Source organism: Oryza brachyantha, chromosome 4 (genome assembly GCF_000231095.2).
Source record: "Oryza brachyantha chromosome 4, ObraRS2, whole genome shotgun sequence".
Classification (NCBI taxonomy): domain Eukaryota; kingdom Viridiplantae; phylum Streptophyta; class Magnoliopsida; order Poales; family Poaceae; genus Oryza; species Oryza brachyantha.
Window position 1 is genome coordinate 14027268 of NC_023166.2, and position 60993 is coordinate 14088260.

General features: G+C 40.9%; 6 protein-coding genes and 1 long non-coding RNA gene across 13 annotated transcripts; 4 read left to right on the top strand and 3 right to left on the bottom strand.

Annotated features, from left to right (window-relative positions):
• Positions 1 to 9940: 9940 nt before the first annotated feature.
• Positions 9941 to 15006, top strand: LOC102706003 (receptor-like serine/threonine-protein kinase ALE2). Its single transcript, XM_040523645.1, has 8 exons — positions 9941 to 10191; positions 11345 to 11473; positions 11556 to 11651; positions 11759 to 12130; positions 12215 to 12466; positions 12887 to 13270; positions 13531 to 13771; positions 13934 to 15006. Exons 1-8 carry the CDS (start codon positions 10140 to 10142, stop codon positions 14664 to 14666), a joined length of 2259 nt encoding a protein of 752 aa, XP_040379579.1. The 5' UTR covers positions 9941 to 10139; the 3' UTR covers positions 14667 to 15006.
• Positions 15007 to 15620: 614 nt separating this feature from the next.
• LOC102701164 lies at positions 15621 to 24508 on the top strand. 5 transcript variants are annotated; one of them, XM_015836742.2, is made up of 19 exons: positions 15621 to 15969; positions 16091 to 16149; positions 16323 to 16404; positions 16736 to 16803; positions 16990 to 17059; positions 17984 to 18065; positions 18879 to 18943; positions 19358 to 20422; positions 20535 to 20597; positions 20705 to 20751; positions 20891 to 20936; positions 21028 to 21107; positions 21196 to 21327; positions 21883 to 21964; positions 22180 to 22305; positions 22445 to 22519; positions 22835 to 22960; positions 23076 to 23222; positions 23620 to 24508. In XM_015836742.2, the coding sequence occupies exons 1-18, from the start codon at positions 15667 to 15669 to the stop codon at positions 23139 to 23141; spliced, it is 2637 nt and encodes an 878-aa protein (XP_015692228.2). In that variant the 5' UTR covers positions 15621 to 15666; the 3' UTR covers positions 23142 to 23222; positions 23620 to 24508. The 5 variants fall into 5 exon arrangements, with proteins under 5 accessions (XP_015692228.2, XP_015692227.2, XP_015692230.1 ...); XM_015836741.2 differs by having other exon boundaries at positions 23633 to 24508; XM_015836744.2 differs by lacking the exons at positions 15621 to 15969; positions 16091 to 16149 and having other exon boundaries at positions 16332 to 16404; positions 16736 to 16807; positions 23633 to 24508.
• Positions 24509 to 24535: 27 nt separating this feature from the next.
• Positions 24536 to 26852, bottom strand: LOC102701440 (coiled-coil domain-containing protein 115). Of its 2 annotated transcripts, none has more exons than XM_006652435.2 (6): positions 26494 to 26852; positions 25958 to 26090; positions 25684 to 25809; positions 25534 to 25595; positions 25006 to 25093; positions 24536 to 24930 (listed from the first exon to the last, which is right to left on the bottom strand). In XM_006652435.2, the coding sequence occupies exons 1-6, from the start codon at positions 26683 to 26685 to the stop codon at positions 24854 to 24856; spliced, it is 678 nt and encodes a 225-aa protein (XP_006652498.1). In that variant the 5' UTR covers positions 26686 to 26852; the 3' UTR covers positions 24536 to 24853. The 2 variants fall into 2 exon arrangements, with proteins under 2 accessions (XP_006652498.1, XP_015692232.1); XM_015836746.1 differs by having other exon boundaries at positions 25534 to 25598.
• A 1845-nt stretch (positions 26853 to 28697) lies between these two features.
• LOC102706282 (endoribonuclease Dicer homolog 4) lies at positions 28698 to 46381 on the bottom strand. Its single transcript, XM_006653528.3, has 25 exons — positions 46252 to 46381; positions 45242 to 45419; positions 44832 to 44942; positions 44351 to 44491; positions 43914 to 43989; positions 42454 to 42518; positions 42193 to 42327; positions 41979 to 42107; positions 41222 to 41357; positions 38126 to 38219; positions 37722 to 37914; positions 36475 to 36635; positions 36164 to 36370; positions 35802 to 36067; positions 35452 to 35726; positions 34951 to 35375; positions 34673 to 34773; positions 34019 to 34230; positions 33709 to 33918; positions 32968 to 33426; positions 32622 to 32894; positions 31992 to 32321; positions 30937 to 31291; positions 29671 to 29785; positions 28698 to 29191 (listed from the first exon to the last, which is right to left on the bottom strand). Exons 1-25 carry the CDS (start codon positions 46335 to 46337, stop codon positions 29023 to 29025), a joined length of 4902 nt encoding a protein of 1633 aa, XP_006653591.1. The 5' UTR covers positions 46338 to 46381; the 3' UTR covers positions 28698 to 29022.
• Positions 46382 to 48044: 1663 nt separating this feature from the next.
• Positions 48045 to 49011, top strand: LOC102701719. The gene is made up of 2 exons (XM_006652436.3): positions 48045 to 48350; positions 48460 to 49011. Exons 1-2 carry the CDS (start codon positions 48223 to 48225, stop codon positions 48668 to 48670), a joined length of 339 nt encoding a protein of 112 aa, XP_006652499.1. The 5' UTR covers positions 48045 to 48222; the 3' UTR covers positions 48671 to 49011.
• A 3243-nt stretch (positions 49012 to 52254) lies between these two features.
• On the bottom strand, positions 52255 to 53667 carry LOC107304073. Of its 2 annotated transcripts, none has more exons than XR_001550071.1 (3): positions 53524 to 53667; positions 53036 to 53198; positions 52255 to 52916 (listed from the first exon to the last, which is right to left on the bottom strand). It is a non-coding gene; the product is annotated as an uncharacterized LOC107304073 (long non-coding RNA). The 2 variants fall into 2 exon arrangements; XR_001550072.1 differs by lacking the exon at positions 53524 to 53667 and adding an exon at positions 53303 to 53511.
• Positions 53668 to 56667: 3000 nt separating this feature from the next.
• Positions 56668 to 58801, top strand: LOC102701999 (ammonium transporter 1 member 1). The gene has a single exon (XM_006652437.3). It carries the CDS (start codon positions 56825 to 56827, stop codon positions 58319 to 58321), a length of 1497 nt encoding a protein of 498 aa, XP_006652500.2. The 5' UTR covers positions 56668 to 56824; the 3' UTR covers positions 58322 to 58801.
• The last annotated feature ends 2192 nt before the right edge of the window (positions 58802 to 60993 follow it).

A 60993-nucleotide genomic window follows, 5' to 3' on the forward strand; every position in this document is an offset into this window, starting at 1 on the left:
ATTCATAAATTATTTTTTATTTACAAATATATATTTTGGTTTTTTTCTCCTGATAAGCAAAACAATCACCATCGTCTCAACCTTAAACTCTACTCATAATCCATTGTATTTGTTGTATTCATGCACACACAGGGAGTAGCTGGTTAGTGATCTTCAGAAATTTTCAGAGCAACAGTCTTGGCTCTTTTCAGAAACTTTCAGAGCAACCTCAATTCTTATACAAGCCGACTGTATCAATGAGCACAAATGGTTGGCAGTACTCCTCCAGCCTTCTCCTCGGCTGCTTATATGCGATGTTCATTTTAAACGGATAAACCTATCTATCCTCTTCAAGTCTGCTCTTCCAAAGTCCCCTTCCCTCTGCAACCGTTTCTGCAAATCAGCCAACCACAGGTCAGACTCAGACCTTGCCACTGTCATCAACTTCTGGAATTCAATGGCCTCAAGATATATGTTCATCGCCTGTACGTTTTTGGAGCATCCCTGTTGCAGACGGTACAAAAGTCTACTATGGACAGCCATATATACAAAAGTCTACTATAGCAACTATACCTTAAGCCTTCGTAACTCGTAAGCATGGCAGATCTGTGCCACAGGTGCAGAATAAACAGTAGTAATTGCCAGTTTACATGCTGCCTTCCATGAGCAGTACATGCAAGAGTTGGACCATACAATCAAGATCCAACGGTTTAAAGTGGCGAATTTGCTACTAGTAGTTGCGACAGCCATACTGTCCTGGATCCTGATTTACACAATCAAGCATTCATGCTGCTTGGGGATGCTACAGCAGCTAAACTCATCTTCACCACCCTCGTCTGTTTGCTTCTCGTTATACTTATAAACCAAAATTTAAATTCTTAATTTTAAATTTATAATTGATTTTAGAGTTTTTCACTTAAGTTTATTTTTCGGTTTTGTTTTTTTAAATGGCTAAGAATACATATATTTAAAAACGATTCATAAATTATTTTTTATTTGTAAATATGTCATTTGGTATAAAAAAGACCAAAATATCACCCGGTGGCATCTTCATCTTCACCACTATGGTCGCTGTGCCAAATGACATCAAACCGAAACGGCAACAGAGGCGTGTGTGTCCTACAGCAATTAAGGCCTCACATGACGCTGCGCTTTGTACTTCAGTTCAGCGTTGGCGGCCCCTTGCCATTTAATCCACTCACCACTGGTAAATGGATGGCCCCGGTGATCAAGATTAGCTCGATCAAATGATCAATCCAAACCCGGTGAAACGATCGATCTTTTTGTTGATTTTGTTGCGGTTGAAGTGCTCGGGGGAGGTAAGGTTCAGAGTTCAATGCGTAAAGCCAAATGCTTCGATCCTCTGAAACAATCATGACAATGATGCGACGCATTTAACTAGAGATTGCAGTGAAGCTGTTAAACTGATTGATTGGCACTTGGTACCATGGGCAACGCTTTATCAAAAGTTGGCACAACGAACTACTACTATCTCCAAACGCTTTATCAAAAGCGAAAATTTATGACGAACAATCGGCAATGAGCTGATTGCTACTCTTGAAAGTCTGAATGTCCGATTTCTCTGAATAACGCAGCCTCTTCTTCAGACTTTTCTCGCCTAATGCGACAGAAACACAATCTGAATTACCCACATTTCCGTAGGCAAAATCTAGCTTGCTGCCGTACAAAGCTATTCGGCAATTCGTCATTGCTTTCCCGCAGGCCACTAGATGGACCGAGGATAGCACTATCTTTTTTGTTTTTTTTTCTGCTTTAAGTCGTAATTTTAAAATTTTAACTCTAAATTTAGAATTAATTTAAATTTTCTCATCGCAGCTATATTTTATTCTTTGTTTTTTACACCCATAAGAACACGTAATTATTTTTTATTTGCAAGTGTGTCGTTTGGATTTTTTATTGAGAAAACAAAAGAATATCCCCGAAGAAGTCAATACAAACGAGAAAAAAAAATGCGTTTCCTGCCTTCTAAGTTTAACCTGCGGCGAACAAACCAACCATCGCATCGACGACGCAACGCCATTCACCGTCAATTGCTCCCTTCCTTTCCCTTTTTTTTTTTTTTGATCTTCCATGGAGTGAAGTGAACTGCTTGCTTCCTTTCTGGAACGAAGAACATACGCAGGTCTCGTCTATCTCTCGCCTCCTGCCTTTCGGTTAAATAAGGGCCGAGGCACCGTAAGAAACAAAGGCACAAACAAGACACGAATTTAACGTGGAAAATCCTTGCGGGAAAAACCACGGGCGCCAACCGGCAATAATCACTATGAGGATATGATTACAATGCAGGGAAAACAATGAGAACTCTAGTCTTCCCGTGCAAACTACAAGAGTATATATAAGGGGAAAATCTAAGAGTCCTAGTAGAATTAGGCGAAAGAATCCTATTAGGAAACTAATCCGACTCCTAGTAGGAAACAACTGGGAGAAACCTACTAGGAAACTAATCCGGATATAATTCCAGTTACAATTCGGATCACATATTTAACAATCTCCACCTTGAGACGAATTTCCTCTTGTAGCATCAAAAATCATCAATCACCAATATACACCTCACAGGTCAAATTGATTGCGCGCCAAATAGTCTCTTGGACTATACCGTAACACCAACCAAGCTTGAGCAAAGCTCAAACTTAGTGGCAGGAACTGACTTTGTCATCATGTCAGCTGGATTATCATGAGTACTTATCTTGCATACTTCTGATTGTGGACAAAAATCTGAAGATAATCTGAAATGTGCAGCTAAAGGAGTGCTTACTGGTTTTGCATCATGCATATTGAAGCGACGAAGGACCTTTTCAATATAACCTTTCTGGCTAAGATACAACTTGTCAGACCGTCTTTCTCTGGTAATTTCCATACCGAGGATTTTCTTTGCTGCACCTAAATCCTTCATCTCAAACTCACTACTCAGTTGTGCCTTCAATTTTGCTATCTCTGATTTGTCTTTTGCAGCAATCAACATATCATCAACATAAAGAAGCAGATATATAATTGAACCATTAACCTCTTTAAGATAAACACAACTATCAAATTGTGATCTTTTGAAATTCTGAGAAAGCATGAAAGAGTCAAATCTCTTGTACCATTGCCGAGGTGATTGTTTCAACCCGTAAAGGGACTTATCCAACCTACAGACAAGGTTTTCTTTACCAGGAACAACAAAACCTTTCGGTTGCTCCATATAGATGTCTTCTTCTAACTCCCCATGTAAAAATGCAGTTTTCACATCTAATTGCTCTAGTTCATAATCATGTATTGCAACGATACCAAGTAAAGTGCGAATTGAACTATGCTTCACAACTGGGGAAAACACATCATTGAAATCAATACCTGGAATCTGGCTATATCCTTTAGCAACTAACCTTGCTTTATATCTTGTCCCATCAGTTGGAGATATATCTTCCTTTCTTTTGAAAATCCACTTGCAACGGATAGGTTTCTTCTCCTTTGGCAATTCCACCAATTTCCAAGTATGATTCTTTTCAAGTGACTCCATCTCGTCATGCATGGCAGCTATCCATCTATTGCTATCGGCAGAAACAATAGCCTCAGAATATGAAGAAGGTTCTGCATTACCTTCGATTTCTTGCGCCACACTCATAGCATAAACAACTATGTTCGCTTCTTCAATCAATCTTTGAGGGGCTTTAATATTTCGCCTAGCTCTGCCTTGTGCAATAGAGTATTTTGGTGACTGCTCAACAACAGAAGAGTCTGACTCTTCAATAACCGGTGCATCTTGGTTACTAGCAATATTCTCTTTTTCTGGTACATGTCCTGAACTGATCAAGCGCTCCAGCTGCACGCTTGCTTTCTGCTGACTCTCAACAAGAACATTAGTAGAAGATTTATCATTCAACATAACTGTTTCATTGAAGATGACATTTCTACTAATCACAACCTTTTGGGTTTCAGGACACCATAACTTGTAGGCTTTCACACCAGAAGGATAACCAAGAAATATGCACTTAATAGCTCTAGGCTCCAATTTACCGTTGTCAACGTGAGCATAAGCAGTACAACCAAATACTTTCAGGTCTGAATAATTAGCTGGGGAACCAGACCACATCTCAATTGGAGTCTTCTTATCGATGGCATAACTGGGTGAGCGATTAATAAGATAACAAGCAGTGGAAGCAGCTTCCGCCCAAAAACGTCTAGGTAAACGTGCATTTGACAGCATACAACGGGCCTTTGAAATAATTGTCCTGTTCATACGCTCAACTACGCCGTTCTGTTGAGGTGTATGAGAAACGGTGTAGTGGCTCACAATGCCTTCTGACCTGCAATATGATTTAAATTGCCTAGAACAGAACTCCATCCCATTATCAGTACGAAGGACTTTCACCTTCCTATCAGTCTGTCTTTCGACCATAGTCTTCCACTGCTTAAATACCAAAAAAGCTTCAAATTTGTGCTTTAGAAAATAGGGCCAAACTTTTCTCGAATAATCATCAACGATAGTCATCATATAACGAGCACCTCCAAATGACCTCTTACGAGCAGGACCCCATAAGTCAGAATGCACATAATCAAGAATACCTTCAGTAGTATGTGTAGATGTGGTAAACTTCACCCTCTTGTGTTTGCCAAAGATACAATGCTCACAAAATTTCAACTTTCCGATGTTTTGTCCATCTAGTAATCCTCTCTTGCTCAATTCTGCCAAACCAATTTCACTCATATGCCCAAGACGCATATGCCAAAGATCGGAATTCGATAATGAATCGGTGACTGCAGCAACATTACCTACTATCGTAGTACCTCGTAGATGGTACAAATCGGCAGTTTTAATGTCAGCTTTCATCACAACAAGAGAGCCTTTTGTTACCTTCAAAATTCCGTCTCCACCGGAATATCTGTACCCTTTGCGATCAAGAGTAGATAAAGAGATGAGATTTCTCTTTAAACTGGGAATATGCCGCACATCTGATAATGTTCTAATGCAGCCATCAAACATCTTGATCTGTATAGTACCAACGCCCGCAACTTTGCAGGGCGTATTATCACCCATCAAAACATTACCACCTTGTACAGGTTCATAGGTGGTAAAACAATCCCTATTAGGGCACATATGATAGGTGCATCCAGTATCAAGAAGCCACTCGTCACTGGTTTGTACACAACCAGCATAAGCAACCAGTAATTCTGCATCTGGTTTATTATCAGTAGCAACTGCGGCTTTACCTTGCTCTTCTTGCTTACCTTTCGGTTTATAATTTCCCTTGTGCTTTTATTTGTTCTATAGCTTCCAACAATCGGAAATATCATGTCCACCTCTCTTGCAGTATTTGCATGACTTATACCTGCCTCTGGATTTTGATCTCCCGCGGTAGCCACTAGAACTTTTGTCTCTTGATTTGTTGTCTGTGTTCTTCTCTGGTTGCCTGCCCCGAACAACCAAGCTTTCTGGTTGTGAGTTAGATCCTTCAGAAGGTACCATCTTCTTCATCTTTTCTTTGGCATGCAAAGCATCATAAACTTCTTGCAAAGTTAGAGTATCACGACTATACAAGATAGTATCTCTGAAATTTGCATATGAGCTAGGCAATGAGCACAACAGAATAAGGCCTAAATCCTCTTCATCATACTTTATCTCCATGGACTCAAGGTCAGCAACAATTTCCTTGAAAGTGGAGAGATGATCCATCACAGACTCATCATCTTGCAACTTGTGCAGAAATAACTTTTGCTTCAAGTGCATCTTGCTGGTTAGATCCTTTGTCATGCATATCTGTTCCAGCTTCAACCACAGCGCGGCAGCTGTCTTCTCCTTAAGCACTTCCTGCAAAATATTATTGGATAGATGAAGATGGATATATGCCATAGCCTTACGGTCTCTCTTCTTCTCATCGTCGGACCAATCATTTGTCCTTTTGTTGTTGAATCCATCAAGCGCATCATCCAGATCTTGCTGTGCAAGAATTGCACGCATCTTCACTTGCCACAATGAGAATCTTGTGTCTCGGTCCAAAAGAGGTAGATCATACTTTAAACTCGCCATTGGGAATAAATCCTGAATCTGTTGGTATTAATATGTTGAACCCAAGCAGATACGCGAAGCTCCAGTGCTCGGAACGATGCACAATAGTTGATCTGACAACTTTTGGGTACACAAGATCGGGTAAATGTAGCAATTAAATCTGGAAAGAAAAACGATACTGTTACTGTAGCTGTACTGTAGCTGCTACAATAGCGCGGATTGGATGGCACGATCTGATGGCTTGTCGTTGGAACGATCAATTTTTCTCCTGCGTGCGTGCGTCTGCTCCTTTCTTTTTTTTCTTCTGTGCGGACGCGACGTCGAGTCGGAGTCGCCGCCGACTCCGACCTGATCTCGACGGAACGACGATTCTGTAGATCGCCGGAAAAAGCCCGGTCAGCGGCAGCAACGTAGCGTAGATTAATCTTCGCGGCTCTGATACCACTTGTTAGGAAAACCCTTGCGGGAAAAACCACGGGCGCCAACCGGCAATAATCACTATGAAGATATGATTACAATGCAGGGGAAACAATGAGAACTCTAGTCTTCCCGTGCAAACTACAAGAGTATATATAAGGGGAAAATCTAAGAGTCCTAGTAGAATTAGGCGAAAGAATCCTATTAGGAAACTAATCCGACTCCTAGTAGGAAACAACTGGGAGAAACCTACTAGGAAACTAATCCGGATATAATTCCAGTTACAATTCGGATCACATATTTAACAACGTACGAATGCTGAAAATGCACAGTACAGGAGTACAGGTCACCAGCTGCAACAACCGGTGGCGATCACGCGTAGTGCTTCTTGGCCTGTGTCGCCCCTGAAAGGCACTCAGGCTGCCGCTGTGTTTCTCGACATGTAATACTACCTCCGTTTTGAAATTTGATCCTTTTTCAGTTTTTCGATATAATGTTTTGATTCTTTGTCTTATTTAATTTTTTGTGATTAATATTTATATTCTTACTGGATGATATGAATAGTACTTTATGCGTGACTAATTTTTTTAAGTTTATATATACAATTTTCAAATAAGACATATGGTTATTATAGAACGAAGATAGTAGTAGTCATGTAGCTCTGCGGCGGAAAGGTGATAATATAGTAAGAGTTAAGCACTATAGTATGGTGAAACATACTTTCCTAACAAGAAGAGAGTGGCAGATGGAGAATTCAAAGTGGTGGTATATTCGCTCGATTTCAAATTACAAGTTACTTTCGATTATTCTAAGAAAAACATCTTCAAATTTAATTAAGTTTATTTAAAAAATATTAATATTTATAACACAAAATAAATATATTTTTAAAATATATATTTAATGAAACGAATTTGGTGTTATGAATTTTAATACATTTTTCTATAAAATGAAAAAATAGGTATATTCATATACTTTCTTTAACTACCATAAAATTTCTCCAAAGAAAAGATGGCATATGTGGAATTCGATCTACGTTGGGTAATAACTAGTGGTAGGTCAAGTGAATATTAGAATTAAATTTATGCTGAGTTAATGACTCTAGTAGTAAGTAGTACTTTGCTGTAGAGATACTCCTTCCAACATATACTGATAATATTATGTGGCTATGTTTTGGTGTAACTGAAAGCGGATGAAATTTATTGCCCTTTTACTAGCTTTGCGATGGATGATATGAGGAATTCGATCTACGTTGGGTAATAACTAGTGGTAGGTCAAGTGAATATTAGAATTAAATTTATGCTAAGTTAATGACTTTAGTAGTAAGTAGTACTTTGCTGTAGAGATACTCTTTCCAATATATACGGATAATATTATGTGGCTATGTTTTGGTGTAACTGAAAGCGGATGAAATTTATTGCTCTTTTACTAGCTTTGCGATGGATGAGGTGGTGGGGCTGGGGCTTTTCATGCTCTGCCTTTAAGCTCACTCCTCTATGTGCTAGCACGAGTGCACGACCGCAAGCAGCACGGGCGGCACCGCTAAATTCTCTTCGTCTCTCGTGAAAGCTTGTAATTTTGCTCTACGTCCACCGTGGACTCCGGCTGCCTTCTTCCAGCTAACTTATAGTTATTTTGTTTCCCGGATTTTCTATGAACGCTTTTCGAACTCCTCAAATAGTCCTCTTTTGGCTGATTACACAAAAAACCTCTTTTGGCTGATTACACAAAAAAACCAGTATATTTACAAATAAAAAATAATTTGAGTAATATTTTTATATATGTATTCTTAGCGATCTACGAAAAAAATGAGCTGATGAAAAAATTAAATCGATTAACTCTAAATCTAAAGTTAAAAATTCAAATTCTGATTCGTAAATATAAGCAAAAGCGAAGGAACAAGACTATACATTTTCTAATAAAAATTATATAGAAGCTATCTCACTTGTCTAAATCAACATTTTAACTATGTAGTGGTTAATTTTATCGTTTATACCATTAAATATTAATTATAAAATCACAAAATATTTTACCAATCATAGAACAAATCCGTGGAGTCACAAAATATGTTACTATGATATGTGAAAATAGCATTGACAAACCATTTTTTACTGAGAAAACTTGATATCCTAATTTTGTAACGGAGGGATTTTGTTTCAGGAATTTAACTTAGTCACATGAAATTTGTTACAAAATTCTAAGTTCTAAAATAACCCTTAATGGTTTTAATGAATGCATGAATAGAAAACAATAACCAAACATATAATCATTAAATAGCTTTTATGTCCTATACAAAGACTTATTTCTTGGGTCGGGGGATAAAGCGGAAGGTAAGGGGCATCCTATTTTAGGGTTATCTTGAAACATAGGATTATCAAAATAGTGAAATGAAAAGAAAAAATAAACATGATTTGAAACGCAATAAAGTTCCAAACTATCGTTTGATTGAAGACAGAAAAAAAAAGCAGGAACACAAGGCACAAGAAGAATAAACACCATGAGGTGAGGCTTCATACTAATTTTCCTTAAAAATCTCTACAAATAGCCCATTCCGTAGGAATTTCAAATAAATGAACAATGATCAATCCTTTGTTTCACAGGGTTCTGTAGGATTATATCCTATGGAATATCAATCATCTAAGAATTATATGTTTTTTCTTTGTTTCAAAGAAACCCTTAGAATTATTTGGTTGGGTTTCAATAAGAGACGATATGTCCCCTAAAAAATATTCTCACAAGATTCAAACAGATCGATGTATATTGACGAATCGTCCCATCCCACTCCATCTCTCAGCGGACATGGAACCCTATCCCTCGTATCAAACCAATGAAAACAAAAATAGCCTAACCTCTCTTATTTATCCGAAATCAAACACATGATTTGGCTCTGTTTAGTTTCTAAAATTATTTTCCCAAAAACATCATCGATTTTTGGACATCTAAATAAAACACTAAACATAGATTAAACAAAAAACTAATTTATAGAAGAAATCGTAAGACGAATTTTTTGAGCCTAATTAGTTTGTGATTAACCATAAGTGCTACAATACACACATGTGCTGATGATAGATTGATTAGGCTCAAAAGATTTGTCTCGTGGTTTCCAGACGAGCTGTAAAATTTATTTTTTCATTCATATTAAAAACCTCTTTCGGTATTCGGTCAAATATTCGATGTGGTACCAAAACTTTTCTTTTTCCCAACTAAAATCTCCCCATTCCTCACTCTCCATGCTGCATTATTCAGACTATTTCACCGGACCAACCAGAGTATTAGTGCTTACCCAATACAAGTAACACACTTTGTCCCCGAAATGGAAAACATCGAAAGCAAGAAAAGGAGAATTTTGTGTGAAAAGTGTGCATCAACATCGCATGTACTGTCAGTTACACTTGGAAAACCAGTCATCATCATATAGACGAAGGAGAAAAAGGGGAAAAAAAACTTGGAAAAGGTTCAAAGACCCAGATGTATCTTCCACCCGCCAATTAATGCTCACCTAGGGACCAGCGTCACCACTTCAATACAAGGAACCAAAAAAGAGAAGTAAAAAAAAAACCTTGGAAGAAAGGAACAGCAGTACAGCAGGCAGGCAGCAGCTCGCGCAAGGCAGAGAGAGAGAGAAGGGCGCGAGGGAAGAAGGCGCGGGCTGGGATCCCCATCCGTCGGGGCCCACATGGCATCGCCGTGACTTGCCCTGGTCCCTCCCGCCCTGCGGCCGGCGCCGGTGACCGGCAGCGAGATGCCGCGGCGGCGGCGGGCGGCGCTGCTCTTCCTCGCGCTCGCCGTTTATGGTATGTTCTTACAAGGCTGTATCTTGTTTTTCTTTTTTTTTTCGCTGTGTGTGTGTGTGTGTTCTTGCCCGGACGATTCCGTCGGGTTCGAGGTTGCAATGCCGAGCAGAATTCGTGACTGGTTTGATTTCCTGCAATGGGATCGCTTGGGAGAAGAGCGGCCATGGCTTGCGTGAGACGTCGTTGCCCAGGGTTGAGTTTGCCTTTGCTTCATGGAGCTGTTCCTCCTGTGATTTGTCCGAGCGCGTCTGAATCCGCTAGGGATGGACATGGCGTACTCCCGTCAAATTTCCTCTCTCTCTCTCCTTTTTTCTTTCACATTTTATTGGATCAACACAGGCCCACGAAAGTTGGATTTTTTATGTAAATTTGTTGTTAAACTTTGCTGCATTGGCGCTGCCGCGGCGATTGCTGGTGAGCTTTTTACTACGGCCTGATTTGCCGGCTTAAACCCACCGCGTTTCAGTACTGCACCAGCTGTAATGGTTGGTGTGCATTTGCCTTTTTGTTATATTCAACCGAAAAGCTGTAAGCTTTGGTGCAATATTTGGCGATTACTGGTCGGGGGGTTTTCATTCTTGGCGAGATTCCTCATGTTCTGTCCTCGTCTTCTTGCAATCTTGCATGAATAGAGTTGTCATTGCACTATGAGGGGTTGTTTAGATGGGGCTAAATTTTTTAGCCCATGTCATATCGGATGTTTGGACACTAATTTGAAGTATTAAACATAGACTAATAAAAAAACTAATTTCATAAATGAGTGCTAATTCACGAGATGAATTTTTTAAGCCTAATTAATCCATAATTAGAGCATGTTTACTGTAGCATCATATTGGTTAATCATGGATTAATTAGACTCAATAGATTCGTCTCGCGAATTAGCCCAAGATTATATATGGGTTAATTAATAATCTGCGTTTACTATTTATAATAACGGTTCAAATATTCGATGGGACGAGGCTAAAAACAGCCCCAAGTCACTCAACTAGATAGAGTAGGCGCAAAATGGTGTGCATTACTGTATTTGCATTCCATTTTCCACTTCAAAAGGCATGTTTTATTTTAGTTATACTGAAGTGTTTGTATACCGATGTTATGTATGAACAGCACGGGTTTATTATTATTTTTTTATTTTTGCAAATATCTTGTGTAGTGCCACTGGGAACAGCAAGCTCAACAACTATTGCGTCCTACTTACTTGGATTGTGGAGTAGAGCACATCGGCATTCTCTTCCTGCCACTGCCCCTGCTCCAGCCCCAGCCCCTTCCCCTGGAACTCATCGTGAGTAGAAACACTGTTCAGAATTGCACACTAAATATGTTTATTTCCTTTATGTAATTTTGTCGATCATTTTGGTTCTCAGGACCAGCTATTAGTCACCCGGCGCCTAGGCATCACAGGAAAAGGCCTCATGTTGCCCCACCACTACCACCACCATCATCATCATCAGAAAGACAAGGTTTTCTTTTTTTCCTCTACTGACCAATAGAGACATTGCAAATCTTATTATTGTTAGCACTTGAGGACATAACAATGATAAACGCTTCTGCGCCTGCATTGTAACAGATTGCAGTGGAATTTCCTGTTCTGCTCCACTCACATCTACTCCAATTGGCTCCCCTTGTGGCTGCGTACATCCTATGCAAATTCAGCTTGATCTTGTAGTAGCACCATATCAGTTGTTTCCAAGAATTGATGAATTAGAAATTGAGATCGCAGCAGGAACATTTCTGAAACAGAGTCAAGTTAGGATAATGGGTGCTGGGAGTAGTCTTGAAGATCCTGAAAAAACTACAGTTACCATTGATTTGGTGCCACTAGGTCAGAAGTTTGATAGGACTTCAGCCTTACTGACTAGCAACAGATTTTTGCAAAAGAAGGTGCCGATAAACTCTTCAATATTTGGTGATTATAATATAATATATGTTCATTACCCTGGTAAGTGACATTATTGTGTTTAAGCCATCCAGTTCAGTAGTATAATTCCTGGTATTGCTGTATTTAATCATTGAAATTTTGCAGGCCTACCTTCTTTGGTCCCTAGTGTTCCAGGATCCTTGGGCCCAGTAAGCAGCAGCGAGTACCCCTTCAGTGCAAATGTACGCAATAGAAGACATCAAAAGATTAACTCTAAAAGTGTTGCCATAATTGCATTATCAGCTGTTGTTCTTGTATTAATGAGCTTTGGCATCTGCATCATATGGAAATTTAAAGGATTTGAAAAGTCTCACGGCACTGGTCGTGTTTCAAATTCATCAGCCACAAGAAAAACAGGTAACTTTTAGCAGTCTTGGTACACATGATACATTTGTAATAGGTTAGCACATTATTATCCATTTTCATTTACATACCTTTGTTCTCGAAAAACGAATAACTGACACTGTTGACTGTTGCCATCTCATTTGATCACAAGTTACTTTTAAACGATTATATTATGATGAATGAAAGTTTTAATGTCATATTTGTGACGCCACACACTTCAATAATGTAACATATTTTCAAGTATTTATATCTTTTTTTTTGCTGAAGAAAGAAGTGGTCAATGTCAGTCATTCGAGGATGGAGGTAGTATTAATTGCAAATTAAATTTTGTGCGTTTCTTCTGTGGTCGTGATTTCACCTTGAATAGTAAAACCTTATTTTTGGATCGTGTAATTCCCTTGCTGTTTGTATAATATCTTGTTACTGTTTCAGGTATGCGGTCATCATTCTCCAGTATGACCAGCTCGACGGCATCTTTTGTTTCAACAATAGGAACCTGCCCTCCTACAGTTAAGACATTCTCAATTGCTGAGCTTGAGAAGGCCACAGAAAACTTCAGTTTCAACAAAATAATAGGTGAAGGAGGGTATGGCCGTGTTTATCGAGGAACGATCGATGACGAAGTTGAGGTTGCGGTCAAACTGCTCACAAGAAAACATCAGAACAGAGATCGTGAATTCATCGCCGAGGTTGAGATGCTAAGTCGTTTGCATCATCGTAATCTTGTCAAGCTGATAGGCATATGCATTGAACGAAGCACAAGGTGCTTGGTATTTGAGCTTGTTCCAAATGGAAGCGTAGAGTCCCATCTGCATGGTAGGTTCATTTTGGGTACATTTTCAGCTTTTTTCCTGTAGTGCAATTTTACAGTCTAACAAAAAATATCAAATTATTTCTGATCATTGGATCTAACAACACACATCCTACTCAGCTAGATCCAATAGTAAAAAATGATTTGGTACCTCGCGGTACCGGTACCTCGAGATACTTTTTGTTGGACCAGAGCAAATCTCTTTCCTGTATACTTGAACATACTTTGTTGTGACCCATGTATTTACTTCTGTTCGACATTGCAGGCTCCGATAAAATATATGGCCCGCTTGATTTCGACACCAGAATGAAGATAGCCCTTGGTGCAGCAAGGGGCCTGGCCTACCTTCATGAGGATGCCAACCCGCATGTCATACACCGCGATTTCAAGGCCAGCAATGTTCTTTTGGAAAATGATTTCACCCCCAAGGTTGCGGATTTCGGGTTGGCCAAGGAAGCATCAGAAGGAATGGACCATATTTCTACTCAGGTCATGGGAACTTTTGGGTAAGCTGCATTCTTATTCACCTGCTGCCACTAGCATATCATTCCATATCACCACTAAATTTCTCAAGAAAAGAAAGAAAGAAAGTTCAATCACACACCAAATTCTTTTCTTTTTAGTTCTTGTTTGACTTTGGATCGATTTCTATTCGTCATGGCCTTCAGGTACGTTGCCCCAGAGTATGCGATGACCGGGCATCTCCTTGTGAAGAGCGACGTGTACAGCTACGGGGTCGTGCTGCTGGAGCTGCTGTCGGGGAGGAAGCCGGTGGACATGACCCAGCCGCCGGGGTCGGAGAACCTCGTCACCTGGGCGCGCCCTCTTCTCACCGACCGGGAGGGCCTGCAGCAGCTGGTCGACCCGTCGATGCCGGCGGGCTACGGCTTCGAGAAGCTGGCCAAGGCGGCGGCCATCGCGTCCATGTGCGTGCACGTCGAGGCGGCGCACCGGCCGTTCATGGGCGAGGTGGTGCAGGCCCTGAAGCTCATCTACAACGACAGCGACGAGACCTGCAGCGGCTCCTTCGGCGGCGGCGGCGGCGGCGGCGCCACGGAGGAGGAGGACTACGAGGCCGCGCCGCCGTCCCCGTGGAACGGCGGCGGCAGGATGCGCTCGTGGAACAGCGACGTCGCCACGCCGCCGCCGCCGCGCCGGCTGGCCTTCCCGCGGGCGCCCTGCCCGACGATGGACTACAGCTCGGACGGGGCGTCTTCGTCGGCGCGGCGGCCGCGGTCGGCGTCGAGCCTGGTGCTGGACAAGATCGAGTCGCTGGCGGCGTACGACTGGTCGGGCCCGCTGAGGGCCAGCAGGGGGAGGAACTTCTACAGGCTGAGGGGGAGCATGAGCGAGCATGGCCATCCTTCCGAGGATTGCTCCATGGAAGGCTACTGGATGTAGCTCAGCAGCTGAGCCGAGTGATGATCAGATTGCCATATCATCTGCACAACTGCATGCAGATTGCCTCCCATTTCTTGCTCTGTTCTTCAGTTCTTCAACTGTAAAGTTACTGCCCGCCTGATAGGATTTTGATATGATTGATTCCTGCTCTGAACAACGCCCACGTCTGGTTTTCATCTTTCTTAAGTAGTAGATGAATGGATGCATCTGTGCACTAACATCATCGTAGCATTTCACATGGTTATTGACATTTTACCACTTCCATGCTCTAAAACCTAGAATGAGTAGACAATGTAAAACAAGAAGAAAACAAGACACGAGTGGTATGGCATGAACGATGGACAGCACAATGAAAATCGAAATTTTATTTTATGGACTTTTTTTAAAAAAAAACTAACAGTCTGATTTTTTTAGTTTCTGTTTACAGTTATAATCTAAAATTTAAATTTTTTACTTTAAATTTATAGTTAATTAGAGTTATTTTATTGTAGTTTATTTTTTAATCTTTATTTTTAAATCATTATATATATATATATATATGTAAAAATGCTATTCATAAATTACTTTCCATTTGCAAACATCTCGTTTCATTTTTTTAGAGCCAAACAACAGTAGCTAAACTTTTAATATAACTTATTTTCATATTCCAACGTCTTGCTAAACAACAACGGTATTGTTTAGCCACATCAATTTCTTGTAGCCTCACAAAGGTAGCCACGTTAAAAGATTTTGAGGTGAAGTTTACTTTTAAAATTTTAAAACAAAAATGTTTCCAAAATAAAAAGAATAGCAAAAATCGTGACCTAGCTGGCCCACATGGTGCTGGGCCCACTGGACAGAGAGCGAGCGCTCGAACCGTCTAGCGGCAGACGTGGCGTGGCGCCTGGCGCGCCTTTCTCCGCTCTTTATCTCACCACCGCGCTCCATCTAGAAGGCGCCTCCGCGATACTTCCTTCCGTTCGAAACGAACCAACCAACCAATCGACGACGACGAGGTGCCATGGCTCTCGCTGCTCCCGCGGCATGCGCGTGCCGCGTGGCGCCGCCTCCTGTCTCCGGGCGCTGGCGCTCGCCGTCGGCGTCGGGCTATTATTTTACTGGGGCGGCGCGGTGGTGGCCGGGGGTGCGGAGGGGCAGGCGGAAGAGGTGGGCGGGGCTGAGGGCGAGGTGCGCCGAGCAGTCCGTCGTGAAGCCCGCCGCCGGGGAGGGGTTGGCCGGGGAGGACCCGCCGCGGCCGCCGTTCGATCTCAACCTCGCCGTCGTGCTCGCCGGGTTCGCGTTCGAGGCCTACACCAGCCCACCCGTGAGCACCCCCCTGCTTCACCCGTTCACCTCACCACCCATCCTTAATGAGTTAGGGCAGCTCCCGTAGTCCTGTAAGTTGGTGGATCATCTGGTTCAAAATTTTTCTTCGAATTTGGCAGGAAGATGTGGGCTGGCGCGAGATTGATGCGGCTGAATGCCAGACAGTGTTCCTATCTGAGTGAGTTGTGGCCTCATATTTTTAGACTTAGAATCGTCTTGTAAATTGTGATAGAAGTATCTCACTAGATTTTATGGTACTAAACTGTAAGTGGACGGAAACTGAAAGAGTTGATATCATTTATTAGTTACCACTGTAAATGTTGTGAATGGAACTGTGACTATGTATTGCAGTTCATTTCTCCGTGAAGTATATGATGGCCAATTGGTTGTGAGGCTGAAGAAAGGTGTAAATCTTCCCGTGATGGATCCTTGGGTACGGTGATGCACTGATGCATATGTTTCGTTCAATGCATATAACTATCAGCTTGACAAGATTACGATGATGCAGACTTAGAAGCTCAACCTCAGCAATAAATTCACGATCTCTGTTTTGATGTACATTATAAGTTTTTCTCGACGTATTGTTGATCTAGGAGAAACAAAATAAATCTCTGCAGGTTATACTTATATGAGTTAAATTTACCTTTTCTTAGGTGGGAGTTAAATGTACTTCAATTAATGATTTTTCTCATTCTAACTACTGTTAAGTAAGTCTTTTATTCCAGTTTATTAACAGCTTCGTTTTCTTAACATTTCAATTGAAGGGCACAAGTGATCCTTACGTAGTTCTACAACTGAATGGCCAAACTGCAAAAAGCAAAATTAAATGGGCGTGAGTAAGCTTTTCCTTTTCTATTCATGCTGGGGGTTTGGAGGATATTGATGCTTTTTTTCTCTGATTTTGTAATATTTTTCCAACTAATGGTTTGATTTCTTTAAGCAATGTTTGATATGCTTGAAGGTGTTATTTTTCTCCATCATTGATGCAGATTGTGATTTCAGTAATTGATCAACGTAGGATGAAGGAACCAACATGGAATGAAGAATTCACATTTAACATTAGTTTATCTCGAGAAAATCTACTACAGGTATGAGCAAGCTATTATTTTCATTTCCCTCATTCTGCCTCATTTTGCTATGAGTGTAATACCAAACACTAGAACTTCTCTTAGGGCATATCATTCTACATAACAAGTCTTGACAACTTGTTGTCCTAGCCTTATTATTATGGCTTGTCTCAGCAAACCAACTGAAAAGACTATAATGTGTCACTACATTCTTCTATCGTCACTATACCCATGCTTTGCTATGGCTAAAAATGAACTATGCATGTGCTAGCATTGTTTGGAACAACTTAATTATAAGATTTTTCAAACTTTCATCTCTACATATGGCTTTGCATGGTAAACTTAAATTCTAGAGCTGAAATGATATATTAATAATATGTAGAAGGATCTTTTTCTTAACACTAAAAGACATGGAGTAGTTAGTAAAAAATAATTCAGCATAGGAGGTGGGGTGGCAGACTCACCACCACCATTGTCTTTTTTTAAAGGAGTATAGATATTTGATTGTTATGCTTGTTTACGATTCACGGAATTCTGTATCTTGGAGTGGTTATGGCTAAGAATCGTGTTTATTAGGAGTGGGTCAATTAGATTGCTATTCTGCATGAAACCATGTGAAAAAATTTGGCATGTTGTCTCCAACAAAGCCTAAGCTGAATGAATAATATTAAAGCCTGGAGCCTCAGACATCTTGAAAAATTGAAATAAACTTATAGGATTCTCCAACATGGTTCTAGAGTACAAGGCAAATAGTTCTATTTAGTCAACAGGAAGGAAACTAGACATTTTATTCTAGTAAGTTCAAAAGGCTGCCTCGCAAATTATAGTAATCATAGCATGCAGCAATGTGCAGCTTTACTCTTCCTTTTTTTATTATCATTCTATTACATATTGGTAGCACAGTAGCATAAAGGATATATTTTGTTCAATTATTTTCCTCAACAGGTTGCTGCTTGGGATGCAAACCTTGTTACCCCACACAAACGCATGGGAAATGCTGGATTATACCTTGAATCACTTTGCGATGGTAACTATTTGTATTGATGCAACAAATGAAAATGCATGAAATTTGACATTTGTTTTGTTATAAAGAGATCTTGGAATTCTGTGAGGGCATGGATGCTGGTTTCTTTTCACTATAAGCAGGAAATTGTCCATAAAGAATCCTCGCCAAACTACATAGGGAACATGCTGGAATTAATCACCATAGGAGCTAATCATTTTTATATATGGTGGAATATGAGAAATGATCATTCTTCTTTTCATTAGTGATGCTTATGGGGTATTAATTAATCAAAAAACAATAGAACAATGTTCTAGGATAAACTTGATCTGATAAAACAAAATTTGAATATGTAACATACCCCTAGCATTGGGATTTCTGATGTCATTTTTGTTCATATCCTTTTTTGTGTAACTGTGATGCTAACTCACAGTTCCTCACCTTCATGTTGCTCAATTGCATGTATTTTTCTGATTTAAAGTACTTACAATTATGGACCTTTTCATGGAAAAGAACCATACACCGACTAGTTTATTCATTCCCCCTGTACCTTTGTATTAAAACAAGATCCATGTATTATAACTAAGACTTACTCATATCCACATTTCATTTCTGGTGTCATAGTTGATTTCTTGTTTCGAAGAACCAATGTGAGAATTATCGATATTAGTGCAGTCAAGCTTTATCTTTTGTAGACTATTTAATATGAATTTGTTTCATTACTTACTCTTGGGAGAAACTTACAATGCCCTGCCAACTTTTTTCAGGATGTTTAATATGAATTTATTATAAGGCTTACTCTTGGGAGAAACTTACAATGCCCTTCCAACTTTTTAGGAAATAATCATGTCATAACTGTTGAATTAGAAGGCCTAGGTGGTGGTGGGACTATTGATTTGGAGGTAAAATCCTTACTTTTTTTTTTTGGGGGGGGGGGGGCATCATTGTATTCTGGCAAAGTTACATGCTCCAGCAGTCTAGTGAATTAATTATGGCCTTTCAGAGGGGGAAAAGCTACCCTTCTAATGGCAAAAATCTAATAGGTGGCACAACACATCAAGTTGCACGTTTACTTAGCATCTGCCTTTTGCATAATCTTAACAAGTGGGAAATTATTTGTGCTAGTTGTAAGTAAAATGACCATGTTAGTCGCTTGTGACACTATGTACTGTATGCTGCTGTTGTCAATGGTTCTGATGGTATATTGACGCCCATCTGTTATGTTGCATCAATACCAATACTTTTGTGCTTGAATGATGTTTAGACTTTATTTTTGTTCTAAATTGTTGATTTAAGTTCTAAGTATAACATATCAGGTCAGGTACAAGAGTTATGATGACATTGAGCGTGAAAAACAATGGTGGAGGATACCGTTTGTGTCTGATTTTCTTGTGAAGAGCAGCCTAGGATCTGCTCTTAGAACTGTCCTTGGATCTGAAAGTATAAATGCAAGTCAGTTTGTGCAATCTGCATTTGGGCAACTAAGTTCTTTCACTTACACATATCTTCCAAAGCCACCATCTTTGGATAGTGGACCTGAGGCCTCTAGAAGGGCTGAAGAATCTGTAGATAACTCAGTTGGATCAAATGAACTTGAAGAACAGAAGATGGGTTCAAAAGCTTCTGGAGATAGTTCAGATTCTTGCAGTGAAGCTGAATCTGCTGCTACAGTTGTGAACAACGAAGGAAGCGACCCACAAAATATGAAGGAATCAGATGAATACTTCTGGAACGCTTTCACCAGTGTTCTCAACCAAAATGTTCTCCAAAATTTTGGATTTTCTCTTCCTGAGGTTAAGCAATTGGATGGCTTTGACCTATTAGGTTCACTTGGTTTAAAATCAAGCGAAATCGCTCAAAAGGAATACTTAGAATCTGGATTAGCAACAGGAGATACATCAACCAGTGAAGGGAACGAAACAACTCCTAAAGATGCAATCGATGTTGACAATGAAGATGGCACTCTTCCAATTAAAGAGAACTTGCCTAAAGAGAAGGTTCAGGACTCCTTTCCAGACATTAATAAAGTTTCTTGGGACGTATTGTCTCAAACAGAGAATATACTAGGAGCTTTGATGATTCTTTCTAGAAGCTTATCATCACAAGATATGGAGTTAGCTGTGGGGGATGATGTAAGTAGTAAAGATGATTCAGTCAAAGAACAAGATGCTTATGATTCCACGGGTAAGGATGATGCTGCTGCATCTACCAAAGTGTCTGTTGATGCACAGAAAGCTGAGGATATGCGGCGACTATTTGAGAGTGCAGAAACTGCCATGGAGGCATGGGCCATGCTTGCCACTTCACTGGGGCGTAACAGTTTTATAAAGTCAGACTTTGAGAAGATATGTTTTCTCGACAATCTTTCAACAGATACCCAGGTGAGCTATTTTCACTGGAACACCAGGCTATTATTATTATTATTATTGTGCTATTAAGGATTTTTGTCGTCTGCTTGTTGGTGTGTTGTATGTCATGTTAAAATCTCCGAAGGTTGCCATTTGGCGCGATTCTTCACGAAGAAGGCTGGTTGTTGCCTTTCGAGGAACAGAACAAGTATGCAGTAACATTGTGGCATCCCTCGTGTTTTGTGAACAGAAATTCATTGATAGTTTTATATGTCTCCTGTCTTATTTAGTTTGCTTTTCTATTCGTTGTTTCAGTCAAGATGGAAGGATTTGCGAACTGACCTAATGCTAGTGCCTGCTGGGTAGGACTCAGGACTCAACAATTTGTTTCCTTTCATTCATTTGCAGTTTGCAGATGCCTAGTTTCAAGAAGTGAAGTGCTAGCATTGTGATACATTTTTATTTATTGTATGCTTGTTTACATTTCCAAGTTGAATGCAGACTAAATCCTGAGAGGTTGGGTGGTGACTTCAAACAAGAAATTCAAGTTACTCATCTATATCTTTATTCAATTGCTTCTGTATTTCTTCTCACTTTATGCTATCTGATATCCAACTTCTTATCACATTATGTTTCAGGTTCATAGTGGATTCTTAAGTGCATATGATTCTGTAAGGAATAGAATCACTGCTCTTGTTAAATATGCCATTGGATACCTGTAAGTAGTCCTATAATGTAACATTTTCTAATGCAAACATATATCTGCTGCCCAGTATAATCTGTCTGTACTCATGTATCCACTGCAGGGATGAAGAACGCAGGGATGAAGAAGATGCAGAAAACATACCTAAGTGGCATATATATGTGACTGGACATAGTTTAGGTGGAGCACTAGCAACCCTTCTCGCTCTTGAACTTTCATCAAGTCAAATGGCCAAGTAAGTTAAAGTTCTGGATCTGATACATGACCGTATTTTCATGCAAACCTCATTGTACTATTATGTTCAGGCTTAATGTAGGAAGAGGTTTCATTCAAACATTTAACAACTCATGAGACATTCTTTACTTGTGAAAAATCAGATGAACTTGGCATGTCTTTGACCCAGTTTAATTGTCACGCTCTAGCACACCATTCCAGCCATGCAGGAAGATATATGTACTTTCACACAGTTTAATTTCAGTGTTCTAGCACACCTTTGCAGGAACAGGAAGATAATTTCTTCAGGGTATTCTTTTATTTTAGTATGAGTACTGGCACTTAATAGAATTGAAAACTCAATTAATTTTGAAAGATCTTCCATCATCTATATAATAATAATAATTTTGAGATCTCACAATTTTTACAAGATTGTGCGATAAAGCAACAGATATATGCATGTATAACTCTTACCCTGCAATGGGTGATTCATAAACTTTCTTTAATGACAACTCCTCCTTTTCCTACATCCTTTTCTACAATCATGTGTTCATATTTCTCCGCTCACCTTTCATAGGAGTGGGGTCATATTCGTGACAATGTACAACTTTGGCTCTCCTAGAGTCGGAAATAGAAGGTTTGCTGAAGTCTACAATGCGGTAACTAAGACCTTCAAATTGGAATAGGCTTTCCATTGATTTTGCATTCCAGTCTCTGTAGTTCAAACTTGTTTTCCTTAAATCAGTATATAATTATTTCGTCATATGGATTAGGTTGACAATGCAAATATTGTTTCTAAACTGATTTTTTAAAGCAGTTAGTATTATCATGACTGCCTTTTTAGACCATTCTGATTTTGGACTAATTTATGCAGAAAGTGAAAGACAGCTGGAGAGTTGTCAATCACCGTGATATCATTCCTACAGTACCACGTCTTATGGGTTATTGCCATGTGGAAGCACCGGTTTATCTTAAATTTGGAGATCTAAAAGATGCACTGGTGAATTACTATTCTTATCCTATTTCAATTCACTTTGCTATACTAGTCTCTGTACATCCATTCAACATTCCATGTTTTGATCCATCAGATTCTGAAGTTCTCACCTGAGACTTGCATCAACAAATGTATTTTGATGTAGGTAAATGAGGAAATTTTGGATGATGAAGGTGATTCCATAGGGGAGTACACCCCTGATGTTCTTGTCAGTGAATTTGTGAGTGTCTTGTCAATAACAAATTGATATATTTGTCTGTTCTAGGCTTCTAGCCATGTCTCTTGACTCTGATGATGAGGATTCTAGTTGTCTAAAAATAAAACAAACACTTCATTGTTTTAAATAAGAAATATTTCTTTACAATGTTCTGTTGAACATATAATCCTGATGTAAGTGGAACAGGATAAATGGTACCTATATTTGGTAGGCTGTCTTAGCCTACCCGGCAAAAAAAAAAGGATAAATGGTACCTGAATAAAAATAAATGATTTTGCTCAAAATGCAACTTAAATAAGGTGTATTAAATCCCTGCAGATGAAAGGAGAAAAGCAACTTGTGGAAAAGCTACTTCAGACGGAAATAAATTTACTCCGGTCAATCAGGGATGGTTCGGCTCTTATGCAGCACATGGAAGACTTTTACTACGTCACACTTCTAGAGGTTTCTTACCTTGCCTTATTTAGATCAATTTCTGCTTTTTATTTCATATATGATGTCAAAAGCTCATCCATGGAATTATATAACTGAATAACAAAATGCAATTAAACTGGTGCAGACGGTGAGATCAAAGTACCAAACGGTCGATAATGCAAATGAAGAGTACCGTCAGTTAAATGCCTGATCTTAGTAAAACTTTGTCCTTGAACCTCCCCAACCTGGGTTATAAGTACTGCACTTGGAATTTGGAAAGGGTCACATGAAGGTAACACTATGTGCCTCTATTATTCTTCTCAACCAAAGCATGTGCATTGACATGTCTTATGGTCATATTTCTTTTTTATAACATGTAAACATTTTGATGAGCTATTTACGGTCGTTTTCTATGTTGTGATCTAGAATTCTTATTTTCTATTACTTGCTTGATTTGATATGATGAACAAGTCTGATTATGCATTATGGTACGATGGCATTATATATATACATGTGAACAGATAGACATTACCTTCACCACAATTCTTTTACTAGCAATAATTGAAGAACTTCAGTGGCACTACACTTTGTGACTGTGATTGCCACAAAAGTTAGTTAACCCCAAATGCATCTGTTCTAACTGTGGTGTCTGATGTTGGTTTTGAGCTTTCATGGTTACTGTTGTTCAGCTTCCGTTGGCAGGTAGATATCATGCAACGAAAGGAGATCTTATCCAGAAGATGATCAAATTGGCTTGTCATGGCACCCCTGCTGAATCTATGGCATTTTATTTCTCCTCTGGTGGTAGAAAGGAACAAGTATAGGGGTTATGGATTTATGGTCGAACTCGGAAGAAGCATTACCCTTGGTAGTCAGAAGTTGTATAATAGAACTTCAATTGATCAGGACAGCTATCAGAGGATCCTCGCATGCACAAATTGCAAATGGACTTGAATGCACATACCTGCACTGACCAAGCGTAAGTGGTGTAATGGTCATGCGTGCACCCTTCCGAACTGCGATTTGTGTGCCATTCGCGGGTTATTTCTATGTGATAGGTTTGTGTAATCAAACGTAAAGCCATGGAATAACGTCCTTCTATTCTCTAAGTGCTTTGAACTGCAAGTTAATAGAAGCTCAAGGATCTTCTAGTGTAGGGAAACTTGCAATGTTGGACGGCTGCATCGGCAAGTATGAATTTCCAAGAAGCTAAGAATATACAGCTTGCACATGTTCATGAAGATATCACTAAGGTTAGGCCGTTCTAGTAAACGTGTCAACAAATATGTGGAGGTATATCCAGCCCCAGTTTGGGTTCTGGGAAATTCTCAGAAGCCATGGCGAGTATACAGCTGCTGAGAATCTGGATAGCCCCGGTTTCCATCTATTAGTACTAGGTTATTTCTTGATTTATATATACAGATACTTTGGGAGGTGAGCTGAAGATCATAGGCGTAAAGCTCTCCTAAACAGAACCCAAGAGATAAGAAAACAGAGGAATCTCTGTGGCCACTAAAAATGCATGATTCTATTGAGCCGATCAAGATTTGTTCAGTCTGTTGTTTATGTCGCCACGACAATAACAGAAATCCCTAATCACAGCAGAAAGAAGTGGTGTTTGTCACCAGAGACATTTCCATTCATATCAACATCTCAACATCTAAATACGGTTTTCTACAGAAACTGATGCTTGTAAAAAGTAACCTGAGAAAAACAAAACACTACAGTGTTTCGGTTGCTCGTTAGCTCCGGCACCTCAGCGAAGCACGAAAATTTTCATTCGACAGATCTACACTACTCGGTCTTGTACATAGTGAAAATCGGGTATCCTGATTACCGTGGTTAACTAGTTGGCCAACAACAGACAGCACCAAAGAAGCGTTTCTGACCATGATGTGTTGGATGGATAAAGGGAAACACCAGTCACTCGCCCTTTATCTGTGTGAAACTAGATAACATGTTTGATCTTGAATTTGCTAACTCGACAATTAATTCAAGTGCTGCATGGAACGAATATAGAGTTAGATCAAAAAATAAACTACGGGGGAGCTGATTCCTTTTAGAAAGAACGGAACCTGTTTCAAAGGAAGTCTGGGCTGTTCGTAGTTTTGGAGATACCAGTGCCCCAAAGATCGATAGTGCTTTTGATCTCGCCTTTTGAACCTACAAAGATTACAGGGTAGAAAAATACCAAGAAAAATTTGTTACAATTTGTAAGTCCAAGAATATAAAGCAACCATACTGTTTAGCTGCATGACACCTCAATTTCCAAACCCTGAGTATAGCTATGATAATGAAATATTTTATTGACTGAATTCTCTGGGCGAGCTTGATTGCCCCAACCCAAACCATTCAATCATATAAAACTTAGCTTCATTGGCATTTACCATAAGGATTACTAATTTTTTGTTGTTGTTATAAGTAGCCACATGCTGTCAAGCATGCTCTATTATATATTTATTATTTCCCCATATGAAGCAATATAGCTTGCTAAAAGGACAACTCCCATTTATAAGGGCTACAAATCATTTTACAGGAAAGACTTAAGGTGTTATACATGAGACTTATTCCGTGCACATGACATGCATTCGTATTGAACTCACATGACTGCTGGTGTCCACACCAGTAGAAGACTCTGCCAGAGTGTCCGATTCATGGCTACCATCTTCTTAACAAGAGAAGATGTGTAAGTGAGCAACGAGAAATAAGCAATACTGCTAAATATGGATTGTTGCATGCTCATACTGTCATACCTGGTGTTGTGGCGGACCCTCGGTACCTTAATTTTGGTTTAGTAGCATCCTTCACACCAACAGCGTCATCGGAGTTGGAATTTTCTTGCAAGCACCACTTCGACAGAATAAAATGTGGGTTTGGCTCTGAAACATGATCAAACATTAGTACTAATTGTTAGATGAACATGACAAAAGGATACCAGGGTAGGGCTTCTGGAGAAAACAGTGATGTTCGGCTGTTCGCAAACAAGGATTTGCATTGCTAACGAGGATTAACGGAGAAATGCCTTACCTGACGATAGCGAGTCTGCAGGATCAACGACTTGCAGCTTAGTGGCTGCAGATTGCTCTTTGTGGTCAAAGAGTGTGCTTGAAACACGCGATGTACCCATCGAGTGCCGGGCACTCGCCAGATCAAGCCACCCCTAGAGACAAAACCGTTGTTCATGTTAAACCGTGGACTCTGCAACTGTTCAGTAAATCATACAGAGACTAACGAACAGCTCTCTCATGGTCAGTACATGAACAAGGAAGGCTAACGAGTTCACTTACTGAAAATTATCGAGCTAAATGCAAAGAATCTGGATCCACGTGAGTTTCAGGGATGGTAATTTAGTAGGTGGTTTTCACTTGGCAGTGCAAGAGGCACAAAACAATCAGAACACAACATTCTGCTCCAGCCTCCAGAACAGGACCAGGAACTGGTTTAAGTGTTCTAGGCAGGGAATTGGCCGAAATTCAAATAATCGTCGCTTAGATTTCACTATTGTTAACTGCCTGAGTGCGTGATGGGGGGATGAACTGAGTGGGAACCGGGGATCGCCGTACCTGGCGGAGAGCGGAGGAGAGGGAGTCCATGAGGAGGAGGTAGCCGTCCACAGAGTCCATGAACCTCAGGATCTCGTCGTCGCCGTCTCGCCGTCGTCCCCCCTCGGTGGCCTCATCGGCCTCTTCCCCCTCCCCCTCCACTTGAGGGACGGGTCCCGTGATTCGCGGCTGCTCTTCCGTCGCCGCCGCCATCGTATGCGGGGATCCCGTGCCGCAAGGCCCCCGAGCCCTCACGTCGACGGCGACGAGTGGCCGCGCCGCGGTGGTCGGTGGGTTGAGCGGATGCCTCCGCCGGATGGGCGTGACTCCCGTTTGGCTTCGGGCTCGTGCGATGAGGCCGCGTGCTTGCGCCTTGCCTGACTTTGGCACCTGTTTGGAGAGTTTAGCGTACGCTTCTCCCCTGTTATTCCTCGTTTTTTTTAAAACATTTTTTATTACTAAACAGTGCACTTTTTATTACTCCTCTGTTTCCTAATGTAAAACGTTTAACTTCTTTGCTTACAATCATTTGTCTTATTCAAAAAATTATGAAAATATCATTTATTTTGTTTGTGACTTATTTTATTATCAAAAGAAATTTAAACACGACTTATTATTTTTTATATTTGTACTAAAGAAGAATGGTCAAATGCTGCAACCAAAAAAGTCAAACATCTTACATTACGAAATGTTTATTGTCTGGGTAATTTTATCGTTTATACACTAAATAACTATCAAAAAATCATATATTTTTTTAGTCTCATCTTCAAGCAAGCAAAAGAACACAACTGTATTCCCTATCCCCAAACAATCCATATTCTTGTCTAGATTTTGAGAAGATATAGTTTTATAATCTAGAAAATAAACTATAAGCCACAAAGAGGAAAATCCAGTTTTTTCCTAAATTCTAATAATTAGCTTCTAACTTGTTGCTCTTAGAATCTTAAGCTCACCAAACAATCCCTAGGACAGAGCTCCTCAAGCAGGGTTTTCTTTTCAGAATCTCTTGCGAAGATTCTTATGTAGATTTTGAATTTAAAAGGTATACACATTTAGCTAAAAAATTATATTTTTAATTCTTACTTGCTACCTATCGGCTGCTCCCTCTGTTTTAAAATATAGTAACTTGTATATTTTTTTTTCATTTGATCACAATTTTTCGCCACTAAACCTTTCTCACTACCTTTTGGGTTGACCAATCATAAGATTTCTTTATTAAATTTCACCAATGTTTTAATGCTAGTGCATACACTATAACTTCTAGTACTCACTGTATTTCAAAATAAATAAGATATTTTATTTTATTAGGACAATAATTTAACCAAATATACTCTATAATATATCTTGTATGATACCAAAGTATAATAATAAAAATATTTTCAAATATGAATATAATAATTCTTAATTTTATGTCATATATATATAATAATCATTTGTCAAACTTTTGTTCTGATAAAACTAAATTCACCATATATTTTAAAATTGAGGGATTAATTTTCTTGTATGATGGAGGGAGTACATCTCAAAAGTTTAATATACCCACCAAAAGTGTGCCTTTGTGATAATATGCGGTCGGGTCACAGTGTTAAACGGCACACTTTGCGAGCCAAGCACATCGTCTTGTGCAGGGATGAGATGGCAATGAGTCAGTTTGAGCACGGATAGAGCAAACCCATGTCCGATCAGACAGAGAGTGATAGATAGATAGATAGATAGATAGATAGATAGATAGGTTGATTTTGGCCTTGCTCATACCTGTTTTATTGGCCCATGAAAGTCTGAACTTTAATTCATGTTGCTCTTTTTAAACAGTTTATGATTTTTTGTAATTTATTGATTATGTTACTCTTTATTAAAATATCTATCTATTAAGATAACTCAGGTAAATCTATTGCATGTATATATAGGTAAAATATAGAACTCAATTAATGCCCACTTGATTTTTAGGTCTCAATGAGCGTGCACAAAGACGAAAAAAAGATTTAAACATACCCATATCTATCAGGTCAGGTACCAGCAAATAGATATACGCATGGCAAAATTGCCATGCTAATCTTGTGGGTCCACTGCTTTCTCAACGGCTAAGATCGCGTGCAAGTTCAGCCGATATTTGGTTTTCGGGCAGTTGAAAATTCCTAAGATTGCTGAGAATAATCCTGTGTAAGATTACGAAGTGTTTGATTTGCCGGGCAGCTGAGAAACGTATGCTCACAATATAGGCAAGCACCAGAACTGCAGAAACAAAACAGGATTTGTGTATTCGCGGAAAGAAAAACATGTTCATAAAAAAATATTAAGATTGCACCTTCCCAGCGTGCAATTGGACACAATAACATGTATTGGAACATGAATGGATACTATATACATCCATTAAAGAATTATATACCCATATGCGTCTCATGGAAAAAGAACAGACTAGGCTATACAACTCAGGCCGTTCATAGGGGCATTCGAGAAACTGAAATTTATACACATCCCTTGGACACATTGAGCGCTCGCCAAACAAATCTCTGTACTTCGCCCTGTGACACCAAAATATGACAATATTGCTTACACACGAACGCCCTCTTTTGGTAGGTGCCCAAGTTGCTTGAGACACCAAACCGCCCCTTGTGCCGCATGCTCTTGTGCAGCCTTCTTCTGATGCTTGGCATCGCTGTGACACTCCAAAAGGGTCGCCGAAGTGCCCTTTATCTCAACGACCACCTTGTATGTGAACCTGCATCATTCCACTAATGAACTTGGCAATGCAAGTGTACATTTGCACTATTCTGGTAACAGAAATATTACAACGAAAATGTATGAACCATATGCCATCTCGGTTCCTAGCTATAAAAAATCATCATATGACAGAATTATGCTTAATAGTTCTGCTTGCCTGTTAAATGATTGCTGATTCTGCTTATACTCAGCTTGAGTATGAGAATGGCATTATGCAAAGCCCACATTTTATAACACCATATTTTACCTAAAAGTTCAAGGTGCATGATCGAATTCTGATTACAGAATGCACAATCTAATTTCCGTTCTGGATAGACAACAAGACAACAGTAAAGAACTTGGATATAAACATCTATTATTATGGATAAAGCACATTTGACAGCACCAAGGAAACAATATAAGCAGCAATATTTTATTGTGAGACATAAAAATTATCATTTCATCCTTGCCACACATTCAGTAAGAAGATAAACTTACTTTGGAAGATGGCTTGGGCCTTCCTCTTTACATAACTTGAATTCAGGAGGTTTCCAATAATTTGCAGCACATAGTTCAAAAAGGAATGATCTTGCAGTCTTGTGTACCATATCACCTACCAAGGTGATTAACAGTGGTAAGACATTTCGTCTAAGATTGAATAATCAAAACTGTGTAGTATTAAACCAGTATTTGGTAACCAGTTAACCACATACCCCCCCCCCCAAAAAAAAAAACAATACTGGCCTACGAATCTAGAAATACCATATCACCTACCAATTTAGTGTGTAGTTTATAATGATGACCAGAAATGTAACAGAGTTGCCAATAGCAAATAAAGTTAATAGAAACATTATATATTGTTGTCCATTTGTGCCCACAGAACAAACTTAAGCTAGTGAAATACTCCATCTGTTCCTAAATGTGAGAATTTCTGGGATTTGAATTACTACTTGTCCCATCAATCACTCCCCTTTTAATTTTTTCCCCATTTTATCCCCACCTAACCTCACACCCCCATCCATTCCTCATTTATTAAGGGGCACAATAGTATTTTCTTCTCAACCTTAATCTTTGCTAAATAAGCTAGAAATGCTTACATTCTGGGATGGAGGTAGTATGTAATTACTTGTTTGCATGTAGAGCATAAACAGATTTATTTTCATACTGAGTATACACCATATGGGCACATGCTGTAAATTTGGTTCTTCACAAGCACCACAAATATCTCGTCTTCACAAATAATATAAGATGTCTGTTATGGGCATGGGCCAGGAACATGCAGCAGTTTAGGCATAATAAATTAGGAATAAGTTGAATAAAGATGGGAGATTATCTAGTTAGAAAAGAGATAAGGCTTATCAGTAAACTAGAGATTGAGATTGGATTGGTTCCTATAATGTTAGAGTTAGTTCCTTAGATGTCAAGTCAGTTCTTCCTATATATAAAGAGCCTCCATGTACTCTATCATCAATCAATCAATGAATCTCTTAAGTTAACCCTAGCTTCAGAGCCTCTTTTAGCTCAGCAGGAAGAAGCCCTGACGGTGCTATTAGAGGGTGAGTGCCCTATCCCCTGTCTTTGGACCCTTACCCTAGTCAATCCATAACAATGTCAATTAAGGAGAAAAGACCAATGGCGTTTGCAAATCTGAATATGCAGACAACTCTTTAGAATTCCACCAAGTTGGTGAAGACATTGACAGCTTCCACATTTCATTCAAAATTTCAAATGGATAACACTTAGAAATTAGAAATTTGAGCATACCATGATAGACCTTTTTATTGCTTGTCTCTGTTGCTTCACTAGGCAGACAGCCACTCTGCATTGCCAACTTGGGTTGATTGTTCCTTCCATTATCAACATCATAATTGTCAGGCCTGATATGTCCTGCTCTTCTTTGACTGAGAATTTTAGAACTCCCAGTACAAGATGTTTCTGTATTTTCAAAAGATATGTTTGCATCCCTCTCTTCATGTATATGTAGACTCTTTATTTTTACAGATATGTCAGACTCAACATCGATTGGATCTTCATTATACCCTATGAGTTCTGATTCTCTCTTCCTAGCAACAACCAAAATCTCCTCGAGTGACTTGTTTCTATGTTTATATCCATAACTCTGCATAATTTACAGGGATTCAAAAGGATCAGTAAGCCGGATGTGGAATTCATTTTAAGAAACAGGGTGTTTAAAAGGACTAATAACAGAGACACGATGAATAATTCCTTTCCAATACTCTCTCCATCCCAGATTGATGCACACATAAGGTTTGTGCAGCGATACCAATAGGCTCATGATCTGCAAAGCACATGGCCCCGTCTGCCCATCACGCTAACCATATACCACGCATGCATGCACTTGATCTGCACAGAAAAAAATTGAATGGCAGCCAGCATGCACACGAGTACTCGATCATCGCACATGTATAAACTTGGCAGACAGCACATGCATGCACTCAATAAGTGCCGAAGAAATTTAACCCACCGGGACATCCCAAGTTTCTCAACATGGACGTAAGCAATCGGTTATAGAAAGATCAATTTTGGATCTCCATTTTCATTGTGCGTCTATCAATCATGGACAGAGGGAGTACATTGAATCAATGATCTTTCACACTCATTTCAACAATTCAGCAAAGTAAAATAGGTTGCTCGAATGGCTCAGGTTCTGATAATCACATTGTACTCATAAAATAAATGGTGTCCCTACAAAACATCTTCTGTAGACTACCGGTAGTGCTTCTTGCAGCCAACTGAAGGCAAAGCATTCATATTGCATGGCAATTACAAAAGAAAATGCTACGGGACCAAAAATGTACCTTGAGTTTAGAGAGTGTTTCTTGTGCAGCAAACTTTCTAGCGGCTTTGGAATTTCGATTGGCTGCAGTACAAATGATCACTTTGCTCTTGATGTTAACTTCTACTCTCACATGGAACTCTCCATCAGCCTTCACAGGTTTGGGAAGGCCTAACTCAAATCCATTACACTGACAAAGCTCTCTAAGTTCTCTCATTGGATTAGTATGCATGTTGGAGAAAGTCAATACTGGCTTTAGAAGCATAAGCATTACTCTCCAAACATTGTTCAGGTTGAAGCCTGAATCTAAAAGCACCGCGCCAATACAAGATTCAACAATATCACCAAGAACCTGTATTCTTGCAGGTAAAGAGTATAAGCTTTTGCCATAAACAAAATAAATTTATCAGTCATATAGAACTAATAGCTTACAAAACAAATCGCAATTGCAGTAATGAGCTACGATTAACTCTAAAAAAAACTTGAATTATTGATAACACTTCTGCTCATTTTATAGAGTCTCTTATCATATTGAATATTAAAGAGTATCCTCAAGCAATATAATCACAAGTTCATGGCTTTTCTTCCACTCCGCTAAAATTGGCTACCACACAGGTGCAGATGGAAAAACTTTCGGCAATAACATCAATACCTTGGGACATGCTGGTTCTTCAAGCAAGTCTTTCTCTGAATTGGAGAGCTTCACATATTTCTCAAATCTACTTATTGCTGACGTAAGATGATTTGAATCCTTTATAAGATGCCTATGGATAGATTTTTGAACTGATGCATAAGCAAGTGAATCATTACCAACAGCTAATGATCTTAGATCTGTTATTTGACCAGGCTTTAGATTGGGATAAGTTGAGTAGAGGTATGATGTTATCACATACTCCAAAACAGCATCTCCAAGAAACTCCAGTCTCTGAGCAGAAAAAGAACTTACCAGGTGAGAAAATTATCAAAAAATTACAGAACTCGCTAGCAATGAGACTGACCTGGTAGCAGCCTCCAGAATGCTGACTAAACGAAGGGTGTACGAATGCTTGGAGAAGGAGACCCTTATGTTTGAACTTGTAATCTATCAATTCTTCAAGCTCGGCAATGTCAGTGTAGTCCAAAAGAGATAAATTGATGGAGCTTGCATCTAACACTCTGTAGAGAGCCGAACTATTAAAATCAGCATCTATTCCCATCCAATGCATGAAAGCAAATGCAGCTTTGAATCCACCCTCAACAAGAAATACTCCAATAAGTGATTCAACAACATCTGCAATCACTTTTCTGTGCAGCCAATGATGCGACTTTGTACATCTCATGTTACAGTTTTCTCTATTATCAGGGTGAATATTCATCTGGTGTAGACTCACTTCCACGTCACTATTGCATACAACTTTACAAGGTCTTCCTGGTGCAAAGAACTGAATTGGTTCAAACTGTTGGTCCCGTATGTATACCTACGTGTCAACAAGAAAACATTGCTGATTAAGAATTTTCTAATAAATACCTGGCATTTAAGTTATATCTTTTGGGGTGATAAAGGAATCCATCTACAAATAAATGGCAAGGGAACCATATTGCAAATAAGCAAACAAAATTAAAAAGATCACAAGTCCAGAAAAATGTTTGTCAGTATTGATAGATAATCATGAAAGAGCCTGATAATGCAGAATATAATGATTCTTGTAGAATTGTACATCAAACAACTTAGCAGTTAAACTTGGCTTCAAGGTGAAAACCTGCAAATTTCTTCTGATTGACAAGTCATATAAATTTGAATTATTCACTACATCAGAACGTCTCCTGGTCAACTGCCCTTCATCAAGTCCTTCATATGTAATAAAATTGTGACGCCCAACTACATACTTCAAGAAAGCATCACCTAGGACTTCAAACCGCTCCAAAGAGATCCTCTCCAAACATTTCTCAGTAGTAATTGCTTCAAGTATCTGCAATGAACCCGTCCAAGATCACTACTATTTTCGTCATGGATAAGTAAACTCAAATTAAATGCTCAGGATCAAAGGTAAGAAAGATGGTAGGACTTACACCAGAAGCACTAATTTTAGAAGCTTCTGGAAAAGAAGAAGACATCACATCCTTCAACTCAATAGCCACCAGCAAATTCTCCAAACGATACATTAAAGATGGCAGTAAGGACAGGGAACTGCCCATATCTTTTGAAAACCCAATAACCTTCAAGGAACATAATTCTGGAGGTAACTCCACGAAGTGTTCTGTTAATTCACGACCCTCCGATTCTTAACAAAAATAACAAAAACAAAGGGGTAACAACATTAAAAGTACTATACCTGGATAAGAACCATGCAAAAGAGTAAAATATTGAAAATAGGATCCAGTGTTGCATTGGGTCACAAAATTGCAAATGTACTATAGTAATTCCAGTAAACGAAAACCAGAGAAGGAAAAAAAAGATTCAACAGATACCAAGCAATTCCCAAATTCTAAAGCAATCCACAAGCAGTTCAAGAAATTCGAAACAATAAATAAATGGTACTGATTATTCAAGAAATTCAAAGCATAATGGTCTAATTGTAACATTTATTCTTTCTTTTTTGGCGAAGAATGTACTGACTATTTTTTTAATCATAAGTCATAATAATCAGAACAAAAAAAGTGTAAGGTGTTGCATCAAAAAATAGCATGTAAGGTGACTTGTTATAGTTGGGACAACGGAAGAACCTGTGGTCTCCTGTAACCGATTGTGAAGCAAATTTCGCAGGTTGAAGAGCTGTTTAGCCTTCAAAAGTGGCTGTTCAGGCTGGGATAGTTCAATACCAAACCTAATATCAATAATGGATAAGTTCATCATGACATGTATAAAGCTCGAAGGTGTGTTGTTATATCTACCCTAAAGAATGCTCAACAGGGTAATTGCAATATTCTACTTTATTTTGTGAATACTATTGAAAAACATGTAAGCCAACAGGGGAAGTACAAAGAATAGTGTGTCCTGTTACCTTTCCTTGAAGTGTTCTGCATAAGTTGCGTCCTTGTACTCGCTTCTAGCATTTATTTCATCCAGAATGGCATCAACAAAGAAAAAGATGTTGTTGTGGGGACTAAATACTACACTGCCAACCACATCAGTTTTACTACAGATTCCATCAAGAAGTCTCAGAGACTTATTTGGTGAATATGAGTCATGGACAGACACATCTTTAGGGGCTTTAAAGATTGGTGATGATAAACAGCGCTCAACTGCTGGCCAGTCAATCATAAATTTATCGCCATAACATTTCTGCTTGATGGGAAGCAGCAAGTAAAATGTTGAATTAATTTCTAATGTAACATCATTGCCCAATATAACATGGGATGAAGTGAACTCAGATCTGTCCAGGAGAATCTTCAGAAACATCTCTTGAAACTTCTGTGCAAGCATCATCTGAAAATACAAGAATATTAGACCTCGGCAACAAATGATCATGTGTTATCAATTGAACAGATGAGCAGGATGATGCCTTTTCTTTCTCAAACGCTATTTTCCCCAAATGCTTAATTCCTGCTTTCACAATCCTGCCACGAGCAAGATGCAAGTCAACTTGTAATGTTTCAGCTTCCACAGGAAGGGGGTTGATCACAAAGAGGCCAAACATCTGGTAGCGCCTATCTTCTGGTATGGGAATAAATTTAACATAGTAGAAGTGCAAGCTCAATAAACAGTCTAGCTTCAATCTTGAAGGTTTGAGAACTGCAGGAATTAACATCTGATGAAGCTCTTCTCTTAGACTTTCATCTGAAACAAGGAAACAAGCGTTAAGCCAGAGCCAGTGTTATGGGCTTGTGGCACTATATGAACAAGTGAAAATACCTTCAACTTTGTTGTTTGATGAATTATTTGTTGTTGATACTTTATTCTTTCTTGAACCTGGACCTGGTAGAAGAAAATCTGTCAAAGCACCCAGTTTATGAAGTTTTATGCATGCCTTCAAGCATGCATCTCTCTTAGCTTCATCTTTTGATAGACATGGTTGACCATCCACTTGACGGAAAGAAGCATTTGGTGGAAGTATTAGTCTGCAGATTATTCCGTCAATGCCATCAATGTAGAAGAACGCTGGGGAAGGTGTAAAAAACCTTTTTAAAAAAAGGAATTATATTAGCATCACAACGAAATAATGAATAAATTATTGTCATGGCGACAGACTGAAGAACAAAAAATTCCTGGCATACATATCCCTAGGAAGGTTGTCGCAGTAGCGATGCAGTAGAGATACACTACAAGCAGTGCTAATGGAGGCACCAGTGCTATCCACTCGATAAATGTTCTCTGCGAGGCAATCAAATATATCATTTGAAGTTCTTGAGTCAATCTCTTCATTCATAATGCATTCACCATCAATATAACCATTAAGCAACTTCTCGTGAGACTGATTTCCCCTGTCATGTACCAAAATAGGCTCTTAGGTTGGACCATAATTAAGGACTAAAATACAGTTGAATCTTATAATATGAATACCAATTAAATGTAGTGGGGAAATCACCTCTCTAGGAGAACAACGTATTTAGATTTAGTCATCCGGGCACGCCCCCTTGACTGGATAAAACTAGCAACTGTTTCTGGAAGATCAAACCGCACAACAAGGCAACACGTCTGGATATCAAGTCCCTCTTCACCTACGCTCGTAGCAACCAAAAGATTCACCTGCAAACGTCAGAGGAATTTTGATGCAAGAAGCACAGCATATAAACATCATAATTTAGATTTAAGGATCATCACAGTTACTTTACTATGTATATTTCTAAAACTCATGAAGCATAGAATGCAGAACTAAAGACCTTAGGCCATACATTCAAATGAAGGATTAAATCATGCTTGAATAAAAACAATGACCAAAAAAATCTTAAGTTCTTAACTAATTTTTTTAGGTGCATCTTAACTAATAATTGGTGAAAGTTAATGATTAATTTTTTTCTGCTTTGAGACAATAAGGTCACTTTTTGGCTGGGTTGGCCAAAGAGACAACCAACCAAATTTCATTAATATTAGGGAAGAAAAGTTTGAAACACAGATTACAAATGTGTCAACAGAAACCTGTTGAAACCAGGGTGCAGAAACCCTACACAGCAACAGACATAAACACAGGAGCCAATAAGGTCACTAACATCATCCAGAAATGAGTAGCCTCTCAATGGCCTAGTTAAATTCTACATTTGGCTTGCACGCATGTACAAGTGTCATTTAAACCATTATCACACAATCGTTAAAGTAGCTGGTATAATTCAAGAGTTGAACATGTTATAATACCACATCGGCTTGAAAAAGCACACATCTGAACAGTAAAGATATCCAGAGGAACCAATGTATCAAGCAGTGATACTCCTAGGTATGTTGAGATCAAATGATATCTTTAGATTCTTTACCACCACAGAGAAAAAAGGGATAATAACATACATTCAATAAGAAAAAACAAATTAATGAAGGCTGACACATGTTCAAAATACATAGCCAAAGTTGTATTCTAACTTAGAAGAAATTATAAAGAGAACTTTTTTTTTTTGGGTGGGCCGACCAACAAGTCGGCCAAGATGAATTAAGATTAGAGAAAGAATGTACAAATAGTTACATTGGCGATCGACAGGAAGCTGCCGTTACATTCGCTCTGATCAAACAGAGGCGAAGGAAGCATGCCCCGCAGGCAAAACCACAGAAACAAGCAAGGTAAAAATATCCCTAAAGAGAAAATATAAAGAAGGAAATATCAAGAAAGGGATGGATATTTAATTATACCTCGCCAGAAGAAAACCTTTCAACAATAGCATCCATCTTATTCCTTGACATATTCTTCAATCCTGAGTGGCAACCCACAAGGAACTCGCATTTCCAAAAATCAAGACACTTCAAGCTTTGGAGAATGTTTGATATTGCTCTTGCAACAGTTATTCTTTTCACAAAAACAATGCATTTCATGTTTTCCTGTAACCTGTTTATGGAAGTAGCCAATGCAGAAGAACCAGCACAATCAGAAGAGTCCTGAAACTTTTCTCTAGTAGCTATAAGCTAAAATTCAGTGTACAAACCGCTTGGTTTTGTTTGACATTTTCGAGTGGAAACAACAAACTCAATGGAAAACCCAAAAAAAGAGGCATGGTAGGAGAAGGTATATTCAGGAAAAGGTTGGTGCCAAGGCTTACCTGTATCTTGAAAGAACATTAATAAGAACAGAAAATTTATCTGAGAAGAAAGGTTCTTCAAATGTCTCTATGTCAAATGAACCAGCATGGGAACCTAAAAAATACTTCTTGTCAGATTCAACCATTCTTTAATAAAAATAAATGTATATTCAGCTGGCACAAATTTCATCCTAAATCCTCTGAAAAAATAGCATATCCTTCACAATTCATATTTAGGAAACTTGCGCCACCCCTAAAAGCAGACCCTGCCAGTTCTGGTTTTTGCAGACAAAATTTCATACTTTTTTTCTTTAAGTTGAGTGTTTACTTGATGAGTGAAACTAAGTGGCATGTAGATTACATTGGTCCCTGGCAATTTCCTGAATCCTGGTGTTGGTTATGTTTTTTTTTTTTTTATATCTAGGCTGTTGCCTAGGTCAGCGGAAACAATGTGTTCAGAAATGACGTAATTTATTAAGCCATTGAGACAAAAGTGAATTATTGTTTTGTGATGGTAGCATGGTACTTTAGCAGCATAAGTCAGGACATACACTTCTGTTAAAGTAGTATGTGTGCTTTCTGCCAAAGCGTATTATGTTTCCTGTGAATGTTACCTCTTGTATATCCAGCTCCTTGGGGCATATTGCGATACCAGCTTGAGTTCATCGACAACAATAACATGAATAACTAGGGTTTTAATTTTTAAAACTTCCAGCCAACATGCCAGTAAGGATTTCCAGATGATTACCACCAAGAACCAGATGCAAAACCATATTAATAAAATGGTAACCACATGGGATCAGGACAAAATTTGTCACTGCAATGAACACGATAATAAAAATATAAGCTTATCTTACAACCCTCAGACTGGTTTTCAGCACCCCCCCCCCCCCCGCCCCAACCAGGAAACTCTCTGACAGGAGTGTCCACCCCTAAACCAGAAGATTTCTGTCAGCAATGTGCTTATATTACTCCCTTTGTTTGGGACACTGTGACCGACTGACCGTGCAACATTTAAGAAAATGTTGTAGTCAAACTTCTTAATTTTGACCACCAACATATCGCATTTAGTTTAATTCATGTGTAAATGAAAACATTTAAGTTTCTCAGACAAATTCACGATTTGATAATTTTTCATTAGCATTAACACATAAAATGTAGAGGTACAATATGCAAGCTTGAGACCATGTCAATGTCTAAAACAACATACATTTGTGCACAGAGGGAGTACAGCACTTCAAGCCTTTTGTGATCTTAGGCAAGAAAATTCCTGGGCTTTCATGGCCCATTATTCTAGAATATATGTAGGGTAATAGGGTTTACTGAACCCAACTGCCCAAGCCTTCTTCACCTCTTTGATTTCCAAATGCTACCAGCTACCTCGTGCAAGCACAGCTCAAGGTGTTGTCTCCTATGATGGATCTTATGGGCCCAAAGCCAGGTGTGGCCACTGTTACAATACAATGCACAATGACATGCTCACTGTAACACAATGCGCAATGACAGAGCCAGCTTGCTGCCAGAAGGAAGTCTTGCCACCAGATGGCCAGCAATCTATGGATTTGTGGGGGACGTCATTCCTAATGGCAGCCCAAAGGAATGCTCAATAATTGATGGGTACAAGACATCACAGGAGCCCCTCCAATGAAGCCCTAGCAGAGTACTTTCAGCTATAGGATGCCTTACAGGAAGTGCAATTGCAACCCGGAACTTTTATGTGCCTCAGCGTATAATGGGTTCTTCATGACAATGTCTCACTCAGCGTATAATGGGTTCTTCATGGGAACTAGGAAGAACAAAACTGATTGAAGGTGAACTGCTCTTGTAAGACAAGGCACCGTAGAGGATCAAATCTTTTATGTGCCTCGCAAACACAGGACGATGTATCACGGTGGACAAAATGCAGAAGACAGGATGGACACACCAGCAGACATGAACTCTCTGCCAAACGCAAGATGAAAGCTGCTATCACCTATTTGTAACGTGTACCTTCACCAACAGGATCTGGGAGATGCTAAAGAGCTGGATCGGCATCTGGTTTCTGCTGCCAAACGAGATAGAGCTGCAGTTAGGAGAACGGAGGATGGAGGCAAGGCTGTGTTTTTGGTTGTGCTACAGAGACCTTTTGAATACAAGTAACGATGGTTTCCTGGATGATTTGGAAGGAGCACAAAACCAGGATTTTCGATGCGAGGTCACGGTCTGAAGCACAGCTCTTCCATGATATTAGAGAGGAGATCATGGTGTGGAGAGTGGCATGAATTCCTTAAGAAATGTAATGGGTTGTAATTATGAAAAGATGATTTAGTGAGGTAGTGCTTTGAGGGTGGAAACACCACCAAGTCATTGACATCTTACTACAGTACCATGTAATTTGTAAAGTTTTCTCTTCAAATTAAGTACATTGATCGGCTTCTCCTTTGGCTGACCCAGCAAAAAAACAATTAATTTCCTTAGCGATAAATAGGTCTGTATTATCTATTTCCTTATAATATTAAGGCTGTGTTTGGTTGGCATGGTAAGGTAACTTAACTCCCTCGTTTTCCGCGCACACGCTTCCCGAACTGCTAAATAGTGTATATTTTGCAAATATTTTCTATAGGAAAGTTGTTTTAAAAATTCATATTAATCTATTTTATATTTTTAATAATTAATAATTAATTAATCATGTACTAATCTATTACTCCGTTTTCCGCGCTGGATAAGTTAACTTACCTCATCTTTTGCCGCACGCGGCCTAAATGGTACTTTGGTATTGATGTGTTAGTCAAGAGGTTTAGGGGTATGGTTATGAAGTTAGAGATATGGTTTTTTAGGGAGTATATTCTCATGTGTAATGTTACTGTTCACGTAATCATTGCATGGTGTACTGTAGCATCATCCACACTATGTACCCTCATTACAATTAAGCAATGAGATCAAGAGTTGAACTAAACCTCAGAGCCTCTACCACATCAGTAAGAAGCCTACCATTAGCTAGATAAGGGCGGGTGCCCTACCCAAACTTAAACTACCCAGCTAAAGACTTTATCAAACTTGAACTAGGAAGATGGGAGATATTGGACCCAACATAGGTTTCAGTCAAGCATAAACAACCCAACTTGAGAAAGTACTCACCATCCGTTATACTGCGACTAAGAATAGAAGTTGCTCCGCTCAGGTAGTAATGTGCAAAGCTGGAAGAATTGCCGTTAAGATCAACCTCCCTTTTGTCTAGCTTATCACCATCAAAGGACAGCAAGGTCCTTGCAGCCTGTGCTACAATGAAACAAATAAGGGAATTACTGGTGTGAAGTCTATCATAACTGACTTGTGACATCTATTTGTATTAAAAGGGGTGAAACAGCATAGGATACTGAAATCAAGAATCACATGAACAAGGAAGTTTTCCTCCATTTTTCACAAGCACATACAACAGAGATATCTTCATAGTGAGTCAAAGATTCTAACTTCTCGCCAAGATTGAGTCAATCATCATTTCAAACAAGACATTTGATGCTAACAAAAATTATACACAATGAAATGGAGCTGCTGCATTGATAATTCACAATTTTGCAAGAAATTGGGTGATATGGACTATACAAGAGTAGAACAGTGTTCTCGTGTTGATGGTAAACTGTCTAGTGGTTTCATATCCACATGTTACCAGGTGAATAATGGCACTATAGCTGGTTTAGGCACAATGAGAGCAAGATCCAGGAAAAATATTTCTCCTCTCCCCCCCAACCAACTTACCAAAAAAAGAAAGGAAAGAAACAGACAATGCAAATAGAAAAATAATGGTGGGGGTAATAACCACAGTATCAAGCATCGAGCTAAGTAGAAATGTAGCTTGCTCCCACATCAACTAAATGACAAAACAGAATCAACTCACTTGCAGAGCTCCAAAAGAACCAAGTTCTTGCAAACTAAAAATAAGATTTTCATGCAACCTCCATAAGGACTTCAGTTTCTTTTGAGAATCCTTGAAATCGCATAGGCTATCTCTCAGCATGCGCTCGCTCTGTATTAAGATCCAGAGCAATAATGAGAAGGGAAAAGAAAAGAAATAGCGATAACTCCAGTGTACTGATGAAACAAAACTTTACCTGAAGCTTTAAGCTATCAAGCTCTTTGCTGTATGCTACAGTAAGATTAGAGTGATTAACTGGGCCATAAAAGTACACCTCCATAGCAGGAGACGCAACCACACTTTCAAGTTCTTCATTATCAACTGAACAAACCTATCCAAACATGAGAATTAAAAGTCTTATAGAGAAGAATATCGATAAATAATTTCCCTCGATCCCTATGAATCTTTTAGCGGATAAACTCCTATGAATTTTGCCAGGAGCACTAGTAATATGTACCTTTGCGTGAAGTAATTCCTCAAGACTGTTTATACATTTCGTGTAATTAAGTTTATTAGACCCACCTGTCATAGAAAACATAAGAATGATAACTAATCAACTGCACATCCTTAATATACAAAAGAAAACGAAGCAACCGAAAACAATTTTAGGGTAAGATGCTTATACTTCTATTCATAGTGGTGGAAAAGCCAGGGCTGAAAAAAAGAAAACAATAAAAAAAACCAAAAACAACTCTAAAATTAATTCAGGCTGCGGCTTATAAGCCAATGCACAGGTGTATTTCAAAATTACTTGCTCCAGTAAACTTTACTCTCAGCCCACCTGCAGACCTGCTGACCATCACATTTTAGCATTAAATCTCAAAAGACATCTCAAGTAATCATGTTGCAAATTATAATGGACCAACGGTGTAAACCATAAAAATTTGTTTATAGCTGCTCATGCTTTGTCTTTTAGGTAGAAAAATGAATAGAGACACACCTATAGTTTGAAGAAAAAGGATGAGAAGGACATCCTCCTCCTTTTTTCTGTAAGGCTGTGTGAAGGAATGACACCTGGGATGGTGAGGATGGTGACAGAAGCACCCACACTAACATGAAGCACATTGAATACTTCAATAAATGAAGAATTTTCATCAATAAAAGGCAAAACTTCAGAAGTGTCCAGAATATTGTTTTATGTGCTTTCAATCCAATTTTCGTCTTTGCTTTGGTAATATGTGCCTTAAAGTGCAGTTCCTGGCCAACTGTAGTGCAGCAGAGACATTTAACATTCAAGCACATTTTTCTTTGGGTTTTCAGAAATAGGAGTTGATATACTGGTAATTACTCTTTGATACCAGTTTCTTGTTCAATTTCATGTTTTGGACAACCTTTGGAGTTTCTCTTCCAATGGATTGTACTTTTTTCAACCAATGATTTTTATCGACATTTGCTGATAACATAAAGTAGAACATTGTGAATTGATTTTTAAGTATTTATTAAATGGTCCAGAAAAATTAGCTGTATTTACCGTGTTGTCAAAATTTAAAAGCATACCATAATATAGAATAGGATTCAAGAATTGATCGCACGAAGAGAGGGTAAGATTTATGTCCTACTCCCTCCGTCCCAAAATAAATCAACTTATCGAGTTCAAACTTTGTCACAAAACAAATCAACTTCTCTTCTTACCAACCCTTGGAATGCAAATCGAACAATTTTATCCCTTTAATACCCCCTAGCCACCCACCCACCAATACTACTTCCCCATTGGGGGCATTTCGGTCTTTTGTAGTACTCCTTAATGCCTTCTTGGGATTCTAGGAATTTCTTTTTTTTTGGGGGGGACAGAGGAGGTAAATCTTAGATAAATAAACAAAACAAAAGCTGTCAGGGGCATATCATTGATTGTATGAAAGGTGAATACAGAAGCAAACCATTGTTGAGGCATGCAATACTGGCATAAAAAATCATTACCTTTCCCAATAATTGGTGAAGCAGTCATGCCAAAAACCCGAGGTAATCTCTCAACACTATTACTATTGTAGAATTCCTGAAACATTGTTATAAATGTTTGAGTCCAGAAAAATTACAGTTTACTGGATTTACTGTTTAGGTACTATTCAATATAAGCAGTCGTCCTGCAATTTCATAAGTTTACTTATATGAACAATTAAATCTGCTCACCAATTGATACAACAGGAGCAACAAGCAACTGGACCCAAATGCCTACTCCTACCATGCGGATATAGTTCATAAGAAACAATTTAAGTGAAAAGAGTACTCAACAGTGTACTGCAGAAGGAGGTTTAGTAGGTTAAAAACTACAGACGCTAAGCGTTCCAAATTTTCAATAGATGTAGATTATCGAGAATTTAAAAAAGTGTAGTAAAACAAGAAAATCGTGCATGTACCTTCATGATTTGTGCATATGGATGTCGTTTTTGAGCTTGTGCGTGATGGCACTCATCAAATATCAAAAGTGCAATAGAGTTCATCTTGATGAAACAATGACGCAAACTATGCAATAAGATTTGAGGGGTCATTACAAGGACCTGAGGTGACAGAGGAAGTACAAAAGTTAAACAGAGAACTAATGTACAGAATAGAAAAAAGATGAAGTCAATTGGATTACATTTGACAAAAATGAATATCAAAAAGCTGATATATGTGCTGTTTACATGTTTCCAGAGCCGAACCTCTAGCTTCAAAATAAACTAGGCAGGTTTAAGCAGGACCTTTCAGCTAAAGATTCTTCTCAAATACCATCATTGTGCATAGTAAATCAATTTATGACAAGTCAACTAGTTATCTTACAAGCTAATATTTCATATATAGATACTTTTTCAACCTGGAATAATAATTCATATGTAGATAATGTGCTGTAATGTGTACCTCATACTTTCTCATGTCATTCTCCCATTCCTGATGATCTCTCGAGCTTTTACCATTCCCATAATAATGTTGAACTTTGAAATCAGTGGAACTTGCAATCACCATAGCTTGCTATATAATATAATACAAAGAAATAATTGCTTTTTTAGTAAACAAGGGCAATGCATGTTTTCCTTTTTCGAGAATACAATGATTGACCATGGAGTTTTATTTTATTCTGAAAGGTTAATCTAAAACCATACATATAAGCAAATTGAGAAGTAAACTCCAAGTGACAATTAGGAAATCATGTTCCCGATTCCAATAGGTCACCCTGATATTGCAGATTGGAAGCATAATGGTAACAAAATTGGGAGGAGCTGCAAGTTGATGTAAACCTACAGATGTAACTGAGAAAGGAGGTTATCTACCTGGCGTACAAGGGGGATAGTTGGGGCGAGGAAGATGCAGACCTCACGGCTTGGCTTGCGGATGAGGTGACCAAGCTCGTATATCAGCAGCACGGCAATGTGTGTCTTACCACATCCTGTTCCAAGGTACACTATGATGTTTTCCTCCACAGCCCTCTTGCAGAGATCCAACTGATACCTGAATACACATAATTAAAACAATCTTCAATGCATTCTAGAAATTACGCATGGTTGTACAAAACAGAGGAATATTGGTTTTAAAAAGCTGCAGAGATGCAACAAGGCATGATAGTTGTCACTTGTCAGGCGCTACACCACTATGATTTGAATGGAAGGATGTCGTATCTTGGCACAGTGTAACAGAGTAGGGGCGCAAGGCAGCTGAAATGGAATGGGTGCAAATGCCACATAATCTGCCATAGTAATTAGTTCATTTATGCATTGAGATGCTACTACTCATGTTTATCTGGCACACTGCATTGTCAGTTTATCACCGAGTAATTGTGTAGTCCATACAAGCATTGAATGGACATCTACTGCTATCAATAGGAAATGTGAGGAGCTACCGACTGGACGAATATGCTAACACTACCCCCGAGAAAGCATCTGACAGGAATGAATCGTAAGCAATAAAACCGGAGATTGCTTTGCAAATCTGATAGTATTTCTTAAATCAACTAAAAACTTGGGATAGAAAAACATCCTCCGGATTCACTTCTGATTAAAATTGAGCCGCGAACATATGCTTGAATCAGATCGGTTTAGCACATAATAGAACACCACGAAAAAAACCGCGCCATAAAACCCACCAAAAACCTCCCGGGTGCCAAAAAAACGACGAATCAATCACAAAACGCGAAAGCATCCTCGTTTCGGGGGAACAAACAACGGGGATTTCCACTTCGACCCACCCAGCTGCCCCATCCACGGCTCATCAATATACCCCCGAAAAAATCGTGGAAAGTAAACGAGGAAGACGCGGGACGCCGTAGCGAAGGGGCGCTGCTTACTTGCGCGCGATCGTCCTCGGATCCTTCGGCTCCCCCGCCGTGGTCGGCCCCGCCGCCGCCGCGGCCGGGGCGGCGTCGTCGCCCATGGCTTGCACCGGAAGCTTCGGCCTCCCTCCCTCCCTCCCTCTCTCGAACTGGCACTGAGCACGAGACGTAACTGTGCGACGCGACCCCGGGATGAGGCGGCTGCTGCGGGCAGAAAGCGTGGGAGTGGGAGAGAACAGGGGCCCGCCGCCCCGGTGCCGCCGACGCGACGAGACGAGACGCTGCGGAGGAGTCCGGAGTCGAGGTCTCGAGGAGAGAGTGTGATAGAAAGAGAGAGGAGCCAGGAATCGAGGGTGCGTAAAGGCAAGCGAGGAGTGGTGGGGAGCGGGTCGGGTCGAGTCGCGTGCGTTTCTTTCCCATCAGCGCACGAGAGCCCGGCGCTGTGGGGGGCCCACATGGCGTTACTATGAGGTGGGCCCCGGCGTACGAACTGTAGCCTGTAGCCCATGGGGCGGACGTGCGGATTTGGAGGGAGGTACGACGGCGTGATGAAAGTCGAGATCTAGCCCATGGGCCGCACTGTGCTGGCGTATGGAGGGGGTGGGGGGGGGTGACGAGGAAACCAAGCCCACGTCAGCAGGAGTTGGGCTCGGTGGATGATGGGAGCGTGTAGAGGACTGCAACACGTACCCAGCACAGTGTCTACAAATGTCAGGTAGTACTGGATTGAAAAGAAATAACTTCTGGGTGTCCAAAACCATCTATCCTATTGTGTACTAACATGTTTTACTTATTATCTCATCATGTGACATGTTAGATAGTGTAAAACATTTATATACGGTTTAACAATCCAGATCTTACATTATGACAAACAGATGTTTCCGTTTAATATAAACTTTTAATATAGAAAAACATAGAAGGATCACTAAGAAGAATAATATTTTCTTCTAAAATCTTCCATGTTAATTAATTCACTCTACCTTATACCCACTTGTTTTACCATCATAATTATCGTGTGACGTATCTTAGAGGTCCATGTATACGTGGTTTAACGATGTAGATCTTTCACTCATATGCCGGGCAGATGTTTTCATTTAGCAGAAACTATTACGAAAAGCCAACGCCCTTACCAGGGAAGGACCACTAATCAGTAATAATTTTTTTCTCCGCATTCGTCTATCCGTCACAGCGCAGTGTGCAGGAGGCGAGCAGGCAAGAGCAACATAAAGGGAGGGCAGGGCTAGCGCAAGGCAACGAGTAGTGGTGCTGCCGAAGAGAAGAGTGGGAGGAGGTGGCGCCGTGGCGGGGATGACGACCGTCACATAGTTAATCATGATCACTTCCTAAAAAATACTGCTCTCACCATCTCAAAATAGGTGAGTGAACACTTTGGATTCAAATTTTGTCTCAAAATAACCGATCATACTTCCCCACCTATCACATACCCTTTAAATTTCTTCACACCTATTATTTTTTATTTTTCTCCACTAAATTATCCACTTATTTTGGGACAAAAGATAGTACCCTCGGTGGGTTCGGCTAAAACAAAAATATTTGCCACTATTACGTTAATTGTGCACTGGATTAGAAGTGCAATTTTCGGCTTCGCACTAGGCAGAGTGCACGTCGCCCCCACGACTAAGCAATTAAGCATCTTAATTCAATTAGGCCTATCACTAAAACCCAAGCATGCAGCCCAATTAGTTTTGCCGCGAGCCTGCGTCGACCAACGCGTGGCAAGAAGACGACGGTAAATTGCGCGCAGATTCCTTCCTTGTCCTCCATTATCAGAAGCGCTCCACCTCCGGTCTCCTTTCCCGGTTCCCACCCCCAAAGTGCGCTCTGAGACTCCCCCTCACCTCCTGATCACGCTACTGGCCGCGCCTCCCTTTTGTTTCTCTCTTTCTCCTAGCAGCAAGCTTAACCTCGGCTAGTGCTAGTGTAGCACTGTCCCTTCTCCTGCAGCTCGGTCGACGCAACGAGTTCATGGAGACGGCGTCGAGCCCGGGCACCGTGGAGGCGGCGACGGCGGCGGTCCCCGGCCTGTCCATCACCGTCGAGAAGAACCCGCCGGAGGCGCGCTTGCTTCAGCTCGGCATCAAGTCGTGGCCCAAGTATATATAAGCATAGTTGATCTTAGTTTGGTCGTTCATCATTAATTTCCATTGATTTTGATTTGCGAGCTTACTTTGGTTTGTGGCTGTGATTAATTGAGTAATTAAGGTGGGGATGTCCGCCGGGGAGGTTCCCGCTCAAGTTCGACGCGAGGCTGACGTGCTACCTCCTCAAGGGAAGGGTTAGGGCGTCCGTCAAGGGCTCCGGGAAATGCGTGGAGTTCGGCGCCGGTGACCTCGTGGTCTTCCCCAAGGGCCTCAGCTGCACCTGGGACGTCGTCGTCGGCATCGACAAGCACTACAACTTCGACACCGCCTAATTAAGCTAGCTAATTAACTCGGCACGATCGACATGCATGCATCATGCTCGTCTTCTTATTGCAGTCGATCTCCGTCTTTAATCGCTTCAGTTCACTAACTCGCAAGGCATGCATCTTGTAAGTGTTGTTCTTGGCAAGTCGATATTATACCTTGATGATCTCATGATCTGTGTGTGGTATCTATGACCTTCTGTAAAATAGAACGATGCCATGCCATAGGATGATCCAAATTGCTAGATTAATTATGGGAGTAGCTAGGTTCAGGAGCGATATCAATATGCATATGCCATCATATCTGTAATATCACGGTACTGCAAATATGGTTAATTTTGGATGCTTTATTCGACCGTCTCTGCTGTTATCAATCATCAGCGTCACAGGAGAGAACAAAAGCCAAAGGCAGCCACTGTCTCTAGTTCAGCGACACCTGGGCGATATGCCTGCACTAGCTCGCTTTGCCTTTGAGCTTAATGATGATCATTCGCCATTTTCACCGGCCGGCTTTCTTTTGGTGATGCGCCTCTCTTTTGATTAGCTTCAGTGGTCTCGAGACCGGGCTTTGGACCGGCTGCGTGTTTTGTTGTGTGCACACCAGGTTGAATTGCTTGTGCGATGTTACTATCAGTGATGGAGCTAGCACCGAGCTAGCTACTCCTACTAGTGAAAGGGACGGTCCACGACGCAGTCCCCGGCTCCCCCGCCGTGGTGCTGGACTGCTGATGACTTGGCTTCACACTTCACTCTCATCACGCTCTGTGACTCTGAATTTTGAGGACACTGTTAGTATTTGGGCCTTTGAGGGTGTGTAATCGCAAGCAGTGTTTCACTTCCTGTCTTTCCCATCCCTACCACGGTAACCAGCCCCTCCGCAACGGGAACACTGATCATGGTTCTTCATCTTGTTACTTGCATGATTAAACTGACTGGTACGTCTGCGCACCTTCTAAGAATTTAGGTCCTGCACTGGAGCGTTCTGAGAAACGACTCCCGGGCCTTTGTGTGTGATATGTCGGATCACTTTTTGACGTCAACAGAACCCAAGCGAGAGCGCATCAGCCGTTATGTCTCCTGTTGCTGCTCACCAATAGAAAAGCAGCGTAGCCGGTTGATGCGCCACGGACGGGTATTCCCAATGTAGGACTCCAGCTCCGCATCCATAGGGACTCATCGTACAACGCCTACCTCACCAATCTGTTCATGAATGCTGCACTCTAGGGCTTTGTTGTTGATGTGGTGAATTAAAGACATTAAATCTTTCGGTGGTATGGTTGGTGCAAAGAAGTCGGCGGCGGTGGTGGCCTAGGTTTTGCTGAGCTAGACTCGCTTGACTTGTCCAACAATAAGATCATCAAGAGAAGCAGCCTTCAGCGGATGACGGATAGGCTAGAGTTGGGCAGTCCAATGGTTGATCCTTGCCTTGAACATGATTTCTGCTAGCCTCTCGAAGTATACCAAATGCTCCAGGCTGTAGCACCTTGACCTTTGTAGCAACTAGCAACCTCATCATCGGCAAGGTGTTCAATGGAGTACTTTCCAAACAGCACAGTCAGAAAGTGCTCATGTTCTGAGTTTCGACATGGGAGGCTCTCTAGTCACTGTCGTTCAATACGGCCTTCATCGAGTCACACACGGTGCATCCGGACCACACCACCGTGTTCTAACCACGAGACCATCTATAGAGAACTTAGCTTCTCTTTTGATGGCAAGCACCATGAGTGGAGGCCCCTCAACCATTGGCTCACGTCATTCCTTAGGCGGGCCTACTTTGCCCCTGATCTAGACACATGGATCAACCTCAACTCGCAGCAGTGAGAGGGACATATCACTGCCTACAAGGTCATCTTACACAGGGATGACCCCGGTTGCGCCGAGACCACTTGAAATATTGGGAAAGAATTGTTTCACAAGATGGGTGGGTGTAGGTATATAGTGGATTACAACCACTTATATGGGCAAGCTGAGTCTTCCCTTCAATGATAACATTAATAGAATGCAATCAACCATCCATCTCAACAAGTCAATGTGATATATCAGATCAAACAACTTGGAAAACCACCAACGGAGGTGATTTGAATTGATATGGAAAGTTAAAAAAGGACTGTCTACCCAATTTTATGGTCAAGAGACGAAAATCAAACTCAATTTATAATTAGGGGAGGCAAAATGACATTTTTCTCTATAGAAAAAGACAGCCTACAACACAGGCATGTATTGGGCGCGAACAAAGACAAAGAAGGCTGGCCCGTCCTACACAAATCGTGGGGGTAAGAGTAGACCGCCGAATTGGGCCGTTTACTGGGCCCTTTTATGGGCCTCCGCTTGCTACATGCACGAAGCCTTTCAGGGAAAAAAAACATGAAAGCAATTTTTAGAGAGAAAGCAAAATATAGTGCTAATTCAAGTCAAATTTGCTGCAGCGTAGAAAAAAATACTGCAGCGTGTGATGTGCTGAACATATCTCTGATAGCTCAATCCTCTAGAAAGCTGAGTTCATCACGCGATAGCCGGCTACGGCTCTCGAGTCTGAACATCCCAGCGAGGAAGAAAACGGTAGCCCGTGTAAGAGCATGGCTAATAATATAGCCAACAAGTTAGCTTATAGTCTTCTTATAGCCCACTCATATAATGGTTAGCTCTCTATCTTTAATGCATGATCCACATGTCTGTCTCATATGCTGTCTTGATTCTTGTGTCTGAGCTGGCTATAGCTTATAGTCAGCTTCTCCTCTCTCTCCTCCCTTCTTTCTTCCACATCAGTATTTAGTTGGCTTATAGTCTGCTATTATAGTTGCTCTAAGTCGCATCAAGATTCAAGATCCCCCTACTTTTTGACTCGGAAATATCAGAGCCATAAATAGGCGATGATACGTTCAGCATCCACGACCTAATCTCGATGAGTCGATGTCTCCCAAGCCTCTGACTTTTAAAGGATGCAAAGGCAGACTCATGCAACCGTACGACTGCACGAGCAGCAGGACATCGACATGCAAGAAATTTCAGTTCAGGGATCGGTGTGGATCTCTATCAGATAATTAATCACCCGCGGCGACACATTGAACAGCTCGATCTGCATGCAAAAAGGGAGGGAAAACAACACCTGTAATGTCCCTGAAAAGGATTGACTGATACTACTAGTTAACTGCATCAGAAGAAGGAACAGATAAGTCGGAGTGATATTGAGTGCTAGGTTTTGTTGATGAATTATCTAAAAACATATTTTTGTTGATGATCTTCGATTGAGTTTCTTTACTATTCTTAAGAAAGATACCTTGAGATGCCATATTTTTTTAATGTAAAATTTTGGTGCCCTTTTCTAAAGGACCTGTTAAATTATGTGCTCGAACGTGTTAACCTGTACAATGTGATGACAAAAGACACTTTCCAGATTACGATCTAGCATTGACTGTACTTCATAAGAACCTGTCTCCTGGGAACATGAATCATCAAGAGGACAACTTTGATAAGCATCTTTCAGCATGTCATCAGTTTTGACAGCACAACCTCAGACCAGCTAGGATCCTTATTGTACTTGTATACCGCTGACTTTGCATCTTGTATATACACTACTGATTTCTGTCCCTTTTAACTGAATCTTAATTAGTATTTAAACAGCTACAATGACAAGGCTCGAAATGGAAGCCATCAGTTCTCCAGCAGGCCGAGAGCGACACTCGACTATTTTTTACAAGGAATCTAATGCAAATTTTGGCCAAATGAACTGTATTGAATCAACAGATGGAAACATTTGAGTATTTGCAAGAAGAGAGGTTAGCTACCATTTCCTCTACTCCTCTTGGTGCATTGACTATGTGATATTCCTTGTGATTCATTAGGTATCTGCATCCCTTATCTCATATAGTATGTTCTGATTCATTAGGTATCTGCATCCCTGGTTATCTCATCCAATTCTGACCAATTTGATTTTAATGAAACAATCAACTTCCCGCACGGTCTCGAGCCTCCAAGTTGCAGATTTGGAAATATTATAAATGGTTAGCTAGCAAGCAACTGCAACCAGACAACCATGTCTTCAACTGCTGATAAATCATTTGGTCCATCATCTAAAAATAACCCTCTGCTCTATCTTAGACTAAACAAGAAAGCGACAACACATTCAGGAAATACAAGAACATGCGCACAACAGAAATTCCTTCGAAGTAGATGAATGGAGTCCGTCATCAAAGGGAAAGCCTTACCATTTCATAAGGACTAGGCTGCCTTAAAGCTTCTACCCTTTATCTTCAGTCTGGACAGAGAAAATTTCAGAGTCAAATAAGTACCACAGACATATTATCAGGGCAGACTTAAAATTCAGAAAGAAACACCATGAGGTATAAAACAGGTCATTATAGGCTAAAATTCTACCGGCATGCATCGTGATCCATGCCACTGGATCATTAACCAACTAGATTCCAAGCAAATGCATAGCTGTTCCTTTCCGATGACGGGAATCATCATACCATGCACCCAGATCATGAGATCCAAAAAAAAGATTCAGGTCAATGCGAAGCTGGTGGCCCATGGGATTCTGAATTTTTGCAGCCAAATTGACACGTCAAATGTCAGTGATACTCATAAACAAGGGGGAATACAACGGTATCAAGACATGCTTGCAGGAATGTATCACATTACATGCATAGAGTAGTAGAAATATACTGCTTATTTTTTTTTCGGTCCTCACATGGCACACTAATCTAATCTTGTCAGGATGAACAGCTAGAACAGAAACTGATAGGAGCTAGCTCTGAGCGAATGGGAATGGAGAACAACAGCAAACCGGAACTCGGCTACAGCATAATCTAATTATCTAACCAAGAAGCAGGTAGATCAGATTCTGTCGTGTTACGTCTCACCCGATTTCTTAAAACACAAAACCCTACTGAACTGATCCAAAGTCAGAATATCCACGTATAGATGTAGCGAATCTGCGCGTAAGCACAAGCAACACGAAGAGAAAATCGCAGATTAATCAGCGAACATGCAAAGCGGAATTTGGCAACTGCAGATGCGGAGTTGGAGAAAAAAAAAACTGCAGATGCGGCAAGTGGGGAAGTTTGTTGCTCTGAATATGTTTACCTGTGGTTTTGTTTTTAGAGATTTGTTCCGGTTTAATAAAAAATATCTCGAGATACCAAATCATTTATCATCGTTGGATCTAGCTGAGTAGGATGTGCATGGTAAGATTCAACGATTATAAACGATTTGGTATTACGAGATATCGGTACCGAGTTTTACTCCCATCCTTCCTTTTGTACCTCGAGATACCGATACCTCACAGTACCAAATCGTTTCTGATCGTTAGATCCAACAGTGCACATCCTACTTAGCTAGATTCAATGGTAAGAAATGATTTGGTACCTCGATGTAGGTACATAAGGAAGGATAAAAGTAAAACTCATTGGTAGCTCGAGATATTTTTATTAGTTTTTGTTGGAGTGAAATAAATATCTTATTTTTATCACCCCAAAGTGTGCAGATGAGATTAGTCCATCCTCGCAGGTCGATTTAATTAGGGCTCCGATAGGTGACAGGGAGATAAACAAACCAGACGCTGACCTTGAACTGGTGATGATCATCGATGGCGATGGCGAGAGATCATCCGGCTGCGTCGGGTCTCCACAAGGAGTTGCTTGTTCTGTTTGGGGATCGTTTACTTAACAGTTTTACGGCGAGATCGAAGCGGTTAAAACCCTAAACTAATTCCGAGATAGAGGCTTGTCTTGGTTTCTTCTATGCAAATGTTTTTGACAACTTGGTAGTAGTTTACTGTTAAGCTTGAAGTATCTTCTCAAGTTGCAATTTGATTAATGCTTAAACGAGGAGTGCATGATTGATGTTGCACGGTTTTTAATCAGATTTTATAAACTGGTGCTCTTTCAGAGACGACAAAGAGCCAGATTAGAGCAGCAGACAGAGTACGTGCTTGCTTGAATTCTGAAGCATTTACGAAATAAATATGACAGAGTTTATTCTATATAAAAAGAATCTCCATTTTTCTCAACCTCCAATAAGATTGCGTGGCTGTCAGTTTTGCACGTCGACTGAATATCAGAATTCTGAACAGTCCAGAAGAACTGTACCGTTCATCTGTGTATGTATATGAAATAGCATCAAAATGCTTTGTATTTTACGAAAACAGAGCGGCTTCCCTTGTTGACCGGAACAAAAGGATCAGCTTGATTTAAACAAAGTCGATGACCTTGCAGGATGCGTTTCCCAAATTTATTCACACCAAAGTCCTCTTCGATGACGATGGACTATTTGAATCTTTTAGTTGACATTGCTCATTTGCACTTTAGTTAATCTGAGCAAATGATTGGTGATGGTACTTCATGATGTGGAACAGTGAAAGTGTTAGTCAATATGCGAGCTCGAGGTACGATCAAGTATAGTACTGTTTCTACTCTGTTTTGGTAATTTTTACATTGCCAGCAAAAGAAAGCATAAAACAACACACAAAAAAGAAAATCAAGTTTTACCACCAACATCCAGTCTATCCATGATTACGCAACTCTGTACTTGCACTTTGCACTCTGTGTAGCTGATAAGGTCGTAAGGACTAAGGACCAACGCCGATGTGAAACGAAACCTTCTATTTCAAACAAAAAAAAACTCTAATCAAGAGTTCCCTCTTATAGCTTTTTTTTTTAATTGTGTTGAGTTGTTTCTCTCTCAGAGATATTAAAGAGTTATCGTTCTGTTGAACTTCCTTATATAAAAATCAAATCTGCCCAACTAGCCACCTACAGTTTGTTTTCACTCCTTTTAGATGAGTTTTTCACTTCCATTTTATGTGCACAACATCACAGGACCATTCAAATGGAGCAGGACAGGATACCAAAAAACAAAACGAGGTAAGATATTGCGAACCACAATTCACAAAAAATGGAAGGCGAAATTAATTTGAAACCATACACATCCACACTCGTCGTCGTTTGTCTCACAGGGGATGACAGGGAGCGCAAGCACACCACCACATCATTAATCACGTCCTAGATAGACAGCTATTCCCTCCCTCTCAAAATAAATACTTCACTTTTGGTGCTACATCTGTTTCTTAATGTAAAATGTTTGAATTTTTTTGTTGCAACGTTTGATCATTCGTTTTATTAAAAAATTTTAGTACAAATGTAAAAAAAAGACAAGTCACGTTTAAAGTTCTTTTGATAATAAAGTAAGTCACAAGCAAAATAAATAATATTTTCATAACTTTTTAAATAAGACAAATGGTCAAACATTATAAGAAAAGGTTAAATATCTTATATTATAAAAATGATGGAGTATCATTTATTTATCTCATGAAGATTTTATCTTTTAAACAATTATTATATTAGATTTTGTTAAAGTAAGGATAAAATGTCTTAGGATATAAAATAATATGGAACAATTGTATTGAGGACTGAAAAAGTAAAAAAAAAATAATCTATCAAGTTTTGTATTGGTACGTGTGAGGTGGCTAAGAGCATTTAAAATACAAGACCCTAGTGGTGCTTTTTATATCCTCTATATCATAAAAACTAGTAACAATAATCTTTTAATATAAAAACTATTAATTCACGTTTAAATTTTATGTTAGGACTCTCGTTAGGTCTTAAAAGTATGATAGAAATAATGTCTTGCGTAAAATCTGTTTTTTATTTTTCTTTACTTGCTTACCATATCATATTTTATCCACTATAACAGTTCATGCAATTATATAGGAAACGTACAAGTAATTGTAAATGACTCTGTATAATAGTTCATTTAGTTATATAAACATGGTACAACTAATTGTAGATGACTTAAAATTGAGTTTTTTTTCTGGGGCGCCATCCAGAATCTCGCGGGGATCCCGAAACGGCTCCCACCCGCAACCGCCGCAGATCCCATCCACGGAAGATTCACCGCGCAGTGGGCCCTGCTGCCAAAGGCCAAAACGGCGAAACCCACCCGTCCGCTGTTCCGTTTCCCGTTTTGTTATTATTTAACAAAGTTGCGACCCTGGCAAAAAATTTCGTCATCTCATCGCCCGCACGGCGACCCTGGCCACCGTTTCTCATCTCCTATAAATCCGGCGCACCGTTTCTCCCCAGCCTCCCACGCCCAGCCCTGCCGCCGTTTCAGCAGAGCTAGTTTGATCGGGGAAGAGGGGGTTGCCGAGGAGGAGGGAGGAAGATGGCGACGTGCGCGGCGGACCTGGCGCCGCTGCTGGGGCCGGTGGCGGCGAACGCGACGGACTACCTGTGCAGCCGGTTCGCGGACACGACGTCGGCGGTGGACGCGACGTACCTGCTCTTCTCGGCGTACCTCGTGTTCGCCATGCAGCTCGGGTTCGCGATGCTCTGCGCGGGCTCGGTCAGGGCCAAGAACACGATGAACATCATGCTGACCAACGTGCTCGACGCCGCCGCCGGAGCGCTCTTCTACTACCTCTTCGGCTTCGCCTTCGCCTTCGGGACGCCGTCCAACGGGTTCATCGGGAGGCAGTTCTTCGGCCTCAAGCACATGCCCCAGACGGGGTTCGACTACGACTTCTTCCTCTTCCAGTGGGCCTTCGCCATCGCCGCCGCCGGCATCACGTCGGGCTCCATCGCCGAGAGGACGCAGTTCGTGGCGTATCTCATCTACTCCGCCTTCCTCACCGGGTTCGTCTACCCGGTGGTGTCCCACTGGATCTGGTCCGCCGACGGGTGGGCCTCTGCCTCCCGCACGTCGGGGCCTCTGCTCTTCGGCTCTGGCGTGATCGACTTCGCCGGCTCCGGCGTCGTCCACATGGTCGGCGGTGTCGCCGGTCTCTGGGGCGCGCTCATCGAGGGCCCCCGCATCGGTAGGTTCGACCACGCCGGCCGATCGGTGGCGCTCAAGGGCCACAGCGCGTCGCTCGTCGTGCTCGGGACGTTCCTACTGTGGTTCGGCTGGTACGGATTCAACCCCGGGTCGTTCACCACCATCCTCAAGACCTACGGCCCGGCCGGCGGCATCAACGGTCAGTGGTCCGGCGTTGGCCGCACCGCCGTGACGACGACCCTGGCCGGCAGCGTGGCGGCGCTCACCACGCTCTTCGGGAAGCGGCTCCAGACGGGCCACTGGAACGTGGTCGACGTCTGCAACGGGCTGCTCGGCGGCTTCGCCGCCATCACCGCCGGGTGCAGCGTCGTCGACCCGTGGGCCGCGATCATCTGCGGGTTCGTCTCCGCCTGGGTGCTCATCGGCCTCAACGCGCTCGCCGCGCGCCTCAAGTTCGACGACCCGCTCGAGGCCGCCCAGCTCCACGGCGGGTGCGGCGCGTGGGGGATCCTCTTCACGGCGCTCTTCGCGAGGCAGAAGTACGTCGAGGAGATCTACGGCGCCGGCCGGCCGTACGGCCTGTTCATGGGCGGCGGCGGCAAGCTGCTCGCCGCGCACATCATCCAGATCCTGGTCATCTTCGGGTGGGTCAGCTGCACCATGGGCCCGCTCTTCTTCGGGCTCAAGAAGCTCGGCCTGCTCCGCATCTCCGCCGACGACGAGACGTCCGGCATGGACCTCACCCGGCACGGCGGGTTCGCGTACGTCTACCACGACGAGGACGAGCACGACAAGTCAGGGGTTGGTGGCTTCATGCTCCGGTCCGCGCAGACCCGCGTCGAGCCCGCAGCAGCGGCGGCGGCGGCCAACAACAACCGGGTGTAACCAATCAAAGAACGAACGTCGTCACACGAGAAGAAATCACGGGTTTCTCTCTCCGATCTCGATCTCGATCACGTCATAAATTAAATTTGATCCCATGTTTGATTTGCCAAATGCTTTTGCTTTTTCCGCTCTATCTTCTCCGTGTTGCAAGACTGTAAAAACAACAGTAGTAGGGTGGACGAGTGTCCTTCGCTTTTCTTCTTCTCGTGTACATGCATGCGTACGTGTCTTAGAGTGTGTGGTGCGGTGTGTGTGTGAGGATGGAAGAATCAGAGGTAGGGTTTAATTTTCTTTTGCAAAAAATGGTTACTGCTTCTATTATTATTGTTATTATTTTGTGGTCGAATTTTATCACCATAAGGGTGTGGTGGAATGGTGGTCAAGATAGGTGGCTGTACAGGGTTCAAAGACTTTGTTTGCGTGGGGTTCTTTTGTCCTGTGCTCCACCTCTCTATCAAAACTTTGGCTTGTTTCATGGAATCTAGTGGTTTGAGAGCGTTTGTTTTTTATGCAGTGCTGTGTGTGTTTACGCTTTTATTTTATACCAAAAGCATCACATTTAAATTCTTCCCTGGAGTACTTGTTTATGCTGAATCAGCACATATCCTGAGTGTTATCTTTAGCCTTATACATATTCTGTGTGCACATTTCTACTCGCCAGTCAAGTCGTTTCGGAAATAAAGGTTACCAGTACACTGGCTATGCAGATGACTTTGTGCAATTGTGCATATCAGCATATGGCACCTGTCTGGCGAGAAAGTAAACATTAGTATAATTGTGAAGAGTGAACAATTGTGTGATAACTACGACCACAAATCAAACAACATCAAACAACCTATATAGACGGAACGGATTATCCTATGTTTCACCACTACCGGAACGGATTATCCTATGTTTCACCACTATCGGACGGCCGGATTATATCAAGTTTGGGTTTGCTGTTCTTGTTCCACCAAATGTGAATCGAGCATGAGGCATGCATCTCGACATGGCACGCATAGCAATTTTAGTAACTAATCTGTCTGTCTCGAAATAAAAAACGATAGATCTGTCGCACACGGTAGCGTTAATTTTGACATTTTTTTGGTTGTTTAGCATATTACTATTAGTCTTCATCTGCCATTATTATCATACCATTACTATCATTCCCAGTATGTTTGAATATTATTGTGCTATATCCTGTGCTATAGCTGTTTTTCTATGAATTAATGCAACGTGTGGTGCACTGGTAAGTTAGGAAAATGAAGTCTGCAAAATGCTCGGTACAACTATTTACTATATAACATACTCCTGGTATTACATTAGGATAAATACTCCTGCTATTTATTACTATATAAATAGCCCTTTCCGCTTTAATGAAAAGTGGGGCTACGGCATTTTTCTAAAAAAAACATTAGGATAAATAGTGGCTAATTAGTAGAGTATCATGTAGTATCTTTTGTATCCTCGTTTTCTAGTTCTGAAGTTAATATATGTAACATTTTAATCCAGGACAATTATCCACACACTCCCTACATGTAAAAATTCAACATATGTATGCACTACAATACTTATCTCTCTCTTTCACCAATGCTGCCAAATAAGTCGCTACTAGGAGACGCTAATAGGAGACCGAAAGAGATTGGAATCATTGGATAGTACTACAACATGCACTAGCCTCACCTCTCTCTCACCAGTTACAACTTACAAGTGGACTCAGGAAAACACAGGTTGACAGCAGAGCTAGCGCTGATCTGCAAACGCACGGCTTAAGCAAATTAGGCCAATGTCATCAAGTGAGGACCAATCAGCTGCCTGCGTCAAATCTGTCACGAAACAAAAGGACTGGTTGGGAGAGAACTCGGGGGCGAGAGCACAGATGGGGGAGCTATAGCTATCATATCCCCGTCAAGATTCCCACTGCACGGCTGCCGATCAAAAAGCAGTGGAAAAAATCACGACTTGATTTAACTTTTGTAGCGGATGAGATAACAGGGGGATTAGGGGTGTGTGTCGTATCGTTTTCACAACAGAAAGCCGAAACTACTGGAGTGTAGTACACCACTAAATTATGCACGCTGCTAATCGCTTATCACCTGTAAACCGGGAATTTTTTACGTGAGGAGAAAAAAGGAGCCCTTTTCGCCTTTAATTTCAATGGGGGTAAGAGCGCACGAGTACGGAAAAGGACACGAGCGCACTTCCACCTCGTACTCCAGCAGGAGCTCGCCGCAAAGAAGCCGGGGCCGAAAACCTTTGTGATGTCACGACTCACGACACACGACACGAACCAATGAAACCGGAAGGCACGGCACACTCGCGCGCAGCGCACCGGCGCGGCACGGATCACGGTTTTTTGGGGGCGGGTTCGTATCTCCTCCTGAAGCCCGCCGGAAGCGGACGCGCGCGCGGACCCTCGCCTCGGCCTCACCCAACTCGCGCGCGATCGGTGACCGCGTCTCGTCTCTCTTTTTTTCCCCCTCTCTCTTGCCCCGTGAAGCGAGGGATCGATCGAGACCCTGACCCCGAACCACCAGGCCCCGTCCGTCTAGGATCCACGTACGCCGCCGAGCGACGCAGGGCAGCGAAACGGGCGCGCGGCAGCGTGGGGGAGCCGCGCGCGGTCTCGGTGGATCACGGGCATACCGCGCGCCCTCGCCGTCCGATGAGGACACAGCCGCGCGGCACGCTAC

What these genes read in the sequence shown, in the direction of transcription:
- LOC102701164 (XM_015836742.2), top strand. Translation starts at nt 15,667, where the DNA reads ATGGCTCTCGCTGCTCCCGCGGCATGCGCGTGCCGCGTGGCGCCGCCT. An exon ending in CCTTGAATCACTTTGCGATG is followed by an intron (nt 18,066 to 18,878) that starts GTAACTATTTGT and finishes CCAACTTTTTAG; the next exon opens with GAAATAATCATGTCATAACT. An exon ending in ACTTCAAACAAGAAATTCAA is followed by an intron (nt 20,937 to 21,027) that starts GTTACTCATCTA and finishes ATTATGTTTCAG; the next exon opens with GTTCATAGTGGATTCTTAAG.
- LOC102701440 (XM_015836746.1), bottom strand. Translation starts at nt 26,685, where the DNA reads ATGGCGGCGGCGACGGAAGAGCAGCCGCGAATCACGGGACCCGTCCCT. An exon ending in GTGTGGACACCAGCAGTCAT is followed by an intron (nt 25,094 to 25,533) that starts GTGAGTTCAATA and finishes TAATCTTTGTAG; the next exon opens with GTTCAAAAGGCGAGATCAAA. An exon ending in CCAGACTTCCTTTGAAACAG is followed by an intron (nt 24,931 to 25,005) that starts GTTCCGTTCTTT and finishes CGTTCCATGCAG; the next exon opens with CACTTGAATTAATTGTCGAG.
- LOC102706003 (XM_040523645.1), top strand. Translation starts at nt 10,140, where the DNA reads ATGCCGCGGCGGCGGCGGGCGGCGCTGCTCTTCCTCGCGCTCGCCGTT. An exon ending in CCCTTCCCCTGGAACTCATC is followed by an intron (nt 11,474 to 11,555) that starts GTGAGTAGAAAC and finishes TTTGGTTCTCAG; the next exon opens with GACCAGCTATTAGTCACCCG. An exon ending in CGTAGAGTCCCATCTGCATG is followed by an intron (nt 13,271 to 13,530) that starts GTAGGTTCATTT and finishes TCGACATTGCAG; the next exon opens with GCTCCGATAAAATATATGGC.
- LOC102701999 (XM_006652437.3), top strand. Translation starts at nt 56,825, where the DNA reads ATGGCGACGTGCGCGGCGGACCTGGCGCCGCTGCTGGGGCCGGTGGCG.
- LOC102701719 (XM_006652436.3), top strand. Translation starts at nt 48,223, where the DNA reads ATGGAGACGGCGTCGAGCCCGGGCACCGTGGAGGCGGCGACGGCGGCG. An exon ending in GGCATCAAGTCGTGGCCCAA is followed by an intron (nt 48,351 to 48,459) that starts GTATATATAAGC and finishes TGAGTAATTAAG; the next exon opens with GTGGGGATGTCCGCCGGGGA.
- LOC102706282 (XM_006653528.3), bottom strand. Translation starts at nt 46,337, where the DNA reads ATGGGCGACGACGCCGCCCCGGCCGCGGCGGCGGCGGGGCCGACCACG. An exon ending in GCAGAACACTTCAAGGAAAG is followed by an intron (nt 34,774 to 34,950) that starts GTAACAGGACAC and finishes TATTGATATTAG; the next exon opens with GTTTGGTATTGAACTATCCC. An exon ending in CAATCAGAAGAAATTTGCAG is followed by an intron (nt 33,427 to 33,708) that starts GTTTTCACCTTG and finishes GTTGACACGTAG; the next exon opens with GTATACATACGGGACCAACA.